The 72,089-nt window shown below is 27.8% G+C and overlaps 4 protein-coding genes across 4 annotated transcripts; all 4 read left to right on the top strand.

Annotated features, from left to right (window-relative positions):
• Positions 1-8,993: 8,993 nt before the first annotated feature.
• On the top strand, positions 8,994-10,101 carry LOC122506106. The gene is made up of 2 exons (XM_043618102.1): positions 8,994-9,607; positions 9,927-10,101. Exons 1-2 carry the CDS (start codon positions 8,994-8,996, stop codon positions 10,099-10,101), a joined length of 789 nt encoding a protein of 262 aa, XP_043474037.1.
• A 25,268-nt stretch (positions 10,102-35,369) lies between these two features.
• Positions 35,370-38,288, top strand: LOC122506105 (protein CLEC16A homolog). The gene is made up of 4 exons (XM_043618101.1): positions 35,370-35,732; positions 35,830-35,995; positions 37,860-38,032; positions 38,107-38,288. The coding sequence occupies exons 1-4, from the start codon at positions 35,699-35,701 to the stop codon at positions 38,286-38,288; spliced, it is 555 nt and encodes a 184-aa protein (XP_043474036.1). The 5' UTR covers positions 35,370-35,698.
• Positions 38,289-41,516: 3,228 nt separating this feature from the next.
• Positions 41,517-54,198, top strand: LOC122506104. Its single transcript, XM_043618099.1, has 4 exons — positions 41,517-41,531; positions 45,034-45,079; positions 51,476-51,727; positions 51,848-54,198. The coding sequence occupies exons 1-4, from the start codon at positions 41,517-41,519 to the stop codon at positions 54,196-54,198; spliced, it is 2,664 nt and encodes an 887-aa protein (XP_043474034.1).
• Positions 54,199-60,341: 6,143 nt separating this feature from the next.
• Positions 60,342-63,977, top strand: LOC122506103. The gene is made up of 5 exons (XM_043618098.1): positions 60,342-60,445; positions 61,381-61,423; positions 62,023-62,224; positions 63,005-63,181; positions 63,813-63,977. Exons 1-5 carry the CDS (start codon positions 60,342-60,344, stop codon positions 63,974-63,976), a joined length of 690 nt encoding a protein of 229 aa, XP_043474033.1. The 3' UTR covers position 63,977.
• Positions 63,978-72,089: the final 8,112 nt, after the last annotated feature.

Genomic DNA, 72,089 nt, shown 5'->3' with positions numbered 1-72,089 from the left:
TAAAAATCTGTATCTCCTGAACCGCTATTTTTTCAATATTGACTCCCAGTTTTTCAAACTCCATTTTTCTCCGTGTACTTAAAACGGGAATAAGACGAATTTTAATATTTAAAAAATAAAACTGTTCCGTCTTGAATAAATAAAGTGAGCAGGTTTACCCTGGAAAATTGTAATTTCCAAATTTGGTATTTGTGTATTAAAAAGTTTCTCTAAGTAAAACTAAAAAAGATAAATCAAAAAATCTTTTTTATTTTTTAGTAGAAATCATAAGCTTTTAAATAATATAAATTAACTTAGATTTACAGAATAATTTCCTAGATTTTTACCGATCTGAAAAAAAGTGAGCGGGTTTACCCCAGTCTCCCCTATATTTAGTTGTATGGTTAGGTAGGAGTTCAATCCCGTATGATTGTAAGATTTTCTGATGCGTTTAGTTGTTAATTGTAAGTATGAAAATGTGTGAAAAATAAAACTTGTGAATTAATGAATATCAATATATATATAAAGAGTGCATTTAAAATATTTTTCTTTTTTTTAATGATTGGTTATTGTTTTTTTTTTATATAAAATTGACGAAGTGAATAAAAGGAAACACTCGCGTCGCGTCGGACATTTATTTTGCCAGGTTACGCGCCTGCGTAACGTTATTACTTCCTTTATTGTGAAAGTTTCGAAGTAGAGGACTGAGTCCCTTTGCTCTACTAAACACACTGCAGTGCACCTTATAATCTTCGCCTGCTTTTAAGGCTCTTTACAGTAAAATTTGGAACTAAGGCCCTCTATACACTATAAGCATCACCCTAAGATGCTTGATGAAAATGAAATAATGTATTTTGACTGGACTGAGTCCTATTTTTTCAATATTGACTCCCAGTTTTTCAAACTCTATTTTTCTCAGTGAACTTCAGAAGAATTTGAATTTTCCCTGACTTTTCTCTGAATTTCCTGCCTCAGAATATGTGATTATTATGGTTATAATAGTATTAAAACTATATTCCAGTTTGTTACGGTATAACCTAACACTATCTTAAATTTAAAATTAATATTTGATTCCTTAATATTTTGTTTCAAATTATTAATATCAAAGTCTCCCCCCTACATCTCTTTTAAACCTATGCTCAGCTGAAAGGTGATATCCTGAGATATCACAAAGCATAAGCTTACATCTGCACCGTACCGGAAACGAAGTTAGGCTATTTAAGCGCTCTATTATAAATAGAAATAAAATACTAGTTAAATAAGATTTATGATTTTCAGGAACTTCTTAAAATAATATTATTATAATTTTTTTTATATTTTACGAGCAATATTTTATCTAGATGTAATAGGAATTGCCCTAGGATATTCTGAGATATCCTGTATGTTTCTAGTTCGGATATCATGGGAATCACATGTGGATATCCTGAAATGTCCAGTAAATCTTTGGTCTGGATATCTTGGGGTTTGCCCTGGAATATCCTTGGATATTCCGTATACTTTTACTTTAGATGTCATGGGAAGCACATGTGGATATCCTGGGATATCCTGTATGTTTTTAGTTTAGAGTAGATAGGTATGGGGGTTTCTGGATATAACCTTGAAATTCAGCTCTATCCAAAAGCCCCCTTACATTTTTTTCGATGACTCAACATTCTATTTGTTCAGTTAGGAATGTTATATGTTTTTGTTTAAAATTATTATCTATGGAATTTAACTTGTTTGACAAGTAAATTTTTTTACTAAAGAATTTTAAGAAGATTTTGTTTATTCCCTCACAGCACCGGGATATTCAGGATATCCCAGAGACGTCCTGGGGATATCGATTTGTTTTCGGAAGTTTGGATATCCCTGGATTATCTTATGGATATCCATGGACGTCCCTAGGATATCCCAGAGATATCCAAACTTCCGAAAACAAATCGATATCCCCAGGACGTCTCTGGGATATCCTGAATATCCCGGTGCTGTGAGGGTTATAAATTTATCCCTTTGTTAATTCTTAGTATGTAAGGAATTTAGCTCACCTTAAAAGCATAGTAAATATAATGCAGAAATTAGACTGCACATTTTTTATCTGTGGAATAATATAGTGTTTTATGACAAATAACATTCCATTAATAACTAGATATGATTTTCAAGTTCAAGCTTGCCAGTAATTTTGTTTGTTACAAGTGGAATGTATAACTAGATATGATTTTTAAGTTCAAGCTTGCCAGTAATTTTGTTTGTTACAAGTGGAATGTAACATTTGCTTATCAAGGGATGATATAATTATAAGGAATGTTGATTAGTAAGCTGTTGGGTATAAAAAGGATGACTAGTATAGTATTGTTCATCAGTTAGTTTCAAACCTTTACAACCACACTAAATGAGTGATACTTTTAATAGAAATTTAAATTTTAAGCGAAACTTATATCAATCAGTTCAAAATAATCGCGATTATCAAAATTTAACAACAAAATTTTCAAATTTGAATATTAAAGAAGAGAAAAAATTATTTTCGGAAAATTTGAAAGCTTTAACAAATAAGTTTACAAAATTAAATAAAATCATGAATTTTTTTAAAAAAATTAAACGAGGCCGGACAAGGAAAAATTTTTTTGGAAAAGAAAAGATTAAGTGATTTACGTGTAAACGAAGTGTATATACTTTCCAATTTAAATCTTGTGAAAACAAAATTTGGATCCAGAATCGTAGCAGACATTGAAGATAAATTTGCAGTTTTTTTGCTGAAAAGAATTTTCGATGTTATTAACGAAGACGAAAATCTCTTACCACATTTAAAGGAATTAGCGACAAATCAGAAATTGGGCCTGAAATATCTCGGAGGAACTTACAATTACATTGAATTTATGGAATTATAAGAAGAATAGCAATGTTTTATTTACCAAAATATCAACTGATTCTTGCAAGTACATTTAATTTAAACCCCTCGTTCACAAAACAAGTTACAATTAGAATTCAACTGGGAAGTGACGGTGAATTGTACAGTGTCCTGAAATTTATGTCAAGCCATCCACGCTGCAATATTTCATTTAACTTGCAAGATTGGTTAATTTTTAAAACTTATATAAAGATTATATCAGCTTATTTCAATGGAAGTGAAAAGCCAACTGAATTTATTGAATGTGAAAATTTCCGGATACGTTTTGGAATCTTTTTGGGAGAAAATACTGTTACATTGGAAGATAAAACAAATGGAAACAAATTGTCTTATCCATTCATATTAAAGGAAACATCTTTAAATGTTTTAAAAAATTATATTACTTGTGTGGATCAACGATTTAAATACTTATGTTCAAGACATTTAAAAAATGTGTATAATTCAGTTGCAAAATCTATTGCTGAAGTTCTATGGTATAAAGATTATTCTAGTGAAAAAGAAATTGAAAATTTTGTCAAAAATAATTATGAACAGTTAATCGTGATTATTAAGAAAAAAAAATGTTTACATCTAATTTAGAATTTAACATATTATTTGTTGATATTGTAAAATTTAACTTGCAAAATTTTTCTAAAAAATTGTCTGCAATGATTTCTAATGCTATTAATATAGGAAATAATTTAATAATAATATAAACAAAATGTATTTGAATAACATAAATGTTTTATTAATATAAATAAAGAAATTACAATTCAGATTTATTTATCCAACTATTTTGTGTACTGTCAAATCCTAACCATTTGACAAACAGTTTAGAACCTTGTCTTTTAATTATTTTTTCAACTAAATAAACATCTGGATTTTTAACTTTGGAAATTTCTTGTTCGTAAAAGCATCCACTAATTGGATTTTCCTGATAATCTTGCAGGAGATATGTTATTGGATTTGTATTTTTTATATTTTTTACAGTAAATATTTCTGTAGTCTAATTTGGAGTATAACCTTTTTCAAACACATGTTTGAATTTACTTATACGCACTTTATCGCCAATGTGAAATTTCGGAGATTTTTAGTAATATCATTTTTTTTAAAAACATTTAACAATAAATATCTTGCGTGTTTATTATTTACATCTTTTGGTTTCATTTCAATAGTACGATGTTTAGTATTATTATATGAAAATACCAAATCGCTTAAAATATCTATCCACTTATAATTACCTCGAAAACTAAATTTCATCCACATTTTATTTTTTAATGTACGATTAAATCGTTCACATATTGATGCTTTTAAATTACTAAAAGTTGAGTACAAATTAATATTATATTTTGTCATAAGATTTTGAAAATTTGAATTATAAAATTCTTTCCCTTTATCAACTTGTAAATTTTTCGGTACACGTCCTTTGATTAGAATAGACTTCATTGCAGCAGTTACATCTTCACCTTTTTTGATTTTACAGGAATAGCCCATGCAAACTTGGAAAATATATCGATGAGAGTTAACAAATACTTGTGACCTTTATTTTCTCGTGCGTAGGGTTGCATTTCAACAAGATCAGCTTGCCAAGTTTCGTCAATATCTCGAATGTCAACGTTTCTTCGTTTATAATTTCGTCTGGCTGGTTTGTGTAATTCCTTAACCAACTGTAGTTTTTGGGAATCCATTTTTATTTTTTTTTCAAATCTTGAGTAGACTCCAGTGCGTTCAATCTGCTATCCAATCGAGAAATAATCTCTTTTATAGAAAACACGTCTATATTATTTTTACTGTTTAATTTTAAATCATCAAGAAATTGTTTAACAGTTTGTTCTAATGTTATGATTTTTACATTATTATCAGTTAATGCAGTTTTTAGGGAGTTTGTTACATCATAGATGGCGTTGACTTAAGTTTTTACAATTTTATTAACAATATTTAAATTAACTGCATCTCTTTCATTTTCAGCATCAGCTAAATTACACATTTTTCTATTTTCTATGTTAAAATTTCCATCTGATGTGGGCTTAAAACCAAGCCCTGGAGGGCCTGGAGGCCCGCGATTTAGATTTTCTACGCTTTTAAACTGACGACCGAATTTGTCGATACTCATGTTGCAAATGATGTTAAAATATATAAACACGTAATTAATAAACAATTTTTGCTTCACGCAATTCTTCAATTATTGATAAAATTTCATTATTATGACTCGGATTTCCAGCAGCTTGAGACGCTAAAAGTAATCGCAATCGATCCACTAATTCATTAGGATCATCCCAATAAATATAATCAATATTTTTATTTTTTTTATTTATAATATATTTTGGTACTAATCCACGGCCAAGTTTCCTTTTTCCTGCTTTGGGAGAAGATATTTCTTTTGCTATAAAATTTTGAAATTCCAAACTTTTCTGTTCACGAATAGTTTCATCAGCTTTATAATACTTTTTGTGCGCATTGGTTGAAATAATAATATTTGCATAATTTTCACGATCATGTAAACTTATAAAATTTTCTTCTGGAGTTTTCTGAAATAAAAGTTCAAGTAAACCCTTGGTAACTGGATAAATGGAATTATTTATTAAGATGTTATTCTCTTCAAAACTAATCGGTGAATCACCAATCATTAATCCTTTAACTAATTTTCGCACACCATATATACTGTCTAAATCTTTTTTCTTTTTATCTAATAATTGCAAATAACCACTTACAATTTTTGTATCGACACTTGGTGATGCATTTATAGTATTTGAACTACTATTTAAAGATGCAGTTTTAAATGATATTTCAAGATCATCGTCTTCGTCTTCATCTTTTATTTGTTTTGAGTAAAAATTATCATCACTGGGATCAAAAATGTTTTCTTGTCTTAATTCTTCATTTTTTATTTCAATTTTCGGTGTTTGAATATTTTTGACATTTTCAAATTCATCAGCTAGTTTTTGAATTGGAGTTACTATTGGTTTAAAGGTGTTATTTAAGGACTGTTCTATGTCTTCTTTGCCTATTTTTATCAATCTATGTTTCCGTCGAATTGCATCACTTGCTTTAGCAATTTCTCCCAATATATTTTTTTGTTTTCGCAAATTTTCAACTTGAACAGAAGGCATGTTGTTCATTCAATGTACAAAAAGGGACTGTCACTTCATTATTATATTCCTCTAATTTTATGAAACAGTCAAAACATTTTCTATATCTACCATTATTAATCTCAGAATCTTTATCAATTACTAGAAAATCGTGCTTATTTTTCCAACAAGAATTACAAATTTCTTTAAATTTTATGAATGACATGTCAGTATTAACATGATCGTCATATAAATGTTTAAGATTGATTTCATCTTGCCTAAAAAGAATTAATAAATTTACATTGTCTCGTATCAAATGTTTTGGAATACGAGCATACGTCTGACATAAGTAGAAACAATCGACGGCCTTGTGTCGACCCATAGCAAAGAACGCTTTAATGTTATCTTGCTTCTCGCACGCGACATCATCAAATATAAATATTGAGTTAGGTCGTGCTTTACTTGGAGAAACAACATTTGCATGCTCATTAAATGGAAAATATTTTACGCCATCTATTGGTTGTAAAACATTTTCTAAAAATTTATACTTTGGTTGATTTAGAGATTTTGAAAAAACATAGACATTTTCAAATCTTAATCCATTTGGATGTATTAAAAGTGCAAGTAAAGCATTCGTTTTTCCACAGTTGCAAGGTCCACAAAATATTGCTCGCACACTATTCGGTAATAAATTACCATGTCGCAGTTTCTTTTCAGTTTTTTGCACTACCGTATCGAAATTAATAACGGGTAATTTGATAGGTTGTTCATTAAACTGCATCGTATTTTAAACTAAAGAAAAATGTATAAATACTCAGCTTATAAAGATAATTTTGTTAGTTGATTTTCTGTATTTGGAAGGATATGATTGTGCACGCAAATAAAAAACGAGTCAGTTGTAAACAATCATTCAAAGGGATAAGACGTGGAAAAGGCTTCTTAAATAAAATTATAAATAATTTACCATTTGAACTACATATTCCTGGCTATCAGTTTTGTGGTCCAGGAACAAAATTAGCTAAGCGACTTGTTCGTGGTGACCAAGGAATTAATCCTTTAGACGCAGCGTGTAGAGAACACGACATTTCTTATTTAAGAAATAGGGAAAATATTGAAGCTAGGAACGTTGCAGATAAAGTGCTTGCAGAAAAAGCTTGGAATCGTGTTCTTGCACAAGACGCAGGAGTTGGAGAAAAACTTGCTGCTTACACAATTACAAACACCATGAAAGCAAAATCTAAATTAGGCATGGGACTAAAAAAGAAGAAAAGAACAAATGCTACATTAAGAAATATTATATCAGCAGCTAAAAAAACAATTAATCCAAAGGATGATAATATGAATGCTGTTAATAAATCTGCGTTACTTGGAGCGCGTGTCGCTGTAAAAAGAGCTGGTGGAAAAGAGAAAATAAAAAAACCTCGAATTTTACTAGTTTCAACTAAAGTAGGAGGCCTACTGCCTTTTCTTATCCCAATCTTTGCTGGACTCAGTGCTACAGGGGCACTTGCAGGAGGGGCAGCTGGTGTTGCAAAAACTGTGAATGACGCAAAAGATGCGAAACGTCAACTTGAAGAAAAAAAACGTCATAATGAAGCAATGGAAGCTATTGCCCTGGGCAAAGGGCTTTACTTAAAACCTCATAAACAAGGCGTAGGACTTCATTTAAAACCTCAAACGCAGGGACAAGGATTAAAAAAAAAGAAAAATTTTAAAAACGTCAAAGTGAAGCTACCAAAACGTGCGATAACTAATTTTGATTTACTTAAAGTAGTAAAACGATTGAAAATTCCGCATTTTCGTGGAATTTTTATGCGCAATGAATTACCAATAATTGGTCCTAGAATGTATGAATCAGGGATAATAAATTTGGATGACAAAGATGGACCTGGAACTCATTGGTGTGCATATAAAAAAAATAAAAATAAAATTGTTTATTTTGATAGTTTTGGTAATTTATGTCCACCTTTGGATCTTATTCAATATTTTGGTGTTGATTATGTATTGTATAATCATGAAAATTATCAAAATTATGATACATATGTGTGTTGCCATTTATGTTTAAAATTTTTATGTAACTAATTAAATATTTGTGACATGTATTCTTTGTATATAAATAAATGACATTTTTAATTTTATATTCAGTTACTTATTAGAAATCACAATGAACAATTTAATTATATTAACGTTATCTGGAAATACTTCCATTTTAGAATCTCAATACTTTCCACCAATCGAGTTATCACCATATAAATCTTATGTACTCGGACTTGTTGAATTTCTTTCGTATAATTCGATACCTAATGTAGATGTTGGTAACAATAAGTTTTACGTAGGCAATGAAGTTTATTTTATGGCAACCGGAAGTTATGAAATAAGTGATATAAATAGATATTTGCAAAAAATTTTGAAAATGCGCAATTGCAACATTATTATTCAACCTAACAATAATACTTTAAAATGTATTATTTATTGTGACGATGAAATTAATTTTGAACCGAAAGATTCTATTGGTCGTTTGTTAGGATTTTCCCATAGAAAATTAGAAGCTAAAGATTATCATGAATCAGATCAACCAGTGTCTATTATTGAAGTCAACTCTTTACGTATAGAATGTAATATAACTACAGGTGCATATATTAACGGTGAAAAAGTACATACAATTCATCAATTTTTCCCTATTGTTCCACCAGGATATAAGATAGTTGAAGTTCCAAATCACGTCATTTACTTACCAGTCTCTGTCAAAACAATATTCAATTACGAATTGTTGATCAAGACGGACATTTAGTTAATTTTCGTGGTGAAACTATAACAATCAGATTACACATAAAGTCTGTTGAATAATGGGAATTGTTTATAATAATAATAATCGAAACAAGATTGGTTTTGGTTATAAAATACAAACACCATGTCACAAACAAATCAGTCAACGACAAACTGTCAAAAGATTAACACCTCAAAATTTAAAACTCCTGAAAAAATTAGGCCTGAAAATTGTAAAAAGAAGAAGAGGTTAAAAAGATTTAAAATATTTTGATCTTGTGTCTGTGTATTTGTGTATAGAACTATTATATTTTGGCATGGACGAGGAACTGTTAAACATTGAACAACCAATTATTTTTGATGAGTCAATTGCACATTATGAAGTGCACACTCAGCAGCCATACACCTCATCAACGTACAATAATAGTGACGAAATTCGAATCGCTGTACAGAATCAAGATCATTGTCTACTTCCGAGCAAAAGTTCAATTCATATCAGTGGAAAACTGTTAAAAACTGATGGAACGCCTGTAACACACACATCTCTGGTTTCTAATGGCGTTTGCCATTTATTTGAAGAAGCAAAATACGAACTCAATGGTGTTGAAATTGATAAAAATAAAAATGTAGCTTTTACAAGCTTAATGAAAAATTACGTTTCTTTTGATGCTACTCAAAGCAAATTTCTTGAAAATGTTGGTTGGTTAGACTTTACTAATGATGCAACATTGACTAATGCACAAGGCTATTTCGATGTTTGTATTCCGTTAAATATGATTTTCGGCTTTGCTGAAGATTATAAAAAAATTGTTGTAAACGCTAAACATGAGCTCATTTTTACAAGATCAAGAATAGATTCAAATGTAGTTCGTCAAACTGCACCTCTTGAAGAATATAAAATTGTCATTGAAAAAGTCGAATGGCTGTTGCCGTATTTAAAATTATCAGATGCTCGAAAATTTAAATTATTAAAGTATATAGAAAAGGATCCGTCGATTTCAATTAGTTTTCGAACATGGGAATTATATGAGTATCCTTTATTACCATTAACGCAAAAACATATTTGGAGCGTAAAAACTTCAACGCAATTCGAGAAACCTAGATTTATTATATTAGGGTTTCAAACAAACAGGAAAAATAATACTACGCCAAAATTCCAGTCATTTTGACCATTGTAACATTTCTGATGTAAAGCTATTTTTAAATTCGCAAAGTTATCCGTATAGAAATATGAACCTTAATATTAATAGAAATCAATATTCTACTTTGTATGAAATGTACACTAATTTACAAGATGTTTATTATGGAAAAGAATCTCAACCGCTTTTGACGAAAAAAGAATTTTTGCAATATGCTCTTTTAATTGTAATAGATTGCTCAAAACAAAATGAAACACTAAAAAGTGGTCCTGTTATATCCGTTTAGAATTTGAATCAAGAGAAAATTTTCCCCCTATCACTTCAGCATATTGTCTAATTTTGCATGGCCGCATAGTTGAATATAAACCATTAAGTGGTATTGTAAGAAAGATTGTATATTTTTTTAAACAAAAATTAATTAAATAATTATAATACCATATTTGAATATAGTTAAAGAAATGAGAAAAAGAATTTAACCATTTATTTATGTATCCAATGTGAAAAGTAAATCAAGCTTTGTAAATTTAAAAAAAAAAATTTTAAGTAATTTATAATTTTTTATTTTTTGTAAATAATAGTTGAATTTTAATAATTCTTAAAGATTAAAAAATTAAAATTCAACTATTTTTTTTATTAAGAAGAAAGAAGCTATCAATAATCCGAATCAAATTTATACAAACAAATTAAATATCTTAAATAAATCTCTATAAGCTCTTAGATTTTATATGTATCGACAGCACAGCTGCCTGAATACAGAAACCTGCTTAATCTGAAAAATATTTTCGAAATTAATTAATAATTTCAAAATTATCAAAGAATCCAGAAAAAAACGGTAGCATGGTGGGATACGAGCCCACGACCTTTCTATTGCCGGTAGACTGCTCTGACCACTGAGCTACATGCACCCCGAGATTCTCCGAATTCCTTGACATATACTATCCCTTCCTACGTTATTTTAATGATAACGTAGAACGTTTCTTAAAGATGGTAAGCCTAGTATTTCAATTCATAGGCAATTATAATTATAATAGAAAGGTCGTGGGCTCGTATCCCACCATGCTACTGTTTTTTTCTGGATTCTTTGATAATTTTGAAATTATTAATTAATTTCGAAAATTTTTTTCAGATTAAGCAGGTTTCTGTATTCGGGCAGCTGTGCTGTCGATACATATAAAATCTAAGAGCTTATAGAGATTTATTTAAGATATTTAATTTGTTTGTATAAATTTGATTCGGATTATTGATAGCTTCTTTCTTCTTAATATTTAACTGCCGAATGATAAATTCACTTTCTATAATTATTTTTTTTATTATAATAAAGTATTGAAAAAAATAATTGTTAAAATTAAAATTAGTAGAATATGTAAAATAAATCACATGTGAAAGAAATAAGAGAAAGAATTTTATCACTTACTGATGTATCAAATCACTTGGCCTTGTGAAGAATTTGTCGGCGGACAGTTCCGTATACTTATAAGTCATACGATTAGTATAAATACTCTATTTTAAAAATTCATTCTGTAATTTTTTTGAAACGAATATTATAAACAATAAAAGAATTTTTCTTTAACTAGTTGTCTTGATTTTTTTACCATTCCATTATTTTTTCAGAAAAACAATATATATTAGTTAATATTTTATAAATAATTTAATTTAATTAAAAAAATTAATTTTTTTTAACTCAATTTTTTCATAAATATTTTTTTTTAAATTATTAATATTCTTTTTGAAAAATAAAGTTATTAATAATAATTTTACAAATTTAGTTAAAAATATAATATTTTTTAACAGCAGTTAATAAAAAAAAATTTTTCCAGTAATAAACTTTTATTGATACATTTTTATTTTATTATTATAAAATTTTTTTGTAATATATAAGCATAGGTACATAGATTATTATTATAAGATTAACATATTTTGAAAAAAGGTATATTAATATAATTAAAAACTTTGTGGAAATATCATTTTTAATGAACCACTTATTCGGTTTTTTGTTCTTTTTTCCTTTTCTTCTTCTTCTTCTTCTTCTCCTTCTTCTTGTTCCTCTCCTACATCTGCATTTTGTTCATTAATTTCATTTTCTTCTATGCCCTCTACGTCCATAGGTTCATCTTAATCATTATCATTGTACAGCACGGTCTCGCTATCGTCATCGGATAGTGCCTCTTTCTCGTCATCGGAGAGTGCCTCTTTCTCGTCGGTGTTCACCTCTTCTCCTTCCATCTCGTCTCTGTGACTCTCCTCTTCTTTGTTGTCCATAGCTGCCTCCGTCTTGTCGGTGTTCCCTCCTTTTCCTCTACCTCGTCTTCTTCTATGTCCATCGTTGTCTCTGTCTCTGTCTCGTTTGTGTTCCCCTCCTTTTCTTCGTCCACCTCGTCTTCTCCTTCGTCCGAGTCCATGTCCCCTTCACTTCTTTCTCTAGCTTTGATTCCCTTCTTACAGCAGTCACACAAGTCTTCTTCTTCTCTGGTTCTATTAGCATTATTTTCTCCTTGATTTTCATGCCTGGAAAAACATTCTTCAATTGTAATCTCCGATGGAACATCCACAGCAATGTCAAATGCAGCATACGTACAATTCTAAAAAAAAATTAATTAGTTTCTTAAAAAATGATTACTTTTTCTTCTATTATTTAATAACTTTTTTTTATTTAAAAATATTTAACTTATTTTTTAATAGCAATTAAACAGCTTAATTTAATTAATTAAATAGGGGAGAGTGGTCCTAAGTTGGCCGCCTAAGCAAATTGGTCGAAAATAGTAACAAAATGAATTTCAATCACTTCGGCAAGTATATATTAGTGTTCAGAGATCGTTTTGCTATAATTTTGTGGTATTTAGAACGTTATAGAATGACTTTTGTAGTCTTAATACAATAAATCGTGAAAAGCTGCATTTTGGACATTTCAGAAATAGCGGTCCTAAGTTGGCCACCCCCTGGTCCTAAGTTGGCCACCACTTTTTTTCGCTTGAGTATAAGGAAGAAATGCATATTCTTTTCAATTACGCAGAAATTTTACAAATTTGATACATTTAGGAGAATAAAAACGCATTATTTAACTATTTTTGTTTAGAAAATGAAGCAATATTTTATTTCATTTATTTACAGTGGTGGATGGCTGTAGAGACAGGCGTTTTTGTACTTCATTTTTTCTATTGTTTTTTAAACCATTTTTTTTGTTTTTTGTCTTTGTTTAATTCCTACGTTACACTTTTACGGTCTTTCTCGTGATAAAAAACACAAAAAAGAAATAAAACATAAATAAAAACAAACAAAAACAATAGGTGGCCAACTTAGGACCACTGTAGATTTTTACAAGTTTCAAATTATTACGCTAATAAAAAAAATTTATTTAAAAAATCAACAGAACCTCTTATTACAACATTAAATAAAGGAACTAGCGCACACACTTATTTAGAAATTTTTAATTATTTATCTCTTGTAGCTGCTCTCGAAAAAACAAGAAAAATCAAATTTTTTTGGTCAAAAACAATATTATTGTCCTCACAATGCGTAGAAGAATCTTAGATTATAATTAGGTCCATAAATTATATCATGGTTTATCAATATATCATACCACAAAATTATAGATTCGTCCAGTATACCATCTCTGAGAAATGCAGGGTGGCCAACTTAGGCCCACGGCCAACTTAGCACTTACAATTATAAGAGATGTTGCAGAAGAAACAAACACACTTTATTTAATCGCGATTAAATTTTTAAAAATTTTTAATAAAATTTTTTTTATTGTTTCACAATTTATGAAAATAAAACACAATCGTTATTAAAATTCACTATTAAAAATTTTTAATTACTTATGGGTCACTTGTTTCACTCTTTATTAAATATATATTCATATATATATATTTTATTATTTGATTGTCACTTCTTTAATGAAGCTCCTTCTTAATCAAGCTCCTTTTTAAACCCTGCCTTTGTTTAGAATATTTGAGACAGAGATAAGTATATGGATTGAAACAAGAAGGTAGAGTGCAATAAGGTTCTCCCTCTGGGGGAGTAAGATGGGTGATTCTTTCTTTATGAATATGATTATGTAATTGTCACCTTTGATTTAATTTAATTATTAATTTTTTGAAAACCCCAAGGTACAGTATTTGTACTTTTGGGTAAAAGCACTCTTTTATCATCATGCCAACTCAGAACTTTTTTCTTTTGTTTTATGAAATATAATTCATGCTTTTTACTTATTATGAAATGCTGTGATTTCATCAAGTTTTTGAAATTGAAAAGTGCTTTTTTATAATCACGAATTGTAATTTTTTTTAATGTTGAACCCTTTACTCCTTTCGCTTTTTTCTTTTCATTTTTATCACCAAAAATTTTGTAGGTATACAATTTTGAACGCAATCCTACAAATTCAGTAATAATTTTTCCATTCCATTCATCCTTCATTAGCCCTAAAATTTTTTTATTTACTAATGGAATACCATAGATGTTATTTTGTGGGTAATCAGACGTGTCAAAAAATCGTATATCTCGTTTAATAAAATCATAAATATTTGGAACATGAAAATGGTAAATTAAACTATCTGTGTCCGTATAAAGTAATTTCGATTTTTCACCAAATGTTCTTTTAACATAATTGTAGTGAAAATCATAAAGATATAATTTAGATATGTCTAAAATGGTGAATCCAACATAAATAGGTTTATTAATTTCAACTTGTAATTTATTAAGTTCTATAATAACTAAATTTTTATCAAATATATTACAGCATATGAAAATTTGGTTTACTGATAAGAGCTTTTGCTCCAAATCTACCTTCCCATTTTGTCACTATTCTAACATCCTTATGTTTTCTTACATTTTCCATAGTTTTTCCGAAAACAGAGTTATTCATTAATTTATAAAAATTTTTTTCAAATGCATTGGTAGAGTGTTTTCTGAAATTTGTATTTAAATCAATATACTGTTTTAACCATTGTGATTGTTTAAACTGTAAAATTCTATGAACATTTTTTAATTTCATTCCTAATTGTAGGTAATATTTTAGATTTTTGTAATGACACAGGTCTCCTCAGAGGTGGGCAGGTTATTTTAAAATGTAACGCTACAAACTTTGTGGGGAGTTGTTCTAAATGACTTCCAGATTCCAAATTTTCAAACCGATAAATCGTACCTGATTCTCTTTTCGAATTATCTCTTATACAGATAGTCGGAAAATTGAAAAATTTATTATGTTAATGTGGAAGCTTTGATTCAGAAGACTGCTGATTTTTCGTTATTAAAAATTTTTTACACAAAGTTTTTACAGATAATTATGGTTCCGAATTGTCTCTTCTTCAAGAAACTTTTTGATTTTTTGAATTTGGACACGTCTGTCACATGTTAAAGTGCTACATATATGAATATATATATATGTAATTTCAGAAGCCTGCAAAAAAATAAAAATTTCCGTTGTCTGAGATCGAGAAGTCATTTACCGAAGCTTTTGGTGCGCTAAATCCAAATTAACATTTAACAAAAACCTCCCATCACGTCAGGATTTTGAGAAAATTGGGGGTAAAATACCCAAAAATCATTTCTTAGTAGTTTTTGAAAATTTCTACTAGGTAAATCCGACGTGTTAGAGACTTGTCATATGATGAGTTAAATTAAAACTTAAACCCTCTACTTTTCAAAAATATAGCGATATTGACAACAACAAACTAAATTAACTGTCAAAATTGATTTTTCAACAGTTGTCCTGCATACAAATTGACCTAAATACAACTATTTAAAAAAGTGATTGGATTCGCTAAGAATTTGTTACTCGGGGGTTTTCGGGATCGCTGATTACGAATATGACGTTAGATTTTTAAAACTCAGAATGTTGGATCCAATATGGCGATCGATTTTTAAAAATCGATTCAATTTGCCTGAAACTCGTTACACGCGGGATTTCGGGGTCACTGATTAGGAATTTGTACACAGATTTTTTTATTTTGACATCATATTCGCAATCAGCGACCCCGAAACCCCTGAGTAACAAATTTTAAACCAATCCAATCATTTTTTAAAACAGTTGTATTTACAAAAACTAAAAAGTGATTTTTGGGACTTATAGGGGAGAGTGGGGCAAGACGGGGTACCGGCCCTATTTCACAAACGAATTAACCAATCGCGATTATATTTTACATAATACTGCACCGAGACGATAGTTTTTTGTTTACAAAACCTAAAAGCCATGAGAACAAATCTTTTACCTGTTTTACTAAAAAAACTGTTTTCGACGATTTTCTTGTGAATTTTTCATTTTTTTTAGGAGGTGTTTATTATTTAATAATAACGGTTAATGAACTACCTAAAAATTTTTATAACTAGCAAGGGTTACAGAAGAAGGGAAGCATATGTTTTTTTCTTTGTTGAATCGTAAATTGTAGTAATTAATCATTTTATTCAATTTTGTAGGTGGGTGCAAGGTGAGGTAGGAGAGATTGGGGCAAGATGGGGTACACAGATGAAGCAAAAGAAAAGAGAAATAAGGGAAGTTAAGAAAACTACTTAAATCAAGACTGAATAAAATAAGAGTGACCAAAAAGAAAAAAAAATCTTGTCAGGTTAAATTAATAATTAGAGATGGTAAAGTGGAAAATACACCTTGTCTCTATAAATTGTAATGGTTATTATTTAGACTTAAATGAAGGCTGGGCTGCTTGTTCTGTCTGCGGCCAATGGGCTTTGTGCAGTTGTGCTAGTGTCGATGACGAAGATGAAGATGCAACCTTTACTTGTAAAATTTGTCGACAGAGATAGGTTGCATTTTCATGGTTGCCACAAAATCTAGATTTCAAAATTCCAGGCTTTTTCCAGGTTTTCCAGGTTAGAAATATTAAAAATTCTAGGTTGAAATTAAGGAATTATTTGTGATGAAAAAACAAGTATTTTACAAAAGTGTTAACAATATTCATTATTATGTAGTTATAAATTAATGTTCTCTTAAACAGTTACAATCACAGGCATTTTTATGTTTATTTTTCTGAAAGTGATACTTTTTATATTTGATTTTTCAATTTTTTTTTTTAATTATATGGTTTCTTCTATTGAAACTACTTTATTTCATACTCAAAAGTAAGAATTTAAGTTGTGCAAAATCAATTTGAAAATATTAAAGTCTTTCTTCTTTGAATTTTACTCGGGCCAATATGTAAAATTTAAATATTTATAAAAGCAATAATATTCCTCTTTTTTATAAATGTTATATAGAAAAATTAAACATCAGACCATTAACTTTATTTTAATGTGCATTCACATTTTTTTAGAATATTTTTAATGAACATATAAATATCATTAATCATCGTGAAGTAATTTTAACTTAAACTGAAGACAAATTTAAACATTTTTATCACATATAAAACGGAGGTCCAAAAATTTTTAAAATGCACATAATGATAGAAAAAACATTGTATTTTTTTGTCACTATTTTTAAAAAATTTCTAAGAGTTTGAAAAAAACCATAAAAATTTAGTTTTCTTATAAATAATAAATTTTTACTATGACAATGGTTAATAATATTATTAGAGAGTAGATTTTATAAAATTAATCGAGATATAAAAAATGTCACTTTCAGAAGAATCAGCCATAATTAGAACATTGAAGTCATGTCTAAATTAAATAATTTTCATCTTTAAACTTTGTTCAAAATCTTGAACAAAAAGCAATTAGTAACAAAAAATTTTGACAATCGTAAAAAATCTTTTTTTTAGAACAATCTTAACAACACTTTTCACAGTTTTAGTCAATAATTTAAAAAAATTAAATTAATTTAAAGAGAAGATAACATGGAAAAGGGAAAATTGCATGTTAACATTTTTAAAGAAAAATAACATGTTGAATGGAATTTTTCTTAATATCTTTCATTAACCCAAAAAAAATTCCAGAAATTCGTTCAAATTCCATGCTATTTCCAGGTTTTCCATACCCTTTTTCAATTTCCATGTTATTTCCAGGTTTTCCAGGTTTTCCAGGTTGTGTGGCAACCATGATTTTTAGTACCGCGCCGGTTGATCAAGATGGGGAGATTTGCAATTTTTTTCATATTATTAATTTTATCATTTTTTAAGAAACAGATGGCCTTTGTTCTCCTTTATTACTAAAGACTGATTCCCGAAGATGGTTATTAAATAAAATAATAAAATATGTATTCAAAAATTTTCGTTTTTTTGCGCTTTAAACCTTAAGTACCCCATCCTGCCCCACTCTTCCCTACCCTATCTTGCCTGCACCTACGAAATTGAATAAAATGATTAATTACTACAATTTACGATTCAACAAAGAAAAAAACATATGCTTCCCTTCTTCTGTAACCCTTGCCAGTTATAAAAATTTTTATGTTGTTCATAAACCGTTATTATTAAATAATAAACACCTCCTAAAAAAAGTGAAAAATTCACAAGAAAATCGTCGAAAACAGTTTTTTTAGTAAAACAGGTAAAAGATTTGTTTTCATGGCTTTTAGGTTTTGTAAACAAAAAACTATCGTCTCGATGCAGTATTATTTAAAATATAATTGCGATTGGTTAATTCGTTTGTGAAATAGGGCCGGTACCCAGTCTTGCCCCACTCTCCCCTATAAGTCCCAAAAATCACTTTTTAGTTTTTGTAAATACAACTGTTTTAAAAAATGATTGGATTGGTTTAAAATTTGTTACTCAGGGGTTTCGGGGTCGCTGATTGCGAATATGATGTCAAAATAAAAAAATCTGTGGACAAATTCCTAATCAGCGACCCCGAAATCCCGCGAGTAACGAGTTTCAGGCAAATTGAATCGATTTTTAAAAGTCGATTGCCATATTGGATCCAACATTTTGAGTTTTTAAAATCTGACGTCATATTCGTAATCAGCGATCCTGAAAACCTCCGAGTAACAAATTCTTACCGAATCCAATCATTTTTTAAAATAGTTGTATTTAGGTCAATTTTTATGCAGGACAACTTTTGAAAAATCAATTTTGACAGTTAATTTAGTTTGTTGTTGGCAATATCGCTATATTTTTGAAAAGTAGAGGGTTTAAGTTTTAATTTAACTCATCATATGACAAGTCTCTAGCACGTCGGATTTACCTAGTAGAAATTTTCAAAAACTACTAAGAAATGATTTTTGGGTATTTTACCCCCAATTTTCTCAAAATCCTGACGTGATGGGAGGTTTTTGTTAAATGTTAATTTGGATTTAGCACACCAAAAGCTTCGGTAAATGACTTCTCGATCTCAGACAACGGAAATTTTTATTTTTTTGCAGGCTTCTGAAATTATATATATATATATATATATATATTCATATATGTAGCACTTTAACATGTGACAGACGTGTCCAAATTCAAAAAATCAAAAAGTTTCTTGAAGAAGAGACAATTCGGAACCATAATTATCTGTAAAAACTTTGTCTAAAAAATTTTTAGTAACGAAAAATCAGCAGTCTTATGAATCAAAGCTTCCACATTAAGATAATAAATTTTTCAAGTTTCCGACTATCTGTATAAGAGATAATTCGAAAAGAGGATCAGGTACGATTTATCGGTTTGAAAATTTGGAATCTGGAAGTCATTTAGAACAACTCCTCACCAAGTTTGTAGCGTTACATTTTAGAATAACCTGCCCACCTCTGAGGACACCTGTGATGAATAATATATTTTTCCTTCGAAAATAAATTAGTTAAAATTTTCGTTAAAATCTGACCCCATAAATCTGTTGTTTGCTTTTGCATACCGATTTGAGCATTAAGAGACACCGCCTCTAATACCTTTCTCCAAAAAAGCACCATATCTATATCAGTCAACAATTCCAATTCCACTTTTGTTAATTTTAGCATTGCATCAAATGCAAGCCCAGGTGCAGTATAATAATGTAAAGCATCCAGATTATAAGCTGAAATACAAGTTTCTCGAAAATTTTCAAATATATCTGCTAAAAGTAAAACATCTGTTTTCAAATATAAATCCGAATAATCTCCTAAACTTTTTAAATTAAATGTGGTCCAAACATGACAAGCGTGAGTATAGTCGTCTTCTGAAATTTGCGAATCATTTAATTTGGAATAAAATTCTTCTTTACGAGGCAATTGATTTTCTTGTAATTTTTCCCAATTATTAATATACTCATATGGGAAAACGCCTTTTCTTGTTAATAGATTAAATTCATTAATATTTTTGCAATATTTTGCTGTTATTTTCTTTTTGTCATTTTGAAGAAAATTTGTTAATTTATCCAAACTACTAGGCATAAATCTATAAGAATCGAAAAATCTAAGACACACATTTTTTCCATCTACGTATTTGGTAAACGATATATATTTTTCTTTATTTATGGGCAAAAGCTTAACAGATCCTTCGAAACTCGTGCATAATTATTTTATAAAAAAATGAGAATCATAACCTGACAAATTATGAAAAATGACTGGTATCATATGAGAATTTTTATAATCCTCTATATAGTTCAAAGGTTGAAAGAGAATCATCGAACTCACATTTTAGGTAAAATGCGACACTATGTGGCACATGTTTTTGATAAGCAGAAGAAACCATTTTATTATCTTTAATTGGTTCTAAAATGCTTTCAGTATCGGCATAGACAACGAATGGAACTTTTTCTTTAAATTTAAAATTTTTGAATTTCAAAATATTATCTTTTTCGTTTGGTAATTTCACTCTACATTTGTTTAATACTGTACAATCAAGCTTATGATTTTCTAGAGAATATTGATATTTAAAATGACATAAGCACCTATCACAAATCAAAATTTGACATTTACTTTTTGTTATTTGAGATTTAACCAAGCGAGACAAATTACGAATCCATGCAAAATGATGAAAATCATTATCAAAATCTTGATTTTTTATCATTAATAAGTGAATTGTCGGTTTTTCAGAATATTGCTCACTTAAAAATATAAAGGAACAATATCCGATTTTTTCCTTTCAGTGCAATCAATAGTATAAATGTTTATTTTTAAATTATTCATTTTTTTATATTTAGGTACGTCTGTAATAGCAATGGGAAAATTAATTCCTTCATATTTTAATACGGTTTTAAAATGAGGATAAGAACTAGTAATGCAAGAGTTATTTTCAACAGGATGTAAAGCTAATATAATGGACCAAAGAAAGCAAAATTCATCTTTATTTTTTATATTTACAACTGCATGTTTGTCCCTTATAAATTTTGGTAATTCTGTAAATGTACTAAGACCTCCTTGTAAAGGAGCATATCTATTAATATTTACCATTAAATTTACAATTTCTTTTAAAGACCAACCTGACTCTTTTGCATTAAAATCTTCAACTTTTTTTAAAATGTACTGAATTGTACTATCAAAGAATAATTCAATATTTGAAGAATGCAGAATAATTTCATTCTTTGTATTAAAAAATTTTTTTTCTTCAATTATTTCCCCATCGCTCAAAGTTGTAAAATTTGCTGCAAATATAAAATTTACTTTCAAGCCACTGTTTTTTTAAAGCATTTTTCAAACGATTTTTAATTAAAGATCTTGAATCCTCTAAAAATTCAAGTAAATCTTTATGTTTTAAATTTATAATAACTGCAGTTCTTACTCTATTTTCAAAAGCTGATTCTAAATCTTGCCATATAATTCTATTAGATTTTTTTTTTAAATTTACCCCAATACCTTCACCTCCTTTGCGCATTTGCTTTAATTTTTCGTTTAACGTTTGTAAAATTCCTAAAGTAGATGTTATTTTATTTTTATCACCTATTGTTAAATCATCCTTTATTCTTAAAACTTTGTTTAACAGACGAATATTTTGGGTACCAAATTTGATCCATTTTTCTGTTTCTTGCAACATTTTTTCCTTATTCTTAATTTCGAATATAGTTTTGAAATCACTTTCTATAATTTTAATAAATGTTTTGCACTTTAAATCCATAGTTTTTCCTTTTTTTTATTCTTAAAAATAGTATTTTTTAAATAAACAAGTAACGCCCTAACTTTTATTAACTTTTATTAACTACGTTTACTATTAATTAGTCAAACAGTCCCGAACATAACTTCTATGAAAATAACTGCCCTACGCAATGAACAATTCTTTTCATAGTCTTCCTATGAGTCAAACAGTTGTTGACAAAAAATTATTAACTAGAAAAATTTATTAATAATAATAATATATCGCACATACCTTATTTGGCATTCTTAAATTCCATTACCTTAGACATTGAGATAACAGCAGGCATCAGTTTATACAAAAACAATTCCATATGAGCCACCTCTCGCAGCACGATAAGAAAAAAATTTGCGGCACGCGCTCTTCGAAAACAAGTGCCGTTTAACAAGCAATACGAGTAGATGCGCTAATCAAATTCTTAATGAATGCAAGCCTAAACAAGTATCTTGTAATAGATAACAGATGCATATCCTGCCTCTGCAGATATACAAGCAAAATAAACGTACCTACCACAAAACATTCCTAAGTGAACAAATAGAATCTTGAGTCATCGAAAAAATGTAAGGGGGCTTTTGGATAGAGCTGAATTTCAAGGTTATATCCAGAAACCCCCTTACCTATCTACTGTTTAGATATCGTAGGAATCACATGTGGATATCCTGGGATATCCTGTATGTTTTTAGTTTAAATATCGTGGGAACCACATATGGATATCATGGTATATCTGGTGTATTTTTGATTTGGATGTCATGGGGATCGCATGTGGATATTCTAGGATATCCCGTGTATCTTTAGTTTGAATATTATAGGAGTTTCTCTGGCGTATCCTGGGATATTCTGCATATTATTGTTATTTTTTTTACCTTAAAAGCAATTTCGTTATATATAATAAAATTGTAATCACCGGAATATCAAAATGATTGGACATCCGGGGATATCCGGAACATCCTGCATGGGTTATAAGTACGCATGTATGTATGCAAGTTTATATACGTATGCACATATACACAGTTGTTATAAAAAAAAGGAACCTTTTTTTAATTTTAATTGTAGAAACTCGCTTGTTTTTTAAACATCAACAAATTAATTTTTTAATTTTTGATTTATACAGTGTTAAAGCTTAGAAGCTGACCTTTAAAAAGAGACCTTAATGAGCTTTGTATCTTGTACCAAAACGTCAGTTTTTATAAAGATTTTTGAATTTAATTGATCGTTTGGCCAAAGCTTTTGTCCACTGGTCAATAAATTCAAATCTATTTGTCCGATATTCTATTTGACATAATTTTCAAACATTCGAACTACTTTTCAACCTATAATGCAAGTCACAGAAATTTCGTTTGTCCTAAAATAACAATGAAATTTTCAAATACATTTTTCTCATATCTATTATAATTTTAGGACAAATGAAATTTCTGTGACTTGCATTATAGGTTAAAAAGTACACTCAAATCTCGCTATAACGACCTTCTCTATAACGAGCGCTCTCTATAACGAGGGCTCTGTCTCTCGGTATAGCGAGAAAAATTTTCTCCCGATTACCCCCACTATTTATAAACAAATGCACATTCAGTTGGTTTAAATTTGGTTAAAATCAATTTTATTTATATAAAATAAAAATAAAAAGTCACTTCATATTTGAAATTATATCAATGAGTCGAACATCTTCAAAATTTAAGCTTATATAAATTTTCTGTATGTTAAAGTTCAAATTAAACTAGGTTACGTTTGTAATTTTGACATTATTTAATTTGTAAACACTAAAAAAAATGAATGAAGAATCTTAAAAGTGGGGATTTCTCATTTCTCCTCTTGCGCTCGTAATAGAGGGAGACTTGACTCCCGAACTTCTCGTTATAGCGAGATTCGAGTGTAGTTCTAATGTTTGAAAATTATGTCAAATGGCAATTTTGAGGAATAATAATTGACAAATAGTCATTCGGAAAAACAAAATTTATGTCAAAAACAATTTAACTATTTAAATATTCGCGAAAGTCTTTCGCAAACCTATTGTGCGTTGGACTTCGAGTTGGACTTTAGTCTGTCGCAGCAGAAATTTGTTTTGTTCCGGTTAAGTTAAGTTAGTGAGGTTAGGAACATTTTTTTACAAGAGACATAGCTTGTACTGTTAATGTGATTCATATTTAAAATATTTTAAATAGAACTTATATATTACATAATTATTTAAAACCTTTTGATTATTAATTAAAGGAGGTAAATTGTTAATTTAAATAATTTTGATTTTCTCAATTAAAGAAAACTTATTTCTTTCTATTCTGGCATTTATCACTAACCAGAAATACTTCATACATAACACATTCTCAACACATTATTTTTTTCGATTGTAGACGCAGCCTAAAAATACAACATTAAAAAAAAATTTGATACACTTTTATTTAATAATAAAAAACAATTATTTGCCGAAAATAAAATAAGAATCCAAAAGAAAACAAACAGCGGCCATCTTTCTATCTTGACCAATCAAGCTTTCACGTCATTTCACGCGTGCGTAATAGCAATATACATTTTTCGAGTTCAACGATTCTATTCGATTGTTCGATTTTTCATATAAAATGAATGTATATTTATTTATAATGAAATAAATTTTTTTGTAGGAATATTGTGGCAAGCTTGCATAGCAAGCTTGCAAGATTTGTGAGTTTGCTATGCAAGCTTGCCACAATATTCCTACAAAAAAATTTATTTTCCTACAAAAATATTTATTGTACAACCTAAAAATGTACATAAAAAATAAAAATAGAATGACAAAAAATTTAATTAAACTCTCAAAAAAATTGGCTCACTTACGTCTTATTTTAAGGTGTAAAATTTGAAACAAATTCTAAATTCAAGTTGAATTGACTTTTTACAAAAATATGTTAATAGTCTTCATCACTGTCACTACTGTCATCAATATCACTATCTTCGCTGCTATCATTTGCAGTGTTAATAATTATAGATTCGATTTGAGCTGCTCTAATAGAATCGGATTTTCTTGATTTTTCTTCTTCTTCCTCTGCATGTTTTAGTTCGATGGGATTATATTCGCAGTGAGCAACAGGTATCCATAAAATTTTTACGTCATCACCACGAATGTCTTTTGCTATTTTTTCTAATAAATATTGTTTAGGATAGTGATAACGTCGGGCTAGTTGTAGCAATGATTCCTTAGTTTAATCACTGAACGATTGTACGAGGTCAGGTACAGGTACTTCACGTTTATAAAGCCAATTAATAATTTTAGCTTTGAGCCATTGAGTAGTAGGATTTCGAAAATCTGGATCAAGCATCGTATGATAAGGAGCTTGATCCAAAACAATAACTGATTTTCTTGGAAGCACTGTTAACACATGTCGAAACCATTCTTCGTAATGTTTGGCGTTCATTTCACCATGATAATCTTCTGTGCCTTTTTGTCCAATAAAGCAGTTTAAACAACCTTCAACGAAGCCATTCTTCCCACCGATGTGTAAAATAATTACTCTTTTTCCAGCTCCAGATGGCGTTATAAAACCCCAACGTTGACCATAAACTTGTTGTACATGATCACGATAGTAATCGAAATTATTGTTTTCTCTATTAACACACTGGTTTTTTGTTTAATTTTACATATTGAAAATAGAGCATTTTCATCCATTTTCTAAGTGTAGATAATTGAAATTCTGGAAGATCAGGTACATCATTATACAATTGTTCATATAATGCTTTAGTTGAAGGAAATTCTTTGTTGCAGTAGAAATCATGAATTTTTCATCGAATTATTGCTTGCAAATACTCTTTACATGGAATAAGAGGCCTCCCGCTTTTTGGCTTAATTTCTAGTTTTCCACTTATATTCCACTCTTTTGTAATTCAGTAAACACTTCTTGCCGAAATTTGCAAACAATTTGCTGTCCTTTCAAAGACTTTTGAAGTATCAGCAGGTCCAAATTTTTTTTCGTTTTCAAAATATTCCCTTGCGCAAAGAACAAAATTTTTCTCTTGCTCTAAAAAGTAATGTTTTCCAAAAAATTTATTATATTTTGTAAGTGAATTTTTATCGCTGATATTTAATTCAGAACACGGAGATATCAGCCTACTTCTATTAATATCTGATATTGTCAAATCGTTTTCCGCATCCATGTTCTGTTCAGAATCTTTGTTAAAATCATTGAAAACATCTTCACATTGAAATAATTCATTCCCTGAATCAGAAATAATCTGGTCGATTAACCCATCAAAATAACACATTTCATTAAAGTCACTATACTGGTTCAGATCGGCACTAAAATTAACAGAATTATTATCAAAATTACTATTACACTCAGTTAGAATACTAAAATGTCCATCCATGTTTTCCTCTCTATGTTGACCTGTAAAAAGTAAGTGCAGAGTTCGGACAGTACCACTTTTTTTAAACGGAAATACTAAAAATTGATTGTCTTCAGTCTTTCAAAAAACAATAACATAAATGTTATAAGCACTTGCAGCAGCTCGACACTCTAACATTGAACCATACGTATTTATGTTTCCCATTTCATATTTGTAAATATGAGGATATTTCATATTTAAACCAAATTCTGCTTCTTCACAATATTCTTCCCAATGATCAATGACAAATCGCACAATTTTTTGTCGAACTGAATAACTGCTGCGTTGTTCAAGACATTTTTTAAGACATAAAAAAAGACAATCACCTGTTCCCCCTAGATTAGTCACATAAAATTCTCTATTTTCAATTTGTATTTTAGTCTCCATTACACACGATAACACAGTAATATTATGAATTATTTAACACTATTTTAATTAGATTTTTACTTTGGAATCGAAATATTCGATATATTTTGAACTGCTGGACTTTCAAGTTTCCCGTTTAACAGTTCGAAATAGACTAAATTGGTGTTTGAAAATGCAAAAATGATGACAATTTTGACAACCGCCTTTTGTACAGAAGTTACCTGCATAATTCTCATCGGCATTTATGGATACAAATATAATATAATGTACAGCAATTGCAGAAAACAGAAACAATCTATTTTAATACCTTCTTCTATTCATACGCTGGAAGGGGTATGAGCGCAAACTCTATTGTGAAAGTAGCACCGCAGGGTGCCAAACCCTTAATATCGCCTTAAGTGGTTTTTGTTAATGACTTAATCGAGGAACAACAAACTTGTTTAATATTAAAAATTTTTTATTTTCCACACTGAATTCATAATCCTTAAATTATTACGGTTACAACCATATATTATTTGTTGAAAAAAAGTTAATTTTGAAAAAATGTAAATAAACAATACTCTGTTGTATAAAATTATTTAAGTATTGTAAAACAAAAATATGGAAAATTGAATTCTACCGCAATAAGAAACATCATATTACTATTAATTATTATTATTAAATAGAAATAATAAATATATATAGTAAGAAAAACTTCATGTCAGTCATAGCCTATGAGTGCGAGAGAGACGCACTTATGCTATTTCCGTACTTTCATATGACTGACATGTATTTGTTTAAATATTGAGAATTAAAGTCTGGCTTGATTTAAAAAAAATAGTTGGTTATAAAATAAACTTTATTATAATTAATTGTAATGAATTATAATTATATATTATAACTCATTATAATTAATTATAATAATGTTTGTTAATTTAATTTGTTTATAACATTAATAAATAATATTCTTTTAACAATATTTATGTAAAGGTACAAATAGTCACGTAATTCTACAGCCATTAAAAAAGAAACTATTTTTCTTCTTCTATAAACATGCGAGCTATTCATTTGTTAATTCAACTTAAATTAAAAGTTGTTTAAAAACATAAAAAAATTTGTTGTGGTCGAATCATCGTTTTTTGTCTTTCATCTATTAATACTCGTAAGATTTATGCAATATCGAGAAAAAACTAATCTTTTTCCTAATATTTGAGAAGAAAAGATAGTAAAGTCATTGTTTATTTGCTATTTACATTAAAATAATAATAATAAAAATTAAAAAATCAAAATTCTAAAAAGTGATTGCTTAAGTTTCTGGAAAATATAGTTTTTAGTGTTTAAAAAAGAATTTTCGAGATTTCGATAAAATCTGTGGGCTGTACACTTTTTTGAACTGTAAATTGCAGATTCAGACCACAGTCGACGTTAAGAACATTCTTTATTTTATAAATAAACAATTAAATTTGCAATAACAATTATAAAAATTAAATAATTAATTTTTTTAATTATTTCATTTTAAACTACATCATTTCCTGAAAACACACACAAAATTTTATAAAGATTCGTTTATTCTGTTCCGAGATATTAATTTTTTAATTAAACACTGCTAAAAACTTCAATTGTTTATAACTAAGTGAAATTTTATTTTTTTGAAAAATCCTTCAAGGCATTTAATTATCTCATAATTATGTTTCATTTTCATGTATTACCAAGTAAATACAGTAAATCTCAAAATTTGCTGTTACACGTCAGGAATTTTTACTCTATAAAGAACATAATAAAATAAACATTATTATAATTAATTAGTTAATATTAATTATAATATTATAATTAATTATAATGAATTATAATTTATAATTATAATTTATAATTATAATATATAATTATAATTTATAATTATAATATATAATTATAATTATATAATTTTTTATAAATTATTATAAAAAACATTATAAAATAAACATATTCGGTCAAATATTAATATTTATCGAATATAAAAATTATTTTATGTTCAGAAGAAATATTTCTTCCAATTTCTATTTCTTATTTTCGTTCCCTCTTGATTCTTTATTTCACTTTTATTTCTTTCACACTTATACATTTGGGAATCACTGACCTGCTTCTTTCTACAAAAATATAGTTTCTAGGATTTCAAATTTCCACGCCTATGGGAAATGGTTTACGATAGGTAGCACCTGTCTGCTAATAGTGCAATAAAGCAAAAAGCTCAAAATTCTTTTGCAAATAATTCATTGAAATAATTTTTTTTAGAAAATTTTTTTAATTGATTGTAATCAGTGTCGAATTCTCCGTAAAGTGCATTTTGTCTCATCTTTGTACCTTTTTTTACAACGGAGATAACATGTTTTTTCATTATTTAACATTATTTAACATTATTTAACATTATTAACATTATTGAACTATTGATGACCCTATTTTAATTATTTGGGGCTCCAGAACCTCATTTAAGGTTTAATTTGGTTTCTTGTTGACGGAAGAAAATTTTTTTTTCCCTATTATTTTTTTTTACTATTAAAATTTTTTTTTATTAGATATAATTAATTTTTTTTAAATTTCTTTACATTGTCTTAAAACCGTGTAAAAAATTAATTATAAAAGAAATTTTATTAATTAATTTTATTGCAATAACTGGTAGTGAGTAGTATGTGACGACCCTATTTTAATTAGTGGGGGCTCCAGAGCCTCATTTAAGGTTGACGCAAGGTTTTGGCCAATTGCAGAGAAATAACTTTGTCACTAATTTAAATTTCTTTATTTTATCAAAAGAATAGAAGAAGAATTTTTCTTTAAGGTCAGTTCAAAGTTAAGTTTCTGAAATTGAGAGAAAAATTTTATATAAATTTTCTTTCTCAATTTCACTGTTTGACTAGAAGTGGAGAGTATGTGATGACCCTATTTTAATAGTGGGGGCTCCAGAAATTCATTAAAGGCCAAATAAAAATTTTCTACTGACGGAAGAAGAGTTTTCTTGTTTTAATTCGATTAATATCTTAAGACGATTTAATTTGATTTTCCTCATCAAGACTTGTATGAAAATTTAAGGATGGAAAGAATTTTCTTTAATTAATTTGTTTTAAATTGACTGAGAGTGAGTAGTATGTGACGACCCTATTTTTATAGTGGGGGCTCCAGAACCTCATTTAAGGTTGACCCAAGCCTTGATGGGAAAAGAAGGAAAAATTTTGTTGTCAATTTTTTAAAATAAGATAAATTAAAGAATATTGTCTGACCAGTTGTTCACTTTTTATTTTATTACTTTTATCATTTTATTTTGCATTTTTTTTAATAAAATTATAACAAATAAAATGTTTTACAATGCCAAATAAAAATAAACACCGTGGAGGACGAACAAAAGTAAAGAAATCATTGAAAGTCAAAAATCTCGCTAAGCTAGAGGAAAAGATTTTAAGCGACAAGAATTTAGGTAGAGTTTTAGCTTCGACTAGCGAACACGCTAATAAAACTGAAACGCGATCAGAGAATTCGGGAAACTCTCTGAATTCTTGGAAAGAATTTTCCGAGTTCTTTGAGATCTTATTAAACAAAGCCGAAGCCGATATTGCTGCTGCGAAACGAGAAAGAAAAAGGAAGGAAATCGAACAGCTCGTTAAATTAGCCCTAGAAGATAGGAAAAAGGGGGATTAAATTAAAACTCGTCTTTTTTCCTTTTTGCTTCCTTCCCTTTCTCCAACAAGTCCTATAATGGCAACATCAACGAAAAATGACAGTTCCCATTGAAGACGAACGCGACTTTTCTACATTTGCCTCCCTACGTAACTGTAGAGACAAATAAAGTTTTAAACGGAAAATTGAACATCCCTATTGACTTACTGACTAAGTGCAATTACATTCTAGAATATAATCTCGGCGATAATTGCACTCTGCACCTAGGTCTAGACGACGACTGTATTAACCCTTAAACCGCACACTGCCGAATCCATCCTTAAACCGCACACTGGGTGTGCGACACCCGGGGACTTTTAAGTGTGTTCTCCAAGCTGGAATAGGATATTATCTTTTGGAAAAATTATCTTATATAGCTCAGTACATCTATTTTGAAGGAAAATAGGTTTCATAATGATTTATTTGATTTTAATAATTAAAAAAGAGTTTTTTAAAACTACTAAAATTACCTTAAACCAAAAACAGGGTGTCAAACAAGCAGAAATTTTTCGCCGACAACTTCATAAAGTTATCAAATACACAAAGACACTTGGGAGACTTTATGTCCCTCACGGAACATAAAGTTAAGTACAAAATGTATCGTCCAATAACGACACATGTTCAATTTTTAAGAAATTAACCGAAATATTAGAGTAAAAAGCTAGAATATGGGTGTCGCACACCCAGGGTGCGGTTTAAGGGTTAATGATACACTGATTCAGATTTTGGGTGTAGTCTATTTGTCGATAAACGGTGAAGAAATTTGTTTTAAGGTAGTAGAATCGATAGACGCTACTTTAAGTGGTTTAGGCCAAGGAATTTTTGGTTTCAAAGGATTATTAGAAGCAGGATTTATTCCTAGTTCGGAATTAAGTCAAGAGCTCTCTTTTCCTCCTGTAATTTAAATCCAATTTTTTTTCTTTTTCTTCCCTTGTACAGATAATTTTGTTTTGTTTTGAATTCCTTTAATATGTCAAAATAAAAAATGTCTTCTGTTCCATCGAAGCCAAAGAGAGGCAAGAAAGCCGAATTCAAGCATTCCCAGAAATCGGGAATTAAACTAGGTTCTGAAATTTTTTATAAGCTTACACACCCAATAATCAAGATTCGACCAGTGTGTTGTTGTTGTTGTGTTGTTCTTATATAATTTTATAAAAACAACAATTTACTTAATTAAGATATTCTAATAGTTTTGATTCGAAATAAGCCATACTAAGTGACGTTCACATACGGAATATTATGAAATAGAACTAATATCAATTATTCAAATAAATTAAATTGACAATTTGACTTGATCATTGATCTGACGAGGGGCAGCTCTGATTGAAATTGGGGGATTCACCTTCTTGACCCCTTTGGCCGAAGCTTAGCAGGGGGGAGTTGTGACACGGCTATTTTTGCCGTGCACAAAATATTGATTTAATTAGTAAATATTAAAGAAAAATAACACCAGAACGGGAATCGAACCGTTTGGTTCCATTTTAATTTTAGTTTGTTTATTATTTATTTTGTATAAACACTAATAATTACCTCAACTCGTCACATCGATGTTCAAAATCTAAATTATTACTCTCGGTAATTAATGATATCTCTTTCTTATTTTCTTTTGTAATCGCGAGAGTGAAAGACTCTCGCCTCTCGTCAACTCCTTACGCAACGTCACGGGAAAGACGGAATTGGAAGTCATCGTGGGAAGCGCTTCCTGGCATATATAATTGGAAGAGATTCCCGATTATCCAAGAGTGCCAGGAAGACGAATTCGCTAACTGCGAGGAGTCACCTGTCATAACATTGGGTGCGGCCATATTGGATCGGTGGCGTTTATGTCGATTCGTGCGCAGCACTCATGTGGCGCCGCGTGGAACTAATTACCGACCGCATAGTGACATTACCGACGAGTGATAATCGATCGACGAACTTTAAGTTATTAGTTTCTCTGGGACTCACCAGGAGAAAACGAGGCGCGGGTGTAGCGACGCGTTCGTTGCGAAGAAGTCAGCCATTTTTTTTATATCCATTCTCGTTCTGGCTGTCACATATAGTGCGTCACGATTGTGACTAATTCAAATATTTAAAATAAAATAAACTGTTTGTGCTTGAGATGAGCCGTGGGTCCATCCGTGGTAGACGTCGGCTTGACGGTGAGTCCCCTTTCTATTGAGTTGAGCTGTTCCTCCAACCAGTCTCAAGTTTATAATTCTTATAATAATAATAATTGAATTCGAGTCTTGCTTAGGCGGCTTGCCGCCGACTAATGTTCAAAGTTCGAGATAAGATAAATAAATTTCATTAGTGTCAATTGTCCTTGTTCAGTTTTATTCAGTGATCATCCTTACCTCCCCCCTCTCCGCGGTTATGAGTAATTTAATTAAAGAGTAGTCGGTTTATTTTGTACAATTTTAGGTTTGGTCATTCCACGTCAAAATGACCTGGCGCCATGGGAAATTCCATACTAATGAATAAGAAAAATAGTAACAGGTTTTCTATCAATAAAATTTAACCTAGTTATTTTTTGGAATATTGCAGTGAATAGTTTCAACTTAATTAATTAAAAATGAAAAACAAAATAAATTCAAAAATTAATCTTCATGAGTAAAAACCTGTTACAATATATATATATATATATATATATATATATATATATATATATAATATATTATATATAATATATAATATATAATATATAATATATAATATATTATATATATATATATATATATATATAGTATATATATATATATATATATATAGTATATATATATATATATATATCTAGGACAACAAAAGTATAAAAACATAAAATATTTTTTTTTAAATGCGTGCCAGGAAACTGAGAATTTGTCTGACCAAATGCCCATTTCGATCACAAAGTAAAAAATTTTAGTTAATTGAACTGCAAGTTAAGTAAAATGCAAGTGATATCATATTTATTTATTTAGATATATATATACGGGCTGTGCCCATTCGTACAGTGTACTAAGTATAATAAAAAAAAAGTATGACAGAATTAATTACAAAAATTAGTTGGCCGCATTTACATCATTGTTATTATTATCATAAATAATCGCTCGCAAATTTTTTATAAATGAATTGATTGAAACACCAAAGAAATCAATGACACCATTAAACTCATTTGCCTCCCTACGCAACCTCAAAATTACTGAGTTATCAAGATAATTGGTTCTAGAAAACTGAATGCTAAACAATTGCGGATGTCTCATAGGTCTTTGTGGAATATGAAAATTAAATAATCGCAATAAGCTAGAACAATTGATAAAACTGTTAATAATTTTAAACAAAAATAGTAAGTCAGCATATAAAAATCTCTGAGATATGGATGGTATTTTGAGTGATGCTCTTAAGTCAGTATAATCGTGGTTATGATAGTCAAGTACAATACCAATTTGTCTAGCTGTAAATCTTAAAAACCTATTTTGGACTCTCTCAATATCCATTATTAAATAAGTTTGACAAGGTCTCCACAACGTAGAGGCAAATTCAAGTATAGGCCTAACAAGCGCAAAATACAGCGCTAGCAAGGCCCTCACATTATGAAACTGTTTTGCATTCCTCATGACGAAACCCAGGGCTCTAGTTGCCTTGTTAACTATATTTATGATGTGGTCAATGTACGAAAAAGTTTCATTAAGTTTCATTAAGCTTACCTTTACTAAGCACTGTGAAAAATATTGAATTAATCGGAATAAAAATTCTGAATAACTTTAACGTTTTTTATGATGCCAGGAAACTGAGAATTAATTCGAGGGACAAAATTTAAGATAATGTTTTTTAAATAAAATATCAAGTATTGTAACAATTATTTAAATCTTTGTGAAGTACAACTATTTGAAATTATTATCCAAGTGTAAATTTGTATTTAATCGCTTAAAAATAATATTTATATAATTTATTAACTTTCATTTTCACATTGGGACATGCCAGGAAACTGAGAATTTAGCACTTGAATGCTTATTTTTTGCAGAAAAATTTTTTTGAAACCGGGTAACGTTTTGAGGCATAATAGTAATCATTAAGCACTACAGTACCCATTAAAAATAATTTTATTTTTTTTAAATTAATGTAAAAAACAACCTTGGACAACATATATTCCCTCGTTTGTAGAACTACCCATATTCGAAAAGAAATGTAAGGAAGTTATTAAAGGTTGTAGTAATCGAAGTATGTGGAGTAAAAATCAATTGGAAAATGTGGAGTCAATTTTAAAAAATTCTAAGTGCGGTTTGAAAAAGATCCTTCACATTATCATTATCTTAAGAAATACGAAATTCTACAAGTTGGACAAGAGTGCTCTGTTATAGAAAAAAGGAAAACCGAAACTGACAATTTCGTGTACATGATACCTTTTGAAGATTACTATCCGAAACTTTTGGAAGCACACACAAGTATTGGTCATGGAATCGAATCTATCTATCTCGAATCTATCCCACAATTAATATTGCATTATATTGGAAATCAAAACGTCTAAGTAATTTTATTTTGTGAATTATATTTTTCATTTTATTTCAATCATTTAACTAAATATTTTATTATTATTATTATTATTATTGATAATAAAATATTTGTGTTAATTAATTTTGACATATTTTTTTTAAATATTTCTGTTGAGTGACACATGCACATATTCTCATTTTTCTATTTGCCGGGTGCTACTTAGGCAATTTCCTTAACGCCTAGTCAATAAGCTAAATGACTAATTGATTTCAGGCAAATAGATAAATAACTATTTTTCACGATTCATTTATGTACTTGCCGGCATTTAGCCCAATGCCTAGGCATTGAGCTAAATGCCGGATCAATTGTCATTTTTTAAAATACCCACATTATATTTACATCGATAATGTGGATCGTAAATCCATCGATTACGTTGACGCACAATTTTAATTAATTCTGAATGTAAATCAAGATTCATCTTATTAATTTTATGTTATTTAAAATGCACGAGGATAATTAATAATGTATACAAATCAAATCTTTTTTGACAACTTTTTTAATTGAAAACAAATGAAGACTTACAGAAGGAAGTTGTTTGTAAATCAACAGGAGTGTCAAATTAAAAACATTCTTATGTTTATCAATAGCTTTTGTTTGTTAAAAAAATGAATTTAGATTCCTAACCTCTGACATTTATTGAAAATTTAAAATAATTTTTTTTTAAATGGCAACGAGGAAAGATGTGGATTTTATTGAAATATTAATTTATATGGTATCTCAACGTCCATACTTACATAAAAGATCTTCAAATACATTTACACTGAAAAACTGTTGGTAGAGCTGTTCGCCCAATGCGGTGAACTGCTGCGTTAAAAAGAAACGCACAGCTCACTTTATTTTTGGGCGAGTTACTCTCCTTTTTGGGCGAGCAACTCTCCTTTTTGATAGAGCTGCTGACCTTTTTGTCAAGCAGCCGCTCGCCAACGCCATTGGTAGTCAAGTTTAGGAGAGCAACTCGCCTAATTTTGATAGAGCTGTGAGTTTAAAGTTAAGTAGCGCTGCACAACAGTCAATAGCGGAACTGCTCTACCAACAGTTTTTCAGTGTAGAAATACTACAAAAAAAAGAGAATCATGGGAAGAAATTTCCAAGACTATGATTGCAATGACGGGGAGCAAAAAGTATACAGGTACATATGTTACAAATTAAATTAAAATTTAGCTTTTTTCTGTTATAATTTATAAATTTTTCTTTTATAATTGTCATATTTACGGTGGTACTTTTAGTTCCAAAAGTTCAAAAAATTTGGGCAGATTTGAAATCCGATTTTGATGAGCAACGAGAAAGAAACAAAAAGTATACTCCTTCAGGATCAGAGGCTCCAGATGAATATCCTCCATTTGTTTATTATAAAGCTATGAATTTTTTGGAAAAGTCTTCTGATTATCGTGAGTATGTACCATTTTTTACGTCATTAATTTCACAAGGATGCCACAAAAATTTAACTTTGTTTTTCCCTGATTTCCAAACAAAATTTTAACTTTTTCTCTGAACCTAAAGAATATTCTCATTCACTCTAAAAATTATTAGATATACTCAAAAAAAAATGATCTATTACATTTATTTACAAATTTCTTTAATTGCCCAGTAAAAAAAAGTATTGGAAGAGAGCGAATAGCATTGGCGGTGAGTTTCTGCCAATACGTTTTCGCGTGAAAACCGTATTGGGGGAATTCTGCCAATCCTGCTTTTTTCACCGTCAATACTGTCCTCTTAAATCTTTCGATTTCACGTTCATTGACTCCATGATTGATTTAATGTGTAAAAATGCTGATAACGAACAGGAAGTATAAAACTTTGTTAAAATGTAAATAAATAAAATTTGACAGCAGACTGTGTACTAGGGTATTTTCTAGATAAGCGCTGTGACTTATACTCACAGCGCCCCTAGCGCGAACGTCGAAAGCTCCCTGAATCATGTCGTAATAGATAAACAGTTCAAGTCAAGTCAATCAACGTGAAATCGAAAGATTCAAGAGGACAGTATTGACGGTGGAAAAGCAGGATTGGCAGAATGCCCCCAATACGGTTTTCACGCGAAAACATATTGGCAGAATCTCACCGCCAATACTATTCGCTCTCTTCCAATACTTTTTTTTACTGGGTGTAAAATTATTAAAAAACACCAAAATCTTTATTTTTAAATAAATATTATTTTAATTATTATTATTTTGCCATGGGAACTAAGACTTTCAAAATTTCTAATTCAAACCTTTTGAAATTTAATAACTTGCAATAATTACAGGTGACAGAGTGATAAAATCATTATTTTATATTATAAATATTGTAACTTTTTAAAATTATTTCGCAATTTCAATTCAATTATTTTCTATAATTTTTAAATAAAACTCTTCTTTAAATAAAAATTTTTTAATAATTTTTGATAAAGTGGTCATTCATAAACTACGTCACGCTTTTTCGGACTGATTCCCCCCCCCCCTTCGTAACATTTCTTTCATACAAAAAATTTTTTCCACATTTCGTCATACAAAGCTTGACACCCCCCTACCCCTAGGAGTGTGACGTAGTTTATGAACGACCCCAAAGTTCTATTCAGAATTTTTAAAATCATTCGTTTACAATTCAATTTTCCGAAATTTCAATTATTCAGAAATTTTTCAATTAATTATACATTAGAAAATAAAAACTTGAAATAATTTTTAAAAATTTCGATTCAGCTTTTTGAAAAAATTAGTTTCATAGAATTTTTAATTGAAAGTATGAAAAATTCAGATTTTCAAAGATTTTAATTTAAAACTTTTACAAAATTGAATTATTTCCAAACATTTCATTTTTTAGTAACTTCTCTAAAATTCATTAATTATCTAAAACTTTAACTGAAATTAATTTTTAATTAAATATTTATGTAAAAAAAATTAAGAGAATTCAATTATTTAACTGCAAACAAATAATTTATTGAATAATTTAATGTTTTTAAAATTAAATTCTTATACATAATTTTATTTCCAAATTTTTAAATAATTGAATTCTTTCAACGAATTTTAATAAAATTTTTAAGAATAATTACATTTTCCGAGAAATTCGATTAAAATTATGTTAAAAATGATTGAAATTCTGCAATGAGTTTTATTATTTATGATAATATTGAATTCCTGTGAAATTTTCATTATTTTAGAGTCAAACAAAAAGACACAAAAATTCGAAATTTTCTTATAAATTCTAAACATTTAATTTTAACAGTACTTTTAATAAAAATCCCTGACTTTTTTCTGAATTCCCTGACCTGTATTTGCAGAATAATATCTAGTCAACATAAGAGGACAGTGAGCAGAGATCAATCGGACAGTGATGAAGATGATGATAATGATAACAATAGAAATAATCAGTTTGATAATTGTAATTTTGAAGATATTGAAAATAATAATGATGATAGCAGCAATGTTCAACCGATTATTGAATCAGAAGAAGGTATTTCAACTTATTTTTTTTATTATTTTTATTATTTCTTTAGGATCCGGCATGAAATATAATTTCTTTTGCAGAATCTGAAAATACTCCTGGTCTATCTCAGGTTGAAGATCGTCTTCGTAGATATGAAGAAGAAAACGACCTTTTCATTTGTTTTGAAGATATGTTTAATTGCATCTCGAAGAAAAACCAGCCAATGTGTTTTTTTACAATTAAAAATATAATTATTCAGAAAAGGCAACAGCGAATAACATAAAATTCACGAAAAATAATTTTTTTTCAAACGAAAATAATTTTTGTAGTTGAATTTTATAAAAATTTCTTTTTCTAATAAAAATATTCTTCAAATTTATTTTTTCTAACAAAATTCAATTTTTGTAATGACAATCAATAGGTATATGATTAAAAAATAAAATTTATGAAAATTTGTTTAAAAAATCTTTGAGATTTCGTTAAAAAATTGTAAAAAAATAGAAATTATGCATATTTTTTAACAAAATTTTTAAATAATCTAGTTAAAAATCGTAATCAACAAATATAAATTATAGGGATTCTTTTCCTAAAATTACATTTAAAATTTTATAAAAAAATGTTTTATAAATATATTAATTTTGGAAATTTTGGTATAAAAATTATGCAAATTTTTTTTCTTTTTTCAAAGAAGAACAGAATTATGATCGAGAAGCAGAAAATATTTCCTAATCTTAATTTTCAATTTTCTAATTTTTTCAAAATTATGAAATTTTACAAATTTTAGGAAAATGAATATTAGATGTCATAACTTTTTAGAAATCAAAACTTGTTAGAAAAACTTCTTTTAGAAAACAGATTTCATTAGAAATCTTTATTTTATACAAAAAGGATTAGAAAATATTTTTTAGAAAAAGTGACCACCTACCATTCAAATCATGTTATTAAAATTATGTACTTACCTTAGAAAAATTTAAATAACACTAAAATGATTTCAAAGATTCTTAACATTAACTATTTAGTAACTCCAAAATAATGAGCGAAAAAAATGACAAAATGTTTGAAAATGTAAAAATAAAAGTTGAGGTTACGATTATAGATATTTGAAAGTAAAATCGGTTGGCAACACTGCTCCCACTATCAAACACTCCACGCCACTCGCCACTTAATTTTTCAACCTATTGTGTACTCAGCATAACGAATAATATTTATGTATTAAATTCCAATTATATATGAATTAATTATAGAGATTATAGTGATTTAATTGTCAACTAATAGTAATTGGTTATTATTATTGTTGTTGTTACTATTGGCACTATTATTGCAATAGAGTATAGTATGGTGTAATGATGGTGACTATTGTTATTAGACGGAGAAAAATTAACTATATTAATTTGAATGTTCCTTCATTCTTTCATTCATTCACTTTTTCTGTCCCTCACACTCTGAAGTTGTCTTCTATTTATATTTTTGTTTTTTTTTGTTAACTTTAGATAGAAAATAGAAATCATAAGAATTTTTTTTACTTCTTTTCATTAAAAGACTAAAATTTTGTTAAATATTATGTTTTGTCAAATTGAATTTATTTTTGTTCTCTACTTCTAGAAAAAAAAAGAAAATTCGAAAATTATTAAACAACTGTAATTAAGAAATAGAAAAATTATTTATTTTCCAAAACTTTCTTTTTGAATCAAAAAAAAATTTTTTGAATAGTTAAATTGATTCAAAGAATTTTATCAAAAATTTGATACTAATTGAATTCTTCGAAGAATTTTATTGTTTGTGAGAATAATCAAATTTGGGAAGCATTTTATTAAAATTTTACATAATCTTAATTGAATTCTTTTGAAGAATTTCTTTCAGTTTCTTTGAAATAATGGACTTTCTTTAATAATAATTTTAATTACAAGTTTTTAAAGTAATTGAATTCTATATGAATAACTTCTTTCAAGTTTTTATAATAATCCTCTTTCTTAATAATTGAAATTAAGCATTTAATTCTTGAATTTTATTAAAAATTTTTTGGAAGATAATTGAATTTTTTTTAAAAGTTTCTTTAATTTATTCAATACAATCGAATTTTTAATAGTTGTATTGAAAATAATTTAATTCCTGAGAGGAGTTTTATTATTTGAAATACTTTAATTCTTGCGAAGAAATTTATAAAGATATTTGTAAATAATGGAATTCCTCTGAAATTTTTATTATTTAATTCATTCATTCAAATTGTCATTTTCTAAAATTCAAATTAAGGTTTTTTTTAAAATAATTGAATTCATTTTGGGAAATATTTTATTAAAATCGTAGTTATTGGAAATTATTAAAATTAGAAAAATTTCTGAAAATAATTGAACTTTGGAGAGTAATTTTGTTATTTATACACGGAGAGACTTTTATTACCACTAATTCTTAAAACTGGTGAGACATTTTAGTATGTTAGGTTAGATTCAAGGGAAAAACGACATAGGTTATAGAAATTGCTATTGAGACTATCAAATACACTCATAGACCTTTTCATTTAAGAAATCTGTACTGCGCAAGCGCGGAATATATATAGAACTTCCGACAAAGTTTCGAGCACTTTTTGTACAAAATGCACAGGTGCCAATAGTGAAAAGTAATTAACAAATATTACTAATGAATGTAGAAAAAAAAAATTAGCGTGTATTAAAAATGAGCAGTATCCCTGAGAAAAATAATCCACAAAGGAAAAAAATTGATGCACAAAAGAAATGTTGTTTTGGAAATTGCAAAAGTGATACTCGTTGCAAGTCTTATTTGACTGAAAATTATTACTTTATTTCTTTCCCAAAACCGTTTAACAGTTAAAAAATGAAATATTAGGAATGAAAATATTCGAAGTAATTGCAAAACTTGTCAAGTATGTCGAAAATGAGACCTGTTGGTAAGGTTATGTTCATAACATAACATAACCTTATTTACATGTAAACAATATAGACTTTTTTACCCTTTAAACACTGTCTTCGTCTTTATAACCATATTTTTAATTGACAGACAGTATTTTTCTCTACCTGTTCAAACATTAATTTTGCTTTTAGAATGTCATTAAGTCCGCAGTCCTTCCAAAATTGGTATGTTACGTTTTAGAATGTCTGTTATATATTCTATCTATATGTGTAAAAAAGGTTAGAATTACCGTATTATTTCACAAACAAAAACTGGCATCTTATTCTTTTCTAAAGAAAAATAAGACTATTTCTAATGCAGATAGTAATTTTTATACACCGAAGGTTGCTTAATATATAACGAACTTACCATATTTTCGTATTAATTGTTACGATCCTAATTATTATAATTTCCCTAATGTTTCCCGATTTTATTTTAAAATTAATTAAAATAGGGACGGGGTAGTAAATAACAAGAAATTACTTTAGTTGAACAAATGTATGTGTATTTTATGAAATAAGATAAAATTGATGAAAATAAGAGATGGACACAGGCTTTCTAATGTGAGTCTTAGAGTGGTTGATTGTTTACCTTGGGCCAAAGGGTGATGCTAGACGTTCAGGTATAATGGCACTGGTCCTTTAATGGTTGACTAATTGGATGCAGTATTGTGTCTCGAGAAACAGGAACACTCTTTTCAAATGGCAAATTTGACTTCCAGATCGACTTTCCAAAATGCACTTTTGAAATATACGTAGAGTAAAGGACAACTACTGAAACTGGGTTTAGGGCACTCTGTCGTGAAGAACCACTTGTTATAGATAAAATTTTAAGACTGAAGATCGTTTGATGGTCTGGTCCTTCTTATACCCAAATTTCCCTGTGTATTTGAAGAAAGTGTACGTTTTGTCATGTATTTGAAGAAACTGTACGTTTTGCTATGTATTTGAAGAATCGTTCGCTTTGCCATGCATTTGGAGAATCGTTCGCTTTTCCATGCATTTGGAGAAACCCTTTGTTATAGAAACACTTGTGGTGACTCACTATTAGATCGCACGTGTCCATTGCTTATTATTCATACGTTATTTTATAATTTTGTTATTTCCATTAATTGTTTATAATTTGTTGTTGTTACAATTCATTATTTATAATTTGTTACAATTTGTTAATTTTTAATTTGTTATTTATTATTACAATTTTGTTGTTGTTTATTATTACAATTCTATTATTTAATATTTATATTGTTTATTATTATTTGTTAAAGTTTGTTGTTATATTTGTTATATTTAACTATTTATTACATTTTGTTTTTTTTAATATTTATTATTACAATTTATTATTGTTTACGTTTATTATTACAAGTTATTATTGTATATGTTTATTATTACAATTTATTATTGTTTATTATTATTTCTTAAAGATTGTTGTTAAGATTGTTATATTTAACTTATTTATTACAATTTATAATTGTTTATGTTTATTATTACAATTTATTATTGTTTGTTATTATTTGTTAATATTATTACAATTTATTATTGATTATTATTAATATTTATAGTTATTATTTATATAATAATATGTAAATAACAATTTTGTTGTTAACTTTTATTATGATTATTACTATTATTATTAATTATTATTATTATTATTATTATTAATTATCATGATTACTATTATTATTATTAATTATTAAGATTAATTATTATTCTACATATTATTATTGAAAATAGGTTACGGTGACGTAACATAATGTTGAAATTATTAGCACAACGCACAAAAAATCCTCACATTCTAACGTACTTTTAGAATAAAGATAACCAAATATATTTAATATTAGAAGAAAAAGTTTCTCCGTGTAAGGATAATTGGGAATTTTCAAGAATTTTTTTAGATTTGAACATAGTTGAAATTGATAAGAAGAATTTTATTTTTTTGAATTTTGCAATTATTTTTAAATTCTACAAAATTGAATTTTTTTTGAGTATTTTCAAAAAAAAAATTTAAATTAGAAAATTTTCAAATTTTATTATTTTTAAAATTGCTAATTTTATTTTAAAAAGGTAGTAAGAAGTTAGCCGCGCGCTTTAGAGCGCTTGTCGCTAGTTTATTATAAAATTAGAAATATGGAAAATAAGATCATATTGAGTACAATATGATTATTACCCCTTATAATCTATTTACAACTTTTCAATGTTTTGGAATTATTTCTGATTTTCACAATAGATTATACACTTTATAATCCAAAATCAAATCAAATTATAATTCTAGATTATTATTATAATAATTTTTTTAATTGTCGTACTGTAAGGTTAAAGCTGTTCTGAAAGATCTATTGTGATCGAATTTTTATGTACTGCTACTTTAACTTTACAAGTTTGTAAATTTCTGATAACTCTATTTTTATGAATACAATTATAGCATTATGCATTCATTTATCATTAGCTCATTATTGATTATAACCAATTTTAGTTTAAATATTACAAGAGAATATTACTTTTAACCTTTTCTGAAAAGTATTTTGTTTACTTACAAAGTATAAATTTTGTGTTTAGTAAGAATTTAATTATTTGTACATTTATTCATGATTAATTGATCAAATATTATTTAATTGACAACAATTTCAATAATAATTTTTTTTTAAATACACGGAGAAACTTTTTCTTCTAATATTGAATATATTTGGATATCTTTATTCTAAAAGTACGTTAGAATGTGAGGATTTTTCGTGCGTTGTGCTAATAATTTCAACATTAATACGAAAATATGATAAGTTCGTTATATATTAAGCAACCTTCGGTGTACAAAAATTACTATCTGCATTAGAAATAGTCTTATTTTTCTTTAGAAAAGAATAAAATGCTAGTTTTTGTTTGTGAAATAATACGGTAATTCTAACCTTTTTTCCACATATAGATAGAATATATAACAGACATTCTAACGTAACATACCAATTTTGGAAGGACTGCGGGCGGACTTAACCGATTTCGCCCGAGCATCACCGAGTCCATCACCTGACGTCGCGAACTAACCCTAATGTTTTCGAAGTTGAAATTCACACGTGTATGAAAGAAAAAAAACTTTTATTAATAAACATGAATGTCTCCTCATGCCAAATTCAATTCAAGAACTGTTCCTCAATATAACATAATTTTTTTCACGACTTTTACTTATTTACATAATTTGATTAGTAAGTTATTTTAAAAAATGCTCTCTCTCGAAGGCACATATTTTTCCACTCGTTTAATATATAAGGACGATTCAGCTGTGTACTTCTAACGAATTGTGCGATCTATCGGTTTCCGTGACCAATCGTCGTGTCTTTACTTGCGTGTGCGTGTGTGCGTTAATAATATAGGTTAGGTTCTTACGTCGTGTTAAATATATTTACCTACAGTTACAGTGACATACACTAATGCCATCTACCATCAGATCCAAGTATCACTATCGTCTCTATGAGTATCTATAGACAATTAATTTGTTGTGTTTCTTTTTAATTCATGGCTTTCCCAACTTTGCAAAAATTATTATTTTCTTTCTAAAACAACATACTAATTTTCGTTAGTTTCCTTATGAAGAACTGTCAAATATATACTGAATGAGTGTTTTTGATAGTCTCAATAGCAATTTCTATAACCTATGTCGTTTTTCCCTTGAATCTAACCTAACATACTAAAATGTCTCACCAGTTTTAAGAATTAGTGGTATTAAAAGTTTCTCCGTGTAGTTTTAATAGTTTTGTGAATTTGTAAGGGTTAAGTTTCCAGAAGTTTGCGAATAAATAAATTTATGTTAAAAAATATATATTATTAAAATAATATAAAATTTTATAAAAATTAATTCTTAGATAAGAAATGTAATTTATTTTATTAAAAAAAAACATAAAATAATTGATAAAAACAATGAAAAGCATTAACTATAATAATCGTCGTATTCTGTCCATTCTGTCCACACTTGAAGTTAGACTTTTGTGTATGCTTTTGTTTTTTCATTGGCTTTAAAATTTGTCGTGGCGTCTCGTTGTCATTAGTCGTGTGTGTGTGGTATATACCATTTTATTAGAATTACACAATTGTCGAGCGTGTGTGTTTGAATCGCGAATATATTGTGTATTGTGTTGTGTTCAGCCGGTTCAACCTGACATTGGAATAGCAGAAAACGCTGGACAGATTGGTAAGTTTAAATTCACATTTTCTTATACAGGTTATATATATGACGTCAGAGTCTTGTGACGTATGTTTAGACAGATGTAAACAAAGTTTACTTTGACAAACATGCGTTTTTGAGGTTAAAGTGAAATTATTCTTCACAATTAACTATAATAATTTAAAAATTCATAAATACAAAAAAGAGGTATAGTTTCAGTTTTTAAAAATAATTTATTATTTTTGCATTTGAATTATTGAATTCTCGCACTTGAATTCTGATAACCATTGATTAAATTAAGAATTTTAGTTAATATTTTAGAAAAAAATAAATAGAAAAGTTAATTTTAGTTAATATTTTAGAAAATAAATAGAAAAGTTAAAGTATAATAATATTTAAATGTAAGAAATCATTAATTTATTAGTTTTCTTGAAAATTAATATTTTTTGGTAATATTATCCAATAATTCTAAAAAAATAATATAATTTTGGAAGAATTAAATTTCTAACAGTTTTAATTTGAAAGTGTTTAAAAATTTTAAGCACATAAATAACAATTGGTATTTTAATTAATATCTTTTTCACAAAAATTATTAAAATTGGAAATATTTAATGTTTAAATTATGAGAAAAATTAGGTTTTTGGAAAATGGTAATTAATAGTATATTACATTATAAGGGCAGAAAGTTCGAAATTCCTGCACTGCGCGAAATGATGCCCGAGGCGAAGCCGAGGGCATTATCGCGTAGTTTAGGGCTTTCGAATTTCTGCCCGTGTAATGTATACTATTTTTCTTTATATGCGGTCGAAAGTACGCTGGGTAATTTATTTTTTAAGAAAATTGCAATCGAGTTTCATTTGACAGCCGGCCATCTTTTTTTACTTTTGCTCCTCGCTTCAACGCCTCTAGCGGACACTCGTGAAGCTCTGGTTTTTTCTCTGTCTCTCTCTTGCAAACAATATTCGCCTGCCCCGACATTTGATGCACGAGCGAAGCGAGTGCTTCTGGTCGGGGGCAGGCACGAAAAAAAATGTGAAAGATAAATTAATATTATATTTTCAAAAGAATTTTTCTGGTGGTACAAAATTAATTCTATGTTTCTAAAATTCTAAACATTCTAATGAAAACACTTTCATTATTTCTTCAAATTATTACAATTTTATAATATCATTTTGGTACGTATTAAAAAAGAAATTACAAAATTATTAATTATTTTATTTTTGTTTTTAATGTTTATTAAAATAATTTTTGAAAATAATTATATCAGCAAAAGATTTCGTTCATTTCAATATTCAGAGCTTGTGGATAATAAATTTATAAAGTATAAAAAGTTTTCTTGATAATTTTTTTTCTCATTTTATATTGCGATAACAATTACTCGTTAAATTGTCATTGAACTCGAAATTTTCTTATTTACCGACAGTGGTGTTTTTACCGACAGAGAATTCTTTTACTCCCGCTGTAATAGAGGTTGGGTATGAAAATCAGCCAAAGCACAAATGTTTAACTTTCTGCTGCGAAATCGCAGCGGGAAATACGTACTTTCGACCGAGGTATGAAGAAAAATTATTTGCATATTCTCGAGAATAATAATTTTTTAAAATTAAAACAATTGGGAATTGTAATTAAAAATTTTTTAAATTAAATTTTTTAGAAAAATAATTCTATTCTACTTGAATGATTCAATATTCTCGTTGTTAAATTTTATTGTGAAAAGAATTGATTTTAAAAATATTATTACAGTTACAATTTTAGAAAATACTATTAACTGTAAAATAATTTTTTATAATTCTTCATTTTTACAGAATTTTTTAAAAAACAATGACTTAAAAATTAAATTTCTTAAAAAATTAATAAATTTCATTAAATTTCAAAAAAATGTTTTAAATCAACAACGGAATTATTGAAATATCATTCATTTTTTTGTGAATGAACAAATTTCACTGATTCAGATTTATATCGAATAAAAAATTATTTGATTCAATTAATTTAAGTAATTTGAAAAACGTTTAATTCAAATAATGTTTATTTGGATCTAACAAATATTTATTTCAGGGTGGCAGGACTTGAACTAGATCCGTAAATCGCGTAAAAGTTCGTTTTTTTAAAAAAAAGGTGCGTTAAGTCCATAATTTTAATCAAAAAGGATAAAAATTCGTAAATTGTACGATATAAATTGGATAATTTTAGAGAAATGAAATTACAAATGATTTCAGAAATTTAGTTATTTTCAAAAGTAATAAAATTCTTCGCAGAAATTCAATTATGTTAAAAAATGTTCCTCAATTCAATGATTAAATTATTTTTAAAAAAATTTAATAAAATTCTATACAAACTTTTAATTATTTTCAAAAAATAATAAAAATTTCACAGGAATTTTATTATTTACAAATTTTTTTATAAAAATTTCTTTTGCAATTATTCAATTATTTTCATAAATAAATGATAAAAATTTTTACTTGGATTCAATTATTTTCGTAAATAATAAAATAAAATTCTTTTAAGGAATTCAATTATTATTTTTATAAATAATAAAACTAATTGCAAAATTTTAATTATTTTTAATATAATTTTAATAGAATTCGTCGAACAAATTCTAATTTTTTTTTTAAATTCATCAAAGGAATAAATTTTTCATATTTTTAACTAACAATTAATTTTTTTGAAATTATTTAAAGTTTTTATTTTCTAATATATAATTGAAGAATTTTTACGAATAAGAATTGAAATTTTCTAAAATTGAATAATTGTAAACAAATGAATTTGAAAATTCTAAAAGAACTTTTTTAGAAATTATTAAAAACTTTTTCAAAAATTATTAAAAATAATGGATTTAGGGAAGATGTTTAGTTAAAACACGAAAAAAAATTCAATTTTGAAAAAGTTACAAATTATTGCAAAAATTCAATTATTTTCAAGAGTATTAATATTCTTCGCAAAAATTAAATATTGTTCAAAAGTGATAAAATTCTTCTTAGGAATTCAATTATTTTCACAAATAATAAAAGTCATTGCAGAATTTCAATTATTTTTAATACAATTTTAATTAATTTTCTCTAAAAATTTAATTATTCTTAAAAAACTTTTGTTAAAATTCATTGATAGAATTCAGTTATTTAAAAATGTTGATAACGGTTCTTTATGGGAATTGAATTTTAAGAAACATTCAATTATTCGATAAATTATTTATTTTTGTATAAATAATTTTAATTAAATAATTAAATTGTAGTAGAATTTTCTAATAAAAATTGATTTTAAAATTAATTTCAGTTAAAATTGTCAAAGTAAAGTCAGGGAAATGTCAGAAAAAAATTCTTTTCAGGAAAATAAGAAAATTGATACTTTTTTCAACTTATTTTCAAAAATTGCGAATTTTTCGACTTTTTTCCTAACGTTACAAGAAAATACCACATTTTTTAGTATAAAATACAACTTATTTCAATTTTTATAGTGCGAAAAATAACTATAAGCAAATCTTTCAAAAATTATTTTTGAATCATTTTTATGGTAATTGTCAAATATATATCTATAATAAAAATTGTTTTGAATAATTTAAATTTTGTCAAATTTAATTGAAAATGATTATTTTTTTCAAGTATTTAGTTTCAATTTTTGAAAATCAAGTTTTGAAGAATTTTAATTGCAAATATGGAAAATAATTGAATTATCAAAAATTTTAATGAAAAATCTTTAAATGTAAATTTAAAAATTAAAATAATCATAATTTGCAAAAAACGTTTTTAGAATACTTTTAAAACGTGGAAAAAAATTAAACTTAATGAATAAGATTTAAAGAGCAATGATTATATTATTTGTCTGCCAAAGTTATTTACAATGTAAAAATATTAATTTCTTTAGCTCTTATAGAACTCGAAATAATTATGAGATGTTTACATATGTGACCGGGTCTGAGAAAAGGGACCTACTTACCAAAATCAACTTTTCGAGAAAAACGCGTTTAAAGTTTTCTATCCAAATAAATTAGATTTCTTGAAACATTTTACATTTAAATTAACATGATGAGTGTTCTTTATGTATTTTTTTATGCTGAATCTGATTTTCATGGTTAAATAATTGTTCAAACAACATTGTAATTGTTATAAACAATTTACTTTGCAAAAGTCAAATTATGGAATTTTCAAAATTAATTTAAAAGACTTCCAGATGTCCTAGAGGTCTGAAATTTTATATGCAAGTTCAGAACTGATAAAATAATAAATAATTCTGAACTCTACAATAATCCATAGTTATTTTTTGACTTGCACAACCAGATTGCCGATGCCGGGTATACTTGGGGATCATCTTCGAGGAATTAAGTAGAATTTTTTGTAAATGGTTTAGGCATTCAATATTAGATTTAGGGGAAATATTCTTGACACTTAGACAACCAAGAGTAATTTTTGTCTTAAAATTACTTATATTTTCATAAAAAAAAATTTTTAACAATCAGGACTGATAGCATTGTATTTCTAGGACCTTAACCCGTTGACTGTCGCTGACGCATATATGCGCAAAACTAAACTGGCCAAAAGTGGTTCATGACGCATTTATGCACAACTTAAAACAAGTGATTAAAAACTTCTTGAATGTTCCTGAAACCGGTTACTCGGGGGTTTTCGAGGTCGCTGATTACGAATATGATATTCATTTTCCAAAATTCAAAATGGCGGATCCAATATGGCGGACAACAAAATAAAAAATTGATCAGATTGACTTGAAACGTAGTACTCGGGGGTTTTTGGGGTCGCTGATTACGAATCTGACATCAGTTTTTCGAAATTCAAAATGGCGGATCCAAAATGGCAGAAATTTTTTCAAAATTCGTCGAATTTGCTTGAAATTTGTTACTCGGGGGTTTTAAGGGTCGCTGATTACGAATATGATATTCATTTTCCAAAATTCAAAATGGCGGATCCAGTATGGCGGACAACGAAATAAAAAATTGATCAGATTGGCTTGAAACTCAATACTCGGGGGTTTTTAGGGTCGCTGATTACGAATCTGACATTAGTTTTTCAGGGTATTTATCGAAATTTGATTTCACCAAAAATTATAATACTGATGTCAGATTAACCCGTTTTTAAACAAATTCAATAAATTTTAAAAATTTTTTCGCCATATTGAACCAAATATTTTGAATTTTGAAAAACTGATTTCAGATTCGTAATCAGCGACCCTGAAAATCCCCAAGTATTCAGTTTCAAGCCAATCTGATTAATTTTTTATTTCGTTGTCCGCTATATTGGATCCGCCATTTTGAATTTTGGAAAACAAATGTTAGATTCGTAATCAGTGACCCTTAAAACCCCCGAGTAACAAGTTTCAAGCAAATTCGACAAATTTTGAAAAAATTTCCGCTATCTTGGATACGCCATTTTGAATTTCGAAAAACTGATGTCAGATTCGTTATCAGCGACCCCAGAAACCTTAGGGTACCAAGTTTCATAAAAATCCATTAAAAATTTTTTCAACACACTTTTGGCCCAAACAGTGGAAATCTCTTTGACAGCCAAGGGGTTAAACTATAAGAAACCATCATAAAAAAATCGATTTTTTGGTAAGTAAGTCCCTTTTCTCAGTCCCGGTCACATATACACATAATTACCTTTTTTTAAAAATATCATTTTTGAGATTCTGTTGTTTGGAAACGTAAAAAAATTTAAAAAATTGATTTTGAAATTATTCGATAAAACAATGTTTTTATAAGAAAGGAATAAATTTACAATGTTGAATAAATAAATGTACAGTGGAACCTCGATTATCCGAATGTCTGTTATCCGAACCGAATATTATTTTATCCGAACTTATTCTTGGCTGCCTTTCGCGGGACTAACGCCTACCAATGCACCATGCCAACACAGCCTGGACGTTCACGTATCTAGCTTATTTTTTCAGATCAAAAATTAAATTCAAAAATATAATTATTTACCGACAACCATATCGGAATAATTATCTTAAGAATAACACCTGACTCTAAACCAAAGAGTTCAATTGACGTCTAATAGATGTCACTAATTGCTGATATAGTCGAAATCTTCCTTAATTAAAATTCTTCATCAGCAAATAATTTCCTACATTAACTATACAGCTCTTCGACTAGTGTATGGGCTTGATCTGAGATTATAAGAAACGTGAACGTCCAGGCTGTGTTGGCATGGTGCATTGGTAGGCGTTAGTCCCGCGATAGGCAGCTATTAACTGGGGTTCGAGTCCTCACAGATGCACAGTGCAGTCGTTCACGCAGCTTATTTTTTCAGATCAAAAATTAAATTCAAAAATATAATTATTTACCGACAACCATATCGGAATAATTATCTTAAGAATAACACCTGACTCTAAACCAAAGAGTTCAATTGACGTCTAATAGATGTCACTAATTGCTGATATAGTCGAAATCTTCCTTAATTATAATTGTATTTTTAGGTAATCCAATTCGTGATGCAGAAACTGTTGATCAAATAATATGTGCAGAAATTCCAGATGAATCAAAGAATCCAGAGCTCTTTAGTATTGTCAGACAATTTCAAGTTCATGGGCCTTGCGGAAATCAAAATGTGAATTCACCTTGTATGGATCCTGAGAAGAAAGTTTGTACAAAACATTATCCGAAAGCGTTTTGTTCAGAGACAAATTATCATTCTAAAAATTATCCAGAATATAGACGAAGAAATGATGGTAAACAAATTATTTTTTATAACAAGGATGGGTCTATTAAATGTATTGCAGATAATTCGATGATTGTACCATATAACCCCTATTTGAGCAAAAAATTTGAATGTCATATTAATGTTGTAGCATGTGGTAGTACAGGTGGCGTTAAATATTTATTTAAATATTGTTATAAGGGACATGATTGTGCGATAATAGGATATAAGGATAATAATAATAAGGAAATGCAATATGATGAAATTATACATTATTTAAATACACGTTATGTATGTCCACCAGAAGCAATGCATAGATTATATGAATTTAATATGCATGAACAATCACATGCAACATATAGACTAGCTGTACATTTACCTAATCAACAATCAATATGTTTTAAAGAAGGATTAGAGGAAGAAGCAGTTAATAAATTTAAAAATACGACTTTGACAGCATGGTTTAAATTGAATGCAGAAAGTCCTGAAGCTCGAAAGTATTTATACGCAGAAATACCACATAAGTATGTTTTCGTTGAATCATCAAAAACTTGGAAAATAAGGGAACGGGTCACTAAGCCTTTAATTTGTCGTATGTATTTTGTTAGTCCAAAAGATATTGAAAGATATTTTTTGAGAATTTTGCTTCTTTATGTACGTGGTGCAAAATCGTTTGAAGATATAAGGACATACGAAGGTATTAAGTATAACACTTTTGCAGAAGCAGCGCGTGCTAGAAATTTGATGGTAGATGATAATGAGTGGGATAATTGTTTGACTGAAGCCGTAAGTATGAAATTTCCTAAAGAACTTTGTCGTTTATTTGCATATATATGTGTGTTTGGTTTGCCTGTGAATGCTGTTGATTTATGGAAAAAATATAAGGAACATATGATTTTTGATAATAGTTTACCTACAGAAGTGTCGATTCAAAAATCATTAATTTTAATCAATGAAGTACTTAGTTTCCATGGATTTACACTTAATCAATTTGGTTTGCCAGGTATTTATCAAAAAGTTCTAGATGATTATGATTCAATAAGAGTGGAAGATAATGCTTTGGAATTACAATTACTTAAAGAAGAAGCTGATAGTCCCATTAAAAGTTTAAATAATGATCAACGTAGTGTTTTTAATGATATTATGATAGCAGTACATGACGATAATTGCAATAAGAGATATATTTTTCTTGATGGACCTGGAGGTAGTGGCAAAAGTTATTTACACAATACAATTATTACTACTCTTGAAAGTGAAGGATTGGTGGTTTTATCAGTAGCATGGATAGGTATTGCTGCTAATCTTTTAAAAGGTGGACGAACGTCACATTCTATGTTTAAGTTTCCTATACCAATCAATGAAGATTCAACTTGTAACATAAGTGGAATGTCAAAACATGCTGAACTTTTAAGAAGTGCTAAAATCATTATTTGGGATGAAATTACAATGGCTCCAAAATATGCTTTACAAGCAATGGAGTCTATGTTGCGAGATATAACAAAATGTAATAAACCCTTTGGAGGTAAAGTTATTTTGCTTTCAGGAGATTTTAGACAAACTTTGCCAATTGTTCCACATGGTAGTCGTACTCATATTGTTGAGGTATGTGTGAAAAATAGTATATTGTGGAATTATTTTGAAACTAGGTGTTTACATGTTAATGTTAGATTGGATAATAAACAGATAGAGTTTGCAAAATGGTTGTTGAATGTCGGCGATGGTAAAGCAGAAAGTATAATTGAAAAAGAAAATAATATTCTTGAAATACCACAAGAATTGATTTCAAATGGGAATTTGATTGATGAAATATATGGATCATCTATAAAATCCAATGATGTATCTGTTTACTCTTCTTGTATTCTTTCATTAACTAATTCTGAAGTATTAAATATGAATGAACGAATTTTAGAAAAATTAGAAGGAAAAGAAATTGTTTATTACAATATTGATTCACACATCGATAATGATTCAAAAGATATAAATAATATTGTTCCAGTAGAATTTTTAAATAGTATAACACCAGATGGTTTGCCACCACATAAATTATCATTAAAGGTAGGAAGTATAATTATGCTTTTAAGAAATATGAACTTGGTACAAGGATTGTGTAATGGAACTAGATTAGTTGTAAGATCATTATTGAAAAACGTCATTTCAGCAGAAATAATTACAGGAAAATCAAAAGGTGAAATAGTTTTTATTCCTCGAATTGATTTATCTCCTTCTCAAGATGCATTTCCTTTCAAAATGGTAAGAAGACAATTTCCAATTAGACTTGCTTATGCAATGACTATTAACAAATCTCAGGGTCAATCTTTTGATAAAGTAGGAATATATTTACCAATTTCAGCATTCGGTCACGGTCAAATTTATGTTGGTTGTTCTCGAGTTAAATCTAAAGAACATTTGAAAATTTACGTCACAGATTCTGCAATATTTAAAAATTTAGAATTTCCACAAAAGATATATATCAAAAACATTGTTTATCAAGAAATACTTTGAAAATGCGTTTGTTTGAATAAAATTTAATTAATTTGTAGGTTTTTTAAAAAATGATGATGATGATGATGATGATGATGATGATGATGATGATGATGATGATGATGATGATGATGATGATGATGATGATGATGATGATGATGATGATGTGATGATGATGATGATGATGATGATGATGATGATGATGATGATGATGATGTGATGATGATGATGATGATGATGATGATGATGATGATGATGATGATGATGATGATGATGATGATGATGATGATGATGATGATGATGATGATGATGATGATGATGATGATGATGATGATGATGATGATGATGATGATGATGATGATGATGATGATGATGAGATGATGATGATGATGATGATGATGATGATGATGATGATGATGATGATGATGATGATGATGATGATGATGATGATGATGATGATGATGATGATGATGATGATGATGATGATGATGATGATGATGATGATGATGATGATGATGATGATGATGATGATGATGATGATGATGATGATGATGATGATGATGATGATGATGATGATGATGATGATGATGATGATGATGATGATGATGATGATGATGATGATGATGATGATGATGATGATGATGATGATGATGATGATGATGATGATGATGATGATGATGTGATGATGATGATGATGATGATGATGATGATGATGATGATGATGATGATGATGATGATGATGATGATGATGATGATGATGATGATGATGATGATGATGATGATGATGATGATGATGATGATGATGATGATGATGATGATGATGATGATGATGATGATGATGATGATGATGATGATGAGATGATGATGATGATGATGATGATGATGATGATGATGATGATGATGATGATGATGATGATGATGATGATGATGATGATGATGATGATGATGATGATGATGATGATGATGATGATGATGATGATGATGATGATGATGATGATGATGATGATGATGATGATGATGATGATGATGATGATGATGATGATGATGATGATGATGATGATGAATTATTGTATATTATGTATTTAATATTTATAAATGTAAATAAATTAAAATATTTATAACAATGTCAATGAACTTCTTTATATACTTACTAACTGAAGATTCTTTGTTGGCACCAAAGTCTTTTAAATTAATCAATTTTATTTGTTGAATTTCTTCATCATCATTTTGGATGAAATTTTCATTTAAAACGGTGACAATAGTGTTCTCTTTTATGATCAATTGATATTGTTGGGTGCCTTCATTATATCTATTGTGCACGAAGATTGCTGTTGCGCCATCAATGTGAATCACCTTTTTAAAAATAAATAAATTTACAAATTTCGAACATAAATTATAAATATTTATAACTAACTAACTATAATAATAATAAATAATTATATATATGGGACATTCCACGTCAACACGGACAGAGCTCTAAACAAAAATTGCTTTGATGGATTTAAACGTTCTAGGGCTTAAAAGATTTCTACGTTCATGTACTTTAAGATGCCGATGGGCGTTTTTTGCAAAATTCCATTTCCGATGCCAATAGAACTGTCAAAAGTCAAAAGGTCCAAAAATCTCAAAATACTTTTATGAATTAAAAGCAAAAAACGAGGTAAATTATTCTGTAACTCATTCTTTATCAGTTTTTAGGGTTCCCGAATATAAATCTAAAGTTTTTTTTTTAAATCCAAAATGGCGAATTCAATATGGCGGACAAAATTCAAATTTGATCAGATTCGATTAAAACTTGTTACTCGGGGGTTTTTAGGGTCGCTGATTACGAATCTGAAGTCACTTTTTAAAAATTCAAAATGGCGGATCCAATATGGCGGAAAAAATTTTCAAAATTGATCCGATTCGCTTAAAACGTGTTACTCGGGGGCTTTTGGGGTCGCAGATTATGAATATGAAGTTACTTTGTAGAAATTCAAAATGGCGGATCAAATTTTTTAATTTGATCAGATTTAATTAAAAAGTGTTACTCGGTGGTTTTTAGCGTATCTGATTATGAATTTGAAGTCTCAAACACAAAGTAACTTCATATTCATAATCTGCGACCCCAAAAGCCCCCGAGTAACACGTTTTAAGGGAATCGGATCAAATTTGAAAATTTTTTCCGCCATATTGGATCCGCCATTTTGAATTTTTAAAAAGTGACTTCAGATTCGTAATCAGCGACCCTAAAAACCCCCGAGTAACAAGTTTTAATCGAATCTGATCAAATTTGAATTTTGTCCGCCATATTGATTTCGCCATTTTGGATTTTTAAAAAAAAACTTTAGATTTATATTCGGGAACCCTAAAAACTGATAAAGAATGAGTTACAGAATAATTTACCTCGTTTTTTGCTTTTAATTCATAAAAGTATTTTGAGATTTTTGGACCTTTTGACTTTTGACAGTTCTATTGGCATCGGAAATGGAATTTTGCAAAAAACGCCCATCGGCATCTTAAAGTACATGAACGTAGAAATCTTTTAAGCCCTAGAACGTTTAAATCCATCAAATCAATTTTTGTTTAGAGCTCTGTCCGTGTTGACGTGGAATGTCCCATATATATATATATATATATATATATATATATATATATATATATAAATAATAATTGATGAATAATATAATTATATTTATATTAATTATAAAATACTATTATAGTTAATAATAATTATAAACTGATCACAGGAAAATAATGTTATTATTAAATTAGTTTTTACTATAATAATTAAAGTAATTTACATTTATTTCAATAAATTTTTCTATTTTAATTAGTAACCTAATCACAAAACTAAAACTGTCATAAATTTTATTTAAGGTGAATAATTATTATGATAAAAAATGTTTGCAGAATAAGTTTATATATATATACATTAATTTTCAATAATTAAATTGTCAGATATAAATTAATTTTTCAAATTTTTTTCAGAATTTTTTTTTTTAGGATTCTTAAACATTTTAACTATTTCTCTATATAAATTATGTAATATTAAGTTTTTTCTTGCAATTTAAAATTCTTTGTGTCTAATTATAATAGAAAAAGATAACTTACATTTCTCAATCTTATGAGAGGTTCAATTCCATTGATCAAGTCGTTCCAAACAGCGATTTTGCATTTTTGTCCTGTTAAATTTTTTATATAAAAACAAAAAACTTTCCAATAATCCTCTTCTTTTTTCTCTTCTTTGTCTTCTTTTTTATCAAAATTATCATTTTTTTCTTTTTCTTCTCCACCAGTTTTGGCGCTGTTATATCGCAGACAAGCCCAACGATTTCACTGTAAATATAACATCAAAATTAAAATGGAAATTATAGGTTAAATTAAAATTATAGTATAGTAAAATTATTTTAAAAAAGTAATTGCTATTATGGTAAAATAAAATGCTTTTAATAGTAAAGAATTAATTAATATATATGAAAAATATTATTACACTTACACGGTCGAGTTTCCAATTTCAATATTCTGGAACACTTCGTTTGAAGAAAACTCTATTTCCTCTTCGTCAATTAATTCTAAATGATCCATTTTGTAATTTAATTTAATACAATACAATTTACCAAAATTATCACTGTTTTCCGTAATCACAAAAGAAAATATGGCGAAAAAAAACAAAAAAGGATCATCATTCCCATGACAACCAATTTCAATTTTTTGTTTCACTGAATCGAGATATTTCGAGTTCGAGTATGACATCAGATCAGGCATCAGATGGAGGGAAAACAAACAGACGACACAATACAATTCTCTTATGGGAAACCAATTTTGAATTTTCTTTTCTCTTTTCAATATTATGGAGATTTAATGGATTTTAAACACTTTCTATAATTAATTACATATATGTAATTGAAACGAATTCTTTTATAAAATAATTGTAGTGGAATTAACACTTTTCAATTCACAGGAACTTTAAAATATGCTGAAATGTATATTTTTGAGGTTAATAATGTTTGTTTACCCTACTAAAAATAAAATCAGGAATGGTCAGACAAATGGTCAGGCCGCCTGACCACTTTAATCCAGTTTTCTTACGATTCTGGATGGATCTCGTCAGAAATCTATCACAACTGATTAGGAGGAAGTTTAAAGTGGTCACAAGTTTGCTACTATCCCCTCCTCTTTGTTGACCCCGCCCATAATTGGTGACTATTTGAGACCATTTGTATCTCATTTTTGACCATATTTTTAAGCCATTTCTGTTTTATTTATTTAAACAATATGCAAAAAGTTGCAACAAATTAATTTTAAAAAATATATTTTATTAATTAATATCAGTTTGTTTACATACGGAACAACTTGAAACTAATTCCCGGAATTAAATTACAATTTGGACTCTACGGGGATCGAACCCCGACGCATGACCTAACCTAGTGCCTAAACTAACTGCCCTAACGACTGCGACTACCGAACCGACTTACATATTTCTGGATTCAACTGTCTATATAAAGAGCAACTGTAAAATAGTAAAATTCAATTACCAATATTATCAATAAATCAGAATAAACTGTTAAATAACTTTTATTAATTAATTATATTTCAATTTAGTCATAATAGGTTATGTGAATTAATAAAAAATAACATTATTATTTGAATCAATAATAAATTAAGTCTTAACTTTACAATTTGGAATGTTTCATAAACTATAATACGAATACAGATTAATAATAATTATTATTATATCTGCATTTAAAATGAATTTATTATTAGTATTTAATATTAATTTAATTTAACATTATAATTTATAATAATAATGAATTATTAATGCAATATTGAAATTTTTATAAATTTTAAATTTAAATTATTAATAATCATTATAATAAGAAATTATTCTATTAATGATTAATAATAATTTTAATATAACTGTATTTCAATTATAATGCAAATAATTCTCATAATAAGTACTGACTGGTATAGTAAATTACTAATATTATGAAACAAAATTTATTATTAATTAACTATATTAAATAATTACAAGTAAATATACATACATATTAAATTAATATATTATAAATATACATTAAATAAATATATTAAATAATGTTAAAAGAATGGTCCGAATGTTTTGATTTATTTACCTACTTTTGCTGTATAATTAATTCAATAATTATACCAATTTGAAAAATGAGAACTTTTGTTAAGTTAAAAGAACAATTTTTATAATAGAATAATGTATTCTGAAATGTAAAAAATAAATTTGAAAGATATTAATATGTATATATAAATTTTCATGAGACTTTACCAAAATTAGAAAGATGTACCAAAATTTTTATAGGTTATGTGTTCACACATTTCAGAAATAGTCAAGAATTTCAGAAATGGTCACAGCTTCGAAAATGGTGGGAGTAAAGTGGGAGGAGCTTGGAAAGTATTTGGTTAGGAATGGTGAGAAACGTTCGAAAACGTCAGAAGTGGTGAGACTGTTCAGGAATGTTCAGAAATTCTGACCATTCATGACGATTCCTGATTTTATTTTTAGTAGGGTACAACTATTTTCTCTGGTTGTTTCTGACATTTGCTCTCTCAGCGCTCTGAAAATACGAAACGTGGTTAGTTGGATTAGCGGAATTGTGAATTTTTATTGGATAAGACACTAAATTGATTGATTTTCAATTCCCCTAATCCAACCAACCACGTTTCGTATTTTCAAAACGCTCAGAGAGCGAATGTCGGAAACACCCTTTATGTATGATCGAAACTAGAGATCTCAGTCTCGAGCAGGGTTGGGCACGTAAAATATATTTTCATTAATAACGCGAATCTTACTGTTAAATGCGTCATTAAATTATGAAACATTTTATTATTTGTTTATTATAATTGTAGTATAAAATCTAATATAATATAATATTGAGAATAAAATTATTTGTAATGCTTTATTTATATTCTTATATACAACTTTTTAAATAGACGCGCTTAAATCTATCAAAAAAGAATTATTTTCGAGGCAGGCGCAGTTGCATCTAAAGGCATATTGTGCGACTGTCGTTGTCAATTAAAAAATGAAAATCGCATAACCTCTAACTTCTTTTTTAGTAAGATCAAGCTTCGGTCTTTTTGATCGACATTCAAGATAGGAGGACGCGTTTTTCATTTTCCTATAGAAATTTCCAAAATTATATTTTGTCAAAATGGATCTTAAAGTTTTAAGTGATTTATTAAAGTTAGATACTAACGGAGTAACTTTTTCGAGTAATCAAATGTTCAGGGAAATTAAATTGTACGATACAACGATGTAAGTATGGATAACCTCTAATTTAAAGTTGAAAAATATCCCAGTAAAAAAAAAAGTATTCAGAATAGAGAAAAAGTATTGGTGGAGACGTTCGGTGAATGCGTTTTCGCGACAAAACCGTATTGGTGGGTCACGGTGAATACATTTCGCTTACCGTGAATACTTTTTTTTTAAACTCTCGATTTAAAGATTCCTAAGCAAAGTTGAGAATATTTATAAAGAGCGTAAGTGATCTGAAGTATAAAAATGACGATTGCGAGAAGGAAATAAGAAATTTTGAGAAAAAACGAAAAATTAAATGTGACAAACCTACAGCGTATGATGATGAAAAGGAACATTGACGATACCGACAGAAACTTGAGAAATCCAAGTAAATGTATGTGAAACAGTAAGTTCCACCGGTAACGTCAAAGTTCCTTTTAATCATCATACGTTGTAGGCACAGAAAAGCATATGGTAATTGATCAACATTTGACAATCTGTTTGTCACATTTAATTTTTCGTTTTTTTTTAAATTTCTTATTTCCTTCTCGCAATAGTCATTTTTATACTTCAGGTCACTTACGCTCTTTATAAATATTCTCAACTTTGCTTAGGAATCTTTAAATCGAAAGTTTTTAAAAAAAGTATTCACGGTAAGCGAAATGTATTCACCGTGACCCACCAATACGGTTTTGTCGCGAAAACGCATTCACCGAACGTCTCCACCAATACTTTTTCTCTATTCTGAATACTTTTTTTTTTACTGGGATATACATATTATTAAAAAAATTGACGCCATTGACGAAAATTTGAAATAAAAAAATTATACTTATACTATTTACTTTATAAATTCATAAACTATGATAGAAAACAAATAATTTTAATTTTTTCAATAAAAAAAACGCATGCGATAAAAAAATTAAATTTTTCTTATTAATTAACTTCCTTTTTAGTGAAGTGATCGGCTTTATCGACGAAATCAAAGACTTGGAGGCGGTAGGACAAAAAAATCGAAAAGTACTTCGCTTTTTTTTTAAATAATAATTTGGGTACGAGAGTCCAAGTGGCTGCATGGAACGAGGAAGCTGTTAGAATTTCTACATTAATCAAAACAAATTTGGTAAACAATTATTATAAGCTTATAAAAAAATTTCTACTCAATTCTGCCAAAAAATTTTCCATTACATTCAAACAAACTCTATCGAAAAACTTTAAACATTAAAATTTGTTAAAAAACGTCTCACTTTTATTTCTATAATTCTAGACGATTTATTAATACAGCACAAAAAAATTCACATGAACTTAATTCTTCCCTAAAAAATTAATATTTTTTATATTCTTCTTCTTATATAGATATGGCTTCTTTTTATATTGAATTTTTAATTTTATGCTATTAAATAAAACATCAGAAAAATTGTCTACAATTGAAAACATTTTACTTGAAGAAATTGTTTTTATTTTTACGCGAACATACAAGAAAAATATATCACAATTTTTATATTCTCTTTATGTCCGCCCAATTAAATTTTCCGCATGGTAAACCTTTATATTGTTTTCATATTTAAAAAATTATTTATTTTATATCTCTTTTTCAGATTGTTCATATTGATGGCATTTCAGCTAGACCTATTGCTGCAGTTTTCAACAAAGGGACAACATCTTATGAACTTTTGTGCCAATCGAACACCATAATTAATATTTTTGGAAAGCAAACTTTAGAAACTTCGAAAACTTCTATAGAATCATTACCTTTAGTAGGCTTTAATGATTTAGGAAAATATAGTGGAAAAACTATCAGTAAGTATAAATTAAGTAATATTTTAAATAAATTATTCAGTTATTTAAATTATTTTAAGTAATCTAATAAATATAGGATGACCAACAAATTTTGAAATATAATTAAATCCTTCAAGAAATGTGATGTAATTTTTGACCAGTTCGTTTATTCCTTAAAAATGTTTATTTATTTATTAAAAATTTTAATAGTTAAATACTTAAATACTTGTAGTTGATAAGCAGACACATAAACCGACTTTTTGGTACTAGAAAAAATTTGTCAGAATCACATTTTAAGTCTTTTTTGAAAGTTTCAATAAATTTGACCAAAAATTTTTTCAATGTATTTTGTGCGGGGTCCTTTTATATCAAATTTTTCACATTTTTTAAATCCTAATATGTAATATATTTTGTCTAATTCTTGATCTCTTTCAATTCAAATAATTTTTTGAATACAGTCTGTCTAAAGATCAGGAAATAAGATTAATAAAAAATCTGGGAAAAAGTAAAAAAATTTCAGGGAAAAATCAAGATATTTTTTCTGAATCTTCATTAGACACCCAGTTATATGATTTTTATTTTAGTTATAACCATATGAATATTTTTTAATGCGTATTTTTTATTTTTATCAAAATTAATTAATTTAGAAAATCATGATAGAAAATTCAATTTTATTTTACAATTTTAATGGCTACTGTACACAAAATTTAAAGTTTTATTATGTATAAAATTAATTCAATTAGTATCATTTATTGACTATATATTTATAAAAATTGATCAATTTCATTAATTTCTTAATAGGAATCAATGGATTTTTAAAAACCGTATTCAAACAGAGCGACAGAAGAGAATCGTATCTAAGTGGTTCAATCACAGATGGCGTTCACAATTTAGAAGTCAGATTAACCGATCGTAACTGTGTCGTCGAACTTGCTAAGGGAGATCCCATTCAAATAGGAGGAATCATGAATTTTACAAGTAAGTTACATATTTAATTATTTAGGATAGTCTATGTCAATTCGACATATTACATTTGCTAATTTTGATGTAGCCCGAATTAAATTAAAAATTTTGTATGCCACAAATGAAAATTGTGATTTTCTGACGAATGATCGAGCATAAAACTAGTGTATCAATATAAACTTCCAATTGTTAGAGATATCAATATGTCAAAATTATAATATATATAAAGTAGCTACAGTGGAATTTTTATTATGTAAACTATATACAGTCAACTCTCGATAAGACAAACTCGATGGGAGACCGAAAAAACTTTGAGTTATCAAATGTTAATAATGCTTATAAGGAATGAACGGGACCCAAGAATATTACTTTGACTTACCGAAAAATTTGAGATATCGCGCTTTGTCTTATTGAGAGTTGACTGTATTATTCAAATTGTTAATTCGAAATGTGTAAGAACTTTTTTCGTATACTTCAACCTAAACGTTTATTTTTATATCTATTCGTACAAAAATCTTATGGAAAAATTGAAATCAGGTTATCTATCGATTAATTTTTAATATGAATTGTATTTTTTCTGTTTAATTATTAATACTTTTAATAGTGTAAGTTTTATTCTTCATTAATATATATTTATATATTTCAGATGTCACATATTTTGCTGTCAACAATTACAGTAATGTTTTAAAAAGGGAAAAAGAGCCGAAAATGTCATTAAAATTATTACTTAAAGCTTCAAAAATGATAAAAAGAGTAATTGAAAATGAATCAGACGAACAACAAAATGCAAAAAAAATTGAAGCAAATTAAAAGTCGCATTGTCAATGCATACTTTTTACTAATGTTAAATATTTTTTTTACCTAATGCAATTTTATTATCGAAATGCGAATCTGAAGATTAAAAGTTTTTTATTTCAAGCCCCAAGAGGAATTCATTTAATTTTTTACTTAAAATATAAGCGAAAATTATTGTCAATTAATTGTAATATAATTGTTAAAATTTTCAAAAAATATATTTAATGTATATCTACACATAAGTATAAATACACTGAAAAAAAGTGCTGTTGAATCAAATATCTCCATGCTATTGAATTCCCCGTCATTGATTCAATGACACATTTATTAATCGAAAAGTATATTGCTTAAAATGAAAAAATTAAACTGTTTAAATTAAAAGTACGGTACTGTAGAATTAATGATATTGTGCAAATTGTTTCTATAGTTCATCTATATATAGCAACAGAATAATTTATTGCTTCTTTGACATTATTCATTTGAAGCATCTAATAGGTAAATTTGAAGAAAATGCGTGTAAATTTAAATCAAATGAAAAATTGTTTGCTCTAAAGAAGCGCGCTCTGAAAACGAAAGCATATGCTTTCGTTTCAATGAGTGGTGCTATTGCGGACTGCCTATAGCATATGCTATAAAATTAAGAACACTATGTTTTGAGACATTGACAGGTACTAAATTTATTGAAATACTTACCCACATATATTTATATGTTTATTAAACCTGTCGTTTTTGAGATTCCAATATAAAAAAGTATTATTTAAATTCTTTTAATTAATTAATGACTAGTTAAATATAAATTCCCTATATAAATTCCCTTATATACGCGAAAAATCTCGAGCACGGTATTTAACCACAAAGTAAGTGCCCAACGTTGAGAAGCGGATGTATTACATTGCAGCGCGGCGGTTCTCGTCTATCACGGAAGTTAAGCGTCGTTGGTCGCGGTTACTAAATGGATGGGTGACCGCTTGGGAATAGCCGTATTTTTCTGACTAAAAAAGATAAGTGTGTTTGAATGTGTATGTGTGTGTGTGTGTGTTTAGCCGTTGGGAAAAATGAAAATAATAATAAAGATGTATATGTTAGTGTGAAAAATTGAAAAAAAGATGTGTATAAAAAGTGTTGTGTTAAAGGTGTGAGAATTAATTATAGTATATAAAAAACATGTGAACAAAAATTCCCTTTTTTCAATTTATCGTTGGTATATATTTAACCACATAAAAGAATTGAATTAACAGTATGGTGTTATTCAATCGATAGCAACAACTAAAAAAATTAAGAGTACAAATTTTTAAATCATAAAAATGATGCTTTTAAATTTAAAAGTTATAGTCATTGACTCAAAAGCATATACTGTTAAATTAAAAAATTTTGTTTATTGATTCAAAAGGATTCACCTTCGAATTAACATAGTATGCTGTCAATTTGAGAAATATGCTTTTGTTTCAAAGAAAGTGATACTATCGAATCATTAGAATCGGTGCTTTCAAAACAACAGCATATACGTTAGGCAGCCCGTTATGACACTATTCAATGAATCAAACCCATATGTCATTGATTCAACAGCATTTTTTTCTCCGTGTATATATAAGTTTTCTATTTTATAAAAAAATGATTGATAAATAAATCTTATTTTAATGGTTGTTTTTTTCAATAATTCATTATTTTATTATTTGAAATTTAATTCATTCTTTTTATTTGATTGATTTCATTCATTAATTCATAAAAAAAGAAATCAATAATTTCTCTTTTTTATTTGCGTGCTAATATACTTATAATAATAAATCATTCTTAAAATTTATTCTTTGCAATTTTTTTAATGTATTTTATTATTATTTTAATTGTATGTCGCCTTATAAATAGAAAGTTAAAATGTTAAAAAATGTAACTTTAGAAAAATAGTGATTTTGTGTAGAAATCTTTTGAATAAATGAATTTATCAATGTTAATGAGATGAAAGTAATATTAATTAATTTTGACTAGGAAACTATTAGAAAGAAAATAACAAATAAATAATTAATTGTAATTGAATGTAATTTATTTTTGATAATTAATAAGTCAAAAATACTGCAATAAACATATCTTCCATTATCGACTCATTGGCAATCACGCTTTTCTATGAACAATAGTCAACCTTAAAATATAACATGCTTAACGGAATAAAAATTTAAGTCTTATTCTCATGTGACATGTAATGTAAAAATTACATTATTGTTATATATGTTAAAAGTGAAACAAGAAACTTCACGCGCGCTTTAGCGCGCGTTATTTGTGCTAGTTAATTAAAATCTATAAAATTAGAAATTTGTTACTTCCCGGTTTTCTTTTAGGCTAATTCACATTCCGCAATGGTGTAAGTTTACACGACGCAGGTATTTTACTTTAAGATTATAGAATAACACTCCGTTTAGGTTAATTAACTCTCCGGACGTGTGGTCATTATTCTTGCCGTCGGACGACAGGCTTCACAGTGCCCCTAAAAAATTATTTTAAGGGAAATAGGGAACTGAAAATTAAAAAAAAATTTAAAGGACTTTTTGGGTACCATAAAAATTTGTAAAATAAGGATAAAAAAAATATAATCTCCTTGATTTCTAAACACAACGTTGTTAAATTTATTTACAAATTTCTTCAAAAGTAAAATTATTCGAAAACATTAAAATAAATATTTAATCACTTTTTTATTGGAATTAGGATGTTAAAAAAAGAAAGGAATTTTCAAATTCAAACCTCTTTAAATTGAACTACTCATAAGAATATTATTATAAAACATAAAGATAATCCAACTGACAATAGTATATTACATTATAAGGGCAGAAAGTTCGACATTCCTGCATCGCGTGATCATCGCGATGCAGGAATTTCGAACTTTTTGCCCGTGTAATGTATACTATTTTTTCTTTATATTCGGCCGAAAGTACGCTTAATAATTTATTAATTACAAATCTTGCAATCGCGTTCGTTTTGACAGCCGGCCATCTTTTACTTTTGCTCCCCGCTTTAGCGCCGCCATCCGCAACTCCTGAAGCTCCGGCTTTTTCTCTATCTCTCTCTAAAAGAAAGACGCCGTTATTGACTTTCGATACCGGCCCCGACATTTGCTGCACGAGCGAAGCGAGTGCTGCTGGTCGGGGGGGGGGGCATCGAAAAGACAAGCAAAATCCAAATATAACTACAATTTTAACAACTTAATAAATAATTAATTGCAATAAATGACCAAAGGAATAAATGAAAGTAATAAAAAACAACCTTCTAATATAAAATATCAGTTTTTGTCACAACTAAAAAAAAATTAATTAATTCATCAAAATTAATAAATGTCGGGAGCAGGTATCGAAAAACCATGTAAATAGACAAATATATAGCTAAAATTTTTTTTTAAAGAAATAGTGAATTTTTAAAACTTTTTCTTTATTTCTTATACTATAAATAACAAATGTAATTAAGTTTTTTTATTTATTAATTGTATTAACTATTTTTCAAATCTGATAGAGTACAAAAATTATTTATAATTTTTTTATGAAATATACAATTTATGTATTTGATACATAAATTTTTGTTTACATCAAAATTGAGATCATATTGAATGTTCTCTACGATATTCAAAGATTCTAAAGTTTAACATTTTGATTCATTTTTTCTTAAAGTAAAGCACCAGAAAAAAACAATAAGCTTTTAGGTTAACTGTCAATCCCTATACGTCTGGATCACTCGCGCTTTAAATTATCTGCCGGTAATGCAGAACAGCTAACAGCTTTTGCTCCCGCTGTATCAGAGGGCGAGCTTGTGCATCGACCAATGCACAAATCTTCGACTTTCTGCTGCGAAATCGAAGCAGAAAATACGTACTTTTGACCGAGGTATGAAGAAAAATCATTAGTTTATTATCATAAGAATATTGTTACTGTAATTTCTTCAAAATTATTTTTATTTTATTATTTCAATTCAATTAAAATTTTCTAGAATTTTAACTAAAATTCTATTTTAAATCAATAACATCAATTACGATTCAATTAAACTTTTTCAAAAAAAAATTTAATTCTACAGAATTGTTAGTTGAAAGTACGAAATACAATAGGGTCAATTCGGGTAAATGTAAACGGAATATCTATTTTTTACCAAAAACATTAGTTTTTTTTGTTAAAAGGTAAAACGGACCGATTTTTTTGCATGAGTTTGTTACTAGAGTTCCCTAGAAAAATTTTATGAGGTTAACAAAAATACTGATGCACCTGAATCGCCTAAAACTGACTGTTTACATTTACCCCGAGATTTTGAAATTTTCCTAAAATTCGGGGTAAATGTAAACACCACTGTAGTTCAGCGAGGTTTAAGAAACAAGTTATTTCAAGTATACTACTGATTTAAGGGATGGAAAAACTGAAAAAAAATTCTTCGTAGATGTATAGTAAATCAACCAGTTGACTGAGAATGTATCATATAAAATAAACAATCAACCATTACAAAATTAGTAATGTAAAAACTTGAATAACTTGAACAAATTTTAATAGATTTTCATTCAACTTGGTAATAGTTGTTTCATTCGAGCGATCCGATCCGAGAAACGAACCAATAACGATTTTCGTTTTGTTTTGACTACCTAGCTATCATATTCCGTCGTCTTATTGAAATGAAGATCTCGTTTTTACGAACGATCACTCAGATCAAACGAGAAGCTCGTTTAAGATTGACTTGTTGAAAAATTGAAAAATTAAAAATGTGAATTTTTCATGTACTAACAAATAAAGTATTTTTACGGATAATTTAATTTAATCAATTTTGATAATTGATAATTCCGAAATTTCTTTTTTGACAAATCTTGCTTTTTGTTTGATTTTCAATTTAAAATAATTTATTTTTTTAAAATATATTTTATTTAAAAAAATTGTATTTATTAATAAATTGTTTAAAAAATTTTAATTAAAATTATTTTATTTTGGCGAATTGTTTATTATGGGAATTGTTTCTAAAGGGTTTTCATATTACAACAACGCCTTTCTTTTTCTTTCGCTTAATTTTCTAAATAATTTTTAATTAATATAATAATAATCGTAATAATATAATAACAATTATATAATTATTTTTAATTAATTTGTTACAAAAGTAAATGTTGATTAATCAAAGAGAATTTAAATATTCGAATTCTGTTTAAAGAATTTATTCTAAATAATTAGAATAATAATATGAAACGTTTATTGAATAATTTGATTCTTAGTTTCTAAACATTTGAGGCAATTATTTTTAAAGAAAAGTTGTCGATGAAAAAACGAACAGGGAAAAACTAAAGAACAGAGTTAACGCTTTTAAAAACTGAATAATTTTTGTTTTCTGTCCAATCGTGGATACAAAGTAGTTCTCGAGTAATGTCTGATTTTAATCTATTTCTATGTTTCCGTAAAATAAGAGCAGAGCGAGAGAAGAGGCGTTCTACGGGTACAGAAGTTGCTTGTATGCTTAAATAATCGCGAGCCATGCGTGTCAGGTTAGGAAAATCATTTTCGTGGTTTTTCCACCAAAGAAGAATGTCAGTAGTTTCATCAGCTCGGTCGGATTTGATGTAATCTTGAATTTCTTGTTCCCATTCCTCTATATGCCTACGACGTCCACGTACAGTTTGTTGTTGCTTATTTCTTTTATCTTTCCTAAAAAATTGAAACAAATCAATTTCGTCATCCGATTCTTGTCCAGATCCATGTTCTTTAATTTGCATAACTTCAGTTGCAACCTGTTGAGGTGCAATATAATAATCCCTTTTGTACACACATTCAAACTTTTTAATCGAATCTTCTTTCATGTTTCGTCCCCATTCCGTTTTTTCAAAAACTTTAATTTTATGTCTCGGATCGAGTACAAGAATAGCACAATACATCCAATTGCATTTATTGTAGTGTTTTAATAATTTTTCCTTTGCTGCATACAGAGCGTTTTTTAATTTTAAGTTATTGGAAATTAAATTCGCCGACACATTTTTTTCTATTTCGTTAATAGAGTCGTCAATTTTGTCTAGCAACAGGTTGAACGCAATTATGACCAATGGAAATGTGACGTATTTTTCTCCTGACAGGGCTTGAGAAATATATTTAAAGTGCCTTAGGTGTTTTTGGGCTGCTTCTAAAAGAATCCAATCATCTTCATCCAAACAGTAAATTTGTAAATCAGGATTTAGATTAAGTAAAAGTTCTATTGCTTTTCTCATTTTTAAACCTTTGTTGATCATATCATCTGTCGAATTCCATCTTGTTTGAACATCAATGCACGGTGTAATCATCTTAATTCCAGTAGTTAGACAGCAACATTCCAATTTAAGTCTTAACTTTTCGCTAAATTTAAATTTTTTAAACAATTTTTTTAACTTAGCGATAGGTGAAATAAATTTATTTTCTGATTCTGTTTGATCGATTTCTTCTTCGTTTTCTTCAATTTCATAATCTTTACCAATCTCATCTTCGGTTTGTAAACTTAATTCTTTAAGAAAATCTTGGACCGCCAAATTTTCAATGTGTGCTATACACCTGAAATGCAGGTCTTCTGAGTTAAATTGAATACCATTTTGATCCATCATAATTTTAAATTCGCTAATAAATTTCGTATTATTCGCTGCATTGTCCATCGTTATTTCTTGTACTTTATTTATTAATTTGTAATCTTTTAAAAAGTTCAGAAAAATGCTTGCAATATCCTTTCCAGCGTGGGCACCGTAAGCAGGAATAAAGTCCAATGTTAAAGATTGTAAGATCCATTTTTCATCAATGTAATGACCTAATTATAAAATATTTTTTAATTTGAATTGAAATCGAATTACAGCTTAATAAAAAAAAATTTAAGTATATAAAACATGTTTCTCAAACATAGTTTTTAAGTTTTTTTTGCTAAGAGTTCTACATTTTTTGTTATTTTTTATTATTTTATTTATTTTCCTCTTTTCTTTATTATTATTGCCATTTTTTATTGAACCATTATTATTGAACCATTATTTATTTACTTATTATTTATGTGTTTTTATATTAAGACGGATCATTTATTTATTTATTTTTGGTATGTTAATTTTTATTACATTTTATTTTTATTTATCTTTTAAATAAGAACCTTTTTTCATATATTTATTTAATTATTTTTTTATTTTATTTATTACCTATTTATTTTATTTTTGATTATATTTATTATTTTATTTTTATTTACTATTATTTTTACTTTTAAATTTATTTCTAATTTTTCTAATTTAATGTTTTTTTTAGTTTTTCTAATTCAATTTTTCTAATTTTTTGACTTCAGACTCTAATCCATCGTCAGAGTTCAAAATTTTAAGTCTTCGTTTATTTTAATTATTAATTTTTGGTAAGATAACTCATTAGTATGCATTTTATTTTTATTTATATATTGTCATAATAGTTTATATTATTGTTTTAATTTTGTATATTTTGTTATTTTTTGAAAAGATTTGAATTTTATGAATTCTTAAATTGTGTAGAATTTTTTTATATAATTTTTTTAAATTTAAATTTCAAAAATGTGTTAATTAAATTATTATTTGTTTTAATTATTTATTATTTTTTTAAATAGTAATTAGTCATCTTCTATTTATTTATATTAAACAGATCATATTTATATATGTAATTTTTAAACAGTAAATTTTAATTTAATTGTTATTAACCAGTTATTCCGTAAAAAGATGTGCTATTGACAGATGTCCAACTATCTATTGTAAATGATATCTTCGATTCATTGTTCTGCAATTTCGCCATAACTTCGTTTTTCATATCATTGAAAGCTACAGAAACCATTGCTCGTAAACTATTTCTTTGTGGGATTTTAGCTTCGCTTTTTAAGTAAGAAAAAAACTCCCTGGTGATATTGTCATCAAAAAAGTTCAAAGGTAAATATTTCTTAGCTATCCATTCTACTGCCATGCGATTGAAAACGTTTTGATCGAATTTCTAATTAAATTATAGGAATTTTAGTAAATTATTACACTGAGAAAAAAATTATTTGATTCAAACAAATTTTGTTTAAATCAAACTTAAAATATCTTTGTTATACAGTCGAACATATTTAAGTTTAATTGAAACAAATTTTCTGGTTCATTTTAAGAGATTATATATTTAAATCAAACATAAATTTTGATTGATTT

The sequence above is a fragment of the Leptopilina heterotoma genome, unplaced genomic scaffold, assembly GCF_015476425.1.
Source record: "Leptopilina heterotoma isolate Lh14 unplaced genomic scaffold, ASM1547642v1 Lhet_396, whole genome shotgun sequence".
Taxonomy (NCBI): Eukaryota; Metazoa; Arthropoda; class Insecta; order Hymenoptera; family Figitidae; genus Leptopilina; species Leptopilina heterotoma.
This window is presented reverse-complemented; position numbering and strand designations above follow the sequence as displayed.

What these genes read in the sequence shown, in the direction of transcription:
- LOC122506106 (XM_043618102.1), top strand. Translation starts at nt 8,994, where the DNA reads ATGGACGAGGAACTGTTAAACATTGAACAACCAATTATTTTTGATGAG. An exon ending in AAAGTCGAATGGCTGTTGCC is followed by an intron (nt 9,608 to 9,926) that starts GTATTTAAAATT and finishes TAATATTAATAG; the next exon opens with AAATCAATATTCTACTTTGT.
- LOC122506105 (XM_043618101.1), top strand. Translation starts at nt 35,699, where the DNA reads ATGATTGCAATGACGGGGAGCAAAAAGTATACAG. An exon ending in GGGGAGCAAAAAGTATACAG is followed by an intron (nt 35,733 to 35,829) that starts GTACATATGTTA and finishes TGGTACTTTTAG; the next exon opens with TTCCAAAAGTTCAAAAAATT. An exon ending in AAGTCTTCTGATTATCGTGA is followed by an intron (nt 35,996 to 37,859) that starts GTATGTACCATT and finishes CTGTATTTGCAG; the next exon opens with AATAATATCTAGTCAACATA.
- LOC122506104 (XM_043618099.1), top strand. An exon ending in AGAAAACGCTGGACAGATTG is followed by an intron (nt 45,080 to 51,475) that starts GTAAGTTTAAAT and finishes TTGTATTTTTAG; the next exon opens with GTAATCCAATTCGTGATGCA. An exon ending in ATATAGACGAAGAAATGATG is followed by an intron (nt 51,728 to 51,847) that starts GTAAACAAATTA and finishes TTAATGTTGTAG; the next exon opens with CATGTGGTAGTACAGGTGGC.
- LOC122506103 (XM_043618098.1), top strand. Translation starts at nt 60,342, where the DNA reads ATGGATCTTAAAGTTTTAAGTGATTTATTAAAGTTAGATACTAACGGA. An exon ending in AAATCAAAGACTTGGAGGCG is followed by an intron (nt 61,424 to 62,022) that starts GTAGGACAAAAA and finishes TCTCTTTTTCAG; the next exon opens with ATTGTTCATATTGATGGCAT. An exon ending in ATATAGTGGAAAAACTATCA is followed by an intron (nt 62,225 to 63,004) that starts GTAAGTATAAAT and finishes ATTTCTTAATAG; the next exon opens with GAATCAATGGATTTTTAAAA.